Genomic DNA, 72,089 nt, shown 5'->3' on the forward strand with positions numbered 1-72,089 from the left:
GAAAGTGTCTGTGTTTTTAACAATGTCTCTTTCTTTACTACTCTGGTATTGTTTAGATTTTAGACTCTTCAGTTTCCTTCTGTGTGTGCTACAAATCTTAAGGTGCTCCTTAAAAACTACAACATGAATTTTTTTACTATACAGTGTCCCACATATTATGGTACATGCTGTTTGCTACTTATAAATGTACGTCCAAAAGTTGTCTGTATAGAATGTCTGTCTCCTTGCATAATAGCTTCATTTCCGTATTTAAACATAGTGCTTCTGTTTTCCGCTGCACAGATGTCACTGTACAAAAATTGTGAAGGGGAAAACATCTAAGACGACGAAGGGAATTAAGACAAAGAGTGGAATACAATCAAGAAATAATTGGAAACACAGGGTGGACATGGCTACTCTGAGATGATGAGGTTAGTGCAGTAGAGGAATTCTTGGTGGGCTGCTTTATTCATTTAGAAGAGTGATGACTTAAAATGTATACTCGTATATTGTTAACAAATTTATAACTTAATTACTAGTTAAGGTTAAATTTTAAGGCCGAATTTCCATGTGTTCCTCATGGAAACTAGAGGTGAAGCACTGTAGTGACCCACTGCGTTTGACTGTCACTACGTTTCTCCTGGGTGTTACTACAGAAGTAAGTTTGGGAAGCTAAATTCATGAGTAAATAGATTGTAGAGTCGCAGAAAATGAAAGTGACAGAATACAACAAGCCCACCCCCTGCTCCCCCCCTCCCCCCATTAACGCTATTGAAGAACTGGAGTGGTGAACCAGAGAGTGCCGGAGGGAGTGGAGGGGGCAATATTGGCGCACCATTACGTAATCTGGATTTCACGCTAATTTGTGACTTTTTCTAGCTGCCAGAGATGAGGCATACTTGAATGGAAAGATTACCCCAACGGACAACGAAGTGATTCAAGATCCAGCGACAAAGTATTTGACAGAGAACAAGCAAAGCACTTCTACGAAGTTCTATAGGAATCGTTTAACGAAAAGGGTTGACATAGACACTGATCGTCTAGCAACAAAACAAAAGCTGTGTTCTCGAGACATCCCAAGTTAATTTGAAACTAGACTGTATCTTCGTTTTCCAGGTTACCGAGTTCTTAATTCTCAAAAACAGTTAGTGTCACTAGCAGCCACTTGACGATTGCCCCTCCAGGGTCAGCCATCAGCGCCATCCATTGTGCCTCTTCGTCCTCGCCGCAGTGAAAGGCGGCGCAGGTTTTCTCAAGTCGATGGCCAAGACGAGGTCAGCGGCGACTCGCTTACGGCGCCTTTAGCAAACTCATTCAGCCTATCAGCTTTTTTTTTCTTTTTTATTAAATTGTTACCTCCAGGTCCCTCATAAACCCAATGGATAGGCGATTTCTCTCATATTTTGCACGAATGTCGAACACCATGTACATTTTCTGGCTAGACAACTTTTCTGGTAAGAAATACAAACAATTTAAAGCTGAGCGCACCATTTTCTTCGTGGCCATTCAACGACGTGCACTTCATTCTCACTGACTACGCAAGCTTTTCAGATTTTGTGCTTTTTGTAACGTAATTATTTTCCAGCTGTCTTTTATAACTGCACTTGAATGCCTAAATGCTTAGATTACTTTTTTAAATTAATATCAGGCTAGTTACTGAGAAAGGACGGCTGCAGGATATTTTTCTTTATTTTTACAGTCAGTCCAGCAGCCGTCCTGTAGCTAATATGGCTCCACCTTTTCTGTCTTGAACGTTGTTCTATGGGGAGCACATGGAACCAGTTTGAATGCTAGGTGGTGGCCAAAGTTGTCCCTCTTCTTAGTCTCCCAAACTGTATCAACCCTGAAATTTCACTTCTCATTTTTTTTTAACTCCGCAAAGTAGCCTCCCTGAGAAATCTGGGCCCTGGTTGACCGGGGTAGGAGCGCGCCAATGTTCGCTTCTTAATGCTCACAGTCCGAGACAATGCATCTTCGGTCAGTGGTAATCTGTTGCCACTCGTAGCTGGAGGCGGTACGTCGAGGTTCTCTGTGAACCGCACCTTCGTTGGCTTTAATATCGTGAGTGAGTCAGGTAATCCTTCATTTAGAGCGCGTTCGTAGTTTTCGTTTTTTTGCAATTTTTTACCGTAAATCTAAGGATTTCTCTGTCATACTGGGTTTCGTATCTGACCTCTGTCCGTTAGAAGCGACAAGTGATATGTGAGTGGAATTAACATTCTCTAAATTGCAATCTTTGTGAAATGTGAAACGTCCCCTTAGAAAAATTAATGAATTACTGTGCTGATAAACTTCTTACGTTATTTGATTTTCAAACAGCTGAGCAGAACTGAACGTACTCAGACATCTCTCTCTTTACTTATTCTTATCAACACTAAACTGACACACAATATTTTTAGCACAACGCAATCTGACTTTCAATAATCCCTACAAAAGAATGGCCCTGACTAACAATAACCTATACCTTTCATGAATCATTTACCTCACAAAAATCTTCGTTACTCAAACTACTGCAATACAGCGTGCGCCAATACTGCCAGCCAAATAAAAGATTCTAACTATTGAAGGCAATAACTACTGATAGACAGAGTTAGAAAATGAAAGATTTTGATGGAGAACATACAATGTATTTACATTAATAATATTCAACAGTTATCATATATATATATATATATATATATATATATATATATATATATATCAGTTCAAGACTTTTTTTTTGGTCATCAGTCTACTGACTGGTTTGATGCGGCCCGCCACGAATTCCTTTTCTGTGCTAACCTCTTCATCTCAGAGTAGCACTTGCAACCTACGTCCTCAATTATTTGCTTGACGTATTCCAATCTCTGTCTTCCTCTACAGTTTTTGCCCTCTACAGCTCCCTCTAGTACCATGGAAGTCATTCCTCATGTCTTAGCAGATGTCCTATCATCCTGTCCCTTCTCCTTATCAGTGTTTTCCACATATTCCTTTCCTCTCCGATTCTGCGTAGAACCTCCTCATTCCTTACCTTATCAGTCCACCTAATTTTCAACATTCGTCTATAGCACCACATCTCAAATGCTTCGATTCTCTTCTGTTCCGGTTTTCCCACAGTCCATGTTTCACTACCATACAATGCTGTACTCCAGACGTACATCCTCACAAATTTCTTCCTCAAATTAAGGCCGGTATTTGATATTAGTAGACTTCTCTTGGCCAGAAATGCCTTTTTTGCCATAGCGAGTCTGCTTTTGATGTCCTCCTTGCTCCGTCCGTCATTGGTTATTTTACTGCCTAGGTAGCAGAATTCCTTAACTTCATTGACTTCGTGACCATCAATCCTGATGTTAAGTTTCTCGCTGTTCTCATTTCTACTACTTCTCATTACCTTCGTCTTTCTCCGATTTACTCATGACATACAGTATTACAAATTTCCTCTTTCTGATGGACACTTGTCCAGATCGTCCGCTCTCGAAATTCTGCCGTCTCTCTCCCCACATCCACCACTGCTGGTGGCTCACCTCCAACTGCGCAACGCTACGCGCTGCTCACATCGAACTGCCCAACACTACAATAGCGAATATCCAACAATGCGAACCAGCCACAGACTGCTCACAGCACAGTCAGTGATTTTCATACAGAGCGCTACGTGGCTTTACCAACATAAAAACCTAAACAGCCTACCTACAAATGGGCCTGACCTTTGTTCTAGACCACGTGATCACGTGATGAGCGGCTGGCCTTGCGTTATGACAATTTCAAAGCAAGGGTTCACATCCGCGGTAATCTGATCCTCTTTGCTCAGTCGAAAGTTATTATCACGGACATTGATGACTGTTACTTGATTCCCGAGCGGGAGGCCACTTTGGTGTTTTCTTATTCTTATACTCAGCACTTGTTTTATTCAGATTACAGTACTGGCGGCTGCATGCTGATAACTTCATTCTCTTACTAAGAAATGACATAACTTATAGTCACGGCGATCATGTCCCTCGTTTCCTTGGCCGCCATCCTTTTGTTTTCTCGTCATTGCTAAAAAGGCAGGGTGCTGGACCAACTCGCTCACCCCCCTCCATCCCCACCTACTCACTATAAGGTCATGTTTAACGCTATCAGAGCAAGTAAGAATAACGACGTTCATTTTTTGTTCTCGTGAAAGATACATTTCCTCTTCTTTCGTTAATAAAGAGGCAATATTAACGTTAGACTAACTTTTCTCATTCACTAGAAGTTCATCCAGTCACATGAGAATACATTGCAAGACCCCCTGTTAAATTGTTCTGATTATCAAGGTAGTTAATTAATAAGTGCATTATGTGGGCTAATACATAAGGTCGGGTGGATTTTGCGTCTTTTCATGTTAGAGCTAAGTTGGTTCGCGCACATCCGCTTCGGCCAATGTACTTGAGGCACCGCTAAGAGCCAAATCTAAGATCTTCCCCCGTTACAGCAAGAGAGAGGTTATGGCTCACTGCGAGTCATGAATAAAATTCCACTCGATGTAGTGAAAGAAGGATGCCTTATTCTGAATAGTTGGTAATGAGTGGGAATATCTTTATAGACGCTTATGACCAAAATACTAAATCGAAAAAACTTTCCGTGCTCGTTTAATCTATTTCAAGATCTTTTATCATTTCCCACAGCAATGAGAAAGATCAAGCACCACTTACCGTTCTATCCTATTTCTGCTACTCTGTCTATAGTAATAGATTTTTCTTGGTATTCCGCTTTGGTGCATACTTACTAGATGCTTGTGCAATTCCTTTCGACCCTGATATATCTTTTCTAAAATTCCTAGAACATGAAGATCCTCTGTTATCTTATTGTTCCTCTTATTAGCTTGTGATCTGTATCCTGACAAATCAGAAGTCTAATTTCAGACTTTTCAGCTCATTTCAATTGTTTGGTAGTTACATTCTATACTTTTCACTCGTAGAGTAATAAATGTACAGTCATAGTATTACCAGCGGGATAATGCTGCTTTCAGAGCACAAGAAAAGCAAATATGCTCCTATTTATTAAAACACTATGACTGAAATATAGGGTCTCAGATGCCTCAATTTACCTTCCTCACCGTCTTTAAAAAATTTTCCAAAAATTTTGGCACGCAATCATATTCGCGCTTTTTTTAACATTCAAGTCAGCTCTCACTCCCACGACCTGCCCTAACTGTAACGCGCTGTAAGTCACTCATACCCATCCACTTCCCCATTCTTACACACTCATTCAGCCTGTCTCATTCATTATTGTGTCTCTCTATCACTGTCACCTGTCTCACAGCCACAGTCGCCATCGTTGTGCCTGCTAGTACTGTCTCCTCTCAGTGCCACTTTCTCCCTCTTGTTCTCTCTTACTGCTGCTATCTCTTTCATTCCTTCCAGCTGCTGCTGTCTCTTCTCACTGTTGCTGTCCTTCTCCTCCTCGTTGTCATTGTCATAGACTCAATCTCTCGTTGTCGCTGGCTCTCACTCAAATCCAGTTTCTCCTTCTTTTTATTTCTCTCCCACTGGCATTGTCTCCTTCACTCTTCTCTTAGCACAGTTCTCTCACTGTTACATTGCCACTGTGTCCCTCTCATTGTCTCACACTGCCATTGTCTACTCTATTTCACTCTTTCCATCCCAAAATCATTCTCCACTATCTTCCTGTACTTATTACTTCGCCGTCTCTTTCCCGCTACCACTGTCTCCTCTCACAACATAAAAAAGGGCGAGTATGTTCGCATGTCAATATTTTTGCGAAAAATTTTTAAGGTGCTGAGGAAAGTAGGAGAGGCAGCTGGTACTCCGCTTTTCAGACATAGTCTTTAATAAAGAGGAGGTTGATGTGATGTGACAAGAAGGTCCAGACAGTTAAAGCTTGTCGTACCGCTCAGGTGACAGGTGAGTCAACATTATACCTATGTGATGATCTATGTTGAAGATCTATGTTGAATAGGATTAGTGTTAAATATTGTTGTTGTAAATAAAAATGCTTGAGTTATATACTCGATGTTCTCTTTGTATTCTGTTTAATTTCGAGGAAAGGCGCCATAGCTTGCAGTCGACAGCATCTTCGACGCCGCCGCCAATGACCGTGAGCTGGTCGCTGTTGCCCTCAGCGCGAAGGCCATCGGGCGGGAGAAGATCCTGTCGCCGCTTGTTATGGCCTTTGGCTTAAATCAAATTCCTGGATGAACATAGTTGTTGAAATGTTTTGTAATCATGGAGACCTACGATGAAAGTGGAAAAATAGATTTTAGATCAGATCTTGTTTAAATGTGATACTAAGAATATCTATGTTAGTGTATGAGTGCTGATGTGAAAATATGCATCGATAACTGTGGAAGTTGGCGTGTTTCTCAGTCAAGAATACTGATATGTCGGAATACGTCGAAGATCCTTATGAATTTTTTTTCGTCTGTCTTCTTCATGTGATGACTGATTTGAGGACCGAATTTCATTGATGAATTCTGAAACGTGACTGAATATTAACGTGAGGCACCGATCGATATATTGAGAGTTGGCAGCAGGGATTTTAGGCAGTTCGTGCATTTTGGGAAAAGCCAAGGAGTTTTGTGAATGTTTGATCCGTACAAAACCGAATTTAGGTCTCTCTCAACTTCCCACCTTGTAGAAAGTCAATCAAAACGATTCTTTGAGTTAATTTATTTTTCGCTGTGGCAACCTTCTGGAAAAGACGTGTGTTGAGGTCAGGATTTAGTACTTTCCACATCTGATAGGAAGTGTTCATTACCGTAGCATCTACTGGTGTTATAACCTATTTAAAAAGTGGCATGGTGTCGCAATATTCGCCTTTTTAGAGTTCCGGTAGGAGTGTTTTTCCTCTAATTCCATTGTTTTCCCTGCCACAGCAGGGCATGCCACTCATATGAAAAGAACTTGATGGTTCAGAAAAATTTTGATGATTTACTTACGTGAAATTGAAATAACGCAAAAATAATTTTACACCGCAGATCGAATTTCACGTGCACAAAAATTCTGCATGTGCTTCAGTTCGATAGCGTCAAGTGCACAGATCCCCTCTCATGATATCGGAGAAACTTTACATACTATTTCTTCGTTCTACGTCATTTTATAAACTACATTTTCGCCTCTCACTGCATTTTTGTGTGCACTTTACGTGCACAATTAGGATAACTTTGATCGTCTCTCTCGAAAACGGATGAAGATAGCTAAAAAATTTCAGGGTTGTTCGAGACCAGAATCTTAGAAATATATCGTAAAAATTACAGCCAGTTGATGTGCATAGCCATCTTGGGACCAGAGATTGGGATTTGGTCTCCTGCAGAAGGAAAAAAAAGGTGATAAACACTATTTGGATGGGTTTCCTCAGGAAACGCCCATGAATTTATACAAATTCCTCAATCATTCGCCGGCCGGAGTGGCCGTGCGGTTCTAGGCGCTACAGTCTGAAGCCGAGCGACCGCTACGGTCGCAGGTTCGAATCCTGCCTCGGGCATGGATGTGTGTGATGTCCTTAGGTTAGTTAGGTTTAATTAGTTCTAAGTTCTAGGCGACTGATGACCTCAGCAGTTAAGTCGCATTGTGCTCAGAGCCAATTGAACCATTTTTGAACCTCAATCATTCATTCACTCATTCACGGGTATATCCGTCAGTTCAATTAAATCATGTGTTTATCATGGGAATACACGTCATCAATCAAATTATTAGCCTCTAAATCTGGCAAAAGGATGACGCTATCAAGAAATTTTTCAAGGCTGTTCGAGATAAGGATCTTAAGAATATATCGTAAAAATTTCAACTATATGCTGCTCATAGCCATCTTGGAATCCTCTGCTGAGTTTTGGTGCGCTGGTGACGGCTAAAATGTAGTAAAAAACACTTTTTTGGGGTTTTCCAAGGAACCGCGCGTAAGTTGCATCAAGCTCGCCGTAGGCCACAATAAATGCAAAGAGAACCAACCAATTTGTTCCATTTGCCTAAGCAGGGGGAAATGTATGATATTCACTAAAAACTACGACCGTGTGCTGTAGGATAGACACTAAGACGCTCCTTCTGTTGGGTATAGAAATGATACCTAACCAAGGGCTATCGGAAAAATCTGACCCTACCTTTTTGTCACAAATAGAATTTGAGGTATAAGCACAGGAAACCCCTTTTTATGCGTGGCGTTTTTGGAACATATTGGTGAGCACGTTTTCGCATGCATACCGAAAGAATTTAAGTACTCTTTCCCTGTTTTGTTCTTGAGCGTTCCCTTAATCGTACCTAACACATGTGGTACATTTGTCGTTTCTTTTCGGGATCATTACCACAACCGATATCACAGCCCTGGAAGTTGAATATATGAATTTATTCCAATATGTTATTCTCGATTATGATTTTAGCTCTAATATGTTCTTTTCTTCGCTAATACGTGATCGGCTCGATGATTATTTGACTAATACTGGATGACTGATGTTATACGGAAACGAAAGCAACATCGTCTGTGCACCTATAGGACTGTTAAGGTTTTCTACATACATAAACGATTTATCAGATCAAATGAGCAGTACTAACAGCTTGTTCTTTGACGAAGCTGTTATCTACAGGAAAGTATCGCAATTAGACAATTGTAAGGATATGCAAACGGACCGAAATAAAATTTCCATGTGGAGTAGTGAATGTCAAATCTCTTGAATGTGGATGAAATAAAAACAATATCTATAAGAAAAGTAAGTAAACGAATAGAGTCAGGTTACAATATTAGGAATTAACAGTGTTACGTGAGCATTTCCCAGAAGTGTCCCATAACATATGTAAAATTAGCATATTAACATTCATTACATCACAATAATCAATCAACACTGATAAATGTGTTGCATAACAGTACTAGTCGCTGTCGGTAGTTCTTTGTCGGAATTTACATTTTATTCGAATTTGCATGCTTTTATTAATAATTTTTTCTAGTTTTAATTTTCACCCGTGGTCTAGGGGTAGCGTCTTTGACTAGTAATCAAAACGTCCTCGGTCCCGAGTACTAATCCCGCCACTAAATAAATGTTAATAAAAATCAACAACATTGGCAGCCGAAAACTTCCGGCGTGAAAGTCACTCTCGTTCAGCCAACGGCCTTGTCAAAGAGAGAGAGGAAGCGGACAGAGGTTCAGGGTGGTGTCTCGCCCTTGGGGTAGGAAACTGCCCCTGAAAGGCGGAAGAATCAGCAATGATCAGCGGCATGAGGATGCAGAAAGCAATGCGATACATAATGTGTAACGAAATGACACGTGGCCTGCAATTGAAAAAGTGTCATGATGATCTCTCCGTTGACAAAAGATTCCGAACTAGTCTTCCATTCGGATCGCTTGGAGGTGTTGTCAAGGGGGAGGTAACCATGAGAAAAAGATTGAATAACCAAGGAAAGGACAACGTTCTACAAGTCGAGGCGTGGAATGTAAGGAGTCTGAACGTGGTAGGGGAGCTAGAAAATCTAAAAAGGGAAATGGTAAAGCTCAGTCTACATGTAGTGGGGGTCAGTGAAGCGAAATGGAAAGAAGACAAGTATTTCTGGTCAGTTGAGTATAGGGTAAAATCAACAGCAGAGGAAAATGGTAAAACGTACTAGGTTTCGTTATGAACAGGAAGGTTGGCAGAGAGTAACTTACAGCGGACAGTCCAGTGACAGAGTTGTTCTCATCAGAATCGACAGCAAACCAACAGCGACAACAATAGGTCTTGTAAACATACCGACGTCGCAAGCAGAGGATGAAGAGATATAAAAAGGGGCAATTCAGTAAGTAAAGGGAGATATAAACCTAATAGTCATGGGCGAATGGAATGTGGTTGTAGGGGAGATGGTTCAAATGGCTCTGAGCACTATGGGACTTAACATCTGTGGTCATCAGTCCCCTAGAACTTAGAACTACTTAAACCTAACTAAGGACATCACACACATCCATGCTCGAGGCAGGATTCGAACCTGCGACCGTAGCGGTCACGCGGTTCCAGACTGAAGCGCCTAAAACCGCACGGCCACAACGGCCGGCTGTAGGAGAGAGTATGGACTTGATAGCAAGAGTAGAAAGACTGAGTTCTGCAATCAGTTTTAGCTATTAATACCGAATACTCCGTTCAAGAATCATGAGAGGGGGCCGTACCTGGAAAAAGCCAGGAGATACAGGAAGATTTCAGTTTCATTATATCAAATCTAATATGTGATTTCGGATCCTAAATCCTAAATCAGATATTAGATTGTAAGGCGAACTCACGAGCAGATATAGACTCAGATCACAATTTAGCAATGATGAAGAGTAGGATGAAGTTTAAGAGACTAGTCAGGGTGAAATACTGTACAATGAATGGGATACGGATGCACTACGTAATGAAGACATACGCTTGAAATTCTCTGAGGCTACAGGGACTGCGATGATCAACTGCTCTGTAGACAGTGCAGTTGAGGGAGAATGAATCTGTAAAAAGGCAGTCAGAGAAATTGGAAAGAAAAACATGGGACCTAGGAAGGTAACTGTAAAGAAACCATGTAAGCAGAAGAAGTACTTCAGTTGATCGACGAAATAAGGAAGCATAAAAATTTTCAGAGGAATTCAGGAATACGCAAATACAAGTCGCTTAGGAATGAAGTAACCAGGATGTGCAGGAAAGGTAAGGCGAAATGGCTACGTGAGGAATGTGAAGGAGTCAAAATAAAATTACTGTCGGAAGGACTGATGCAACATACAGAAAAGACAAAACAACCTTTGTTGACATTAAAAGCAAGAACAGTAACATTGGAATTGCAATTGGTTAAATACAGAGGAGAGAGCGAATAGGTCAAAAGAGGGGGGGGGGGGCATACTTGTCTGAAGACATTATAGAAGAAGAAACAGGAGGCGATAGGTAAGAGATAGGGCATACAGGAATAGAATCAGAATTTAAAAGACCTTTAGAAGACTTAAAATCAAGTAACGTAGAAGGCGTAAATAATATATCATCGGAATTTCTGTAATCATTGGGGGAGTTGGGAACAAAATTGCTACCCTTGCTTGTGTGTAGAATGTATGAGACTGGCGACATACCATCACACTTTCGGAAAAACGTCATCCGCACTGCTCCGAAAATTGCAAGAGCCGACAAGTGCGAGAATTATCGTATAATCAGCTTAACAGCTCATATATCAAAGTTGCTGACAAGAAGAATACACAGAAGAATGAAAAAGACTATTGAGTATGTGTTAGATGACCATCTGTTTGGCTTTAGGAAAGGTAAAGTCACCAGAGAGACAGTCTGACGTTGCAGTTGATAACTGAAGCAAGATAGAAGAAAAATCGAGACCGGTTCATCTGGAATAAACGTTCGTCAATGTCAAATTGTGCAAGGTGTTCGAAATTCTGAGAAAAATAGTGGTAAGCTATAGGGAAAGATGGCTGATCAATATGTATAACAAAAGTAAGTGTACAATGTGAGTGCCACTAAAACTCAGAAAGGATTCCTGGTACGATCAAGGGAGTTATATTTTTGTGGTAGCACTCTATCCCCCATCATTGAAGAAGGTTCTCGTTTTTACCTGAAGGGCGTGCTTTTGAAGATATAAGGGCTGTTAAGTTTCGCCCTCAAGAAATTTCTAGAACTTTCCATAACATTCAAGAGTGTTCGAGAACATTCCAGAAAATTCTAGTGTATTCGAGAGCATCACACAACATTCTAGAATTTTAAAGAACGTTCCACAATGATTCGGGGTGTTCTGGAATGTTCGGGAATAGCGTTGAACATTCGGGAACATTTCAGAATGTTCGGGAACATCCCAGATCATTGTGGGACATTCCAAATCACTCTCAAATGTTGTGGAATGTTCTGAAACATTGTGGACGATTCGAAGCCTTTTTGGTATGTTCTGGGTTTCGCCACTGGTGGGGCTATCCATTGATAGGGGTATATAAAGCAAGACCTATCGTGTGTTCGAACGTCAGTTTCTTATTGATGACGAAGAAAGGAACGGAAAAAGAAGTCAGTGAGTGAATAAAAACAAATAGTGAAGTGTAAGTCGTCAAATATGATACAGTGACTGAATATAAACCGAAAATAAAGAGTGAAAAGTGTGTAAAGTGTATTTAGTGTGTTAATAAAAAGTTGATTTTATTTGTATTTTATTCAATGTCCAAAGGTAAAAGAGGAGGAGATCGTGTTACTTCTGGAGCAAAACGACGAAAACAAAAACAGCGGCGAAAAAACGAACCAGACGAAAAGCGCGAGGCACGTGTAAATTTCCAAAGAACGAGAGTGAGCTCCACGAGAAGCAGAGAAACAGAATAACAACGAAATAAAGAATTGAAGAATCAAGAATTGGGACACAATCTTGTAATGAAAGTCTGCGAACTCAAGCCAGCCACGAAAATATCGCCTGGGCGATGTCAAGTAAACAGTACAATCTAACAAATGATGCATTCTAATACGACCAGAAGAAAGAACATAGAAAAGACACGAACACGTCGTAATCGTAAAAATGGACAACATCTGCCAATTTTGCAACGCGAAAACATTCAATAGAGAAACACCAGGAGGCTGCTGCATGAATGGAAAAATTTCATTTCGAACAATGGTCCGCACCTCATGGTGGCGCGGTCGCGGTCTCGCTTCCCGAGCATAGGGTCCCGGGTTCGATTCCCGGCAGAGTCAGGGATTTTCACCTGCGTCGAGATGACTGGGTGTTTGTGTTGTCTTCATTCATGAAAGTGGCAAGTTTAAACTCGTCAACGGTTGGGAATTTGTACGAGTACTGATAGCCGCTTAGTTGAAAGCCCCGAAAACCAAACATCATTACCAACACTGGAAGCACCTCCGCAGGAATTTTTACGTTACTTGACCGGAGAAACTCCAGAATCAAAACAGTTTCTTCAAAATATAAAATTGTACATCCTATGGATCCAAATGACTTCTTTAGGTGTCATGCAATCTCATATCAACTCCTTGAGGGAAACTAGGTACCCGAGCAGGCCTACTACATGTACAAGAACCAAGAGGGAACAATAAGACTAGCAGACCTTGAACGAAGTGTTCGGATTAAAGAGGGTGTAAGACAGGGATGATGTCTTTCGCTGCTGCTGTTCAAACTTCGCATCGAAGCAGCAATGTCGGAAATGAAAGAAAGGTTCAAGAGAGGAGTTAAAATTCGAGACGGAAGGATATCAATGATACGATTTACTGATTACATTGTTATCCTCAGTGAAAATGAAGAAGAATTACAGGTTGTGTTGAACGGAATGAATAGTTTAATGAGTACAGTATATGGGTTGAGAGTAAATCGAAGAAAGACGAAATTAATCAGAAGTAGCAGAAGTGAAAAAACTGCGAGAAACTTAACATCAAAATTGATTATCACTAAGTAGATGAAGTTAAGGAATTCTGCAACCCAGACAGCAAAATAACCCATGATCGATGGAGCAAAGAGGATATAATAAACTGACTAGCACAGGCAAAAAGGTCACACCTGGCCAAGAGAAGTCTGCTAGTATCAAATACAGACCTTGGTAATGAAACACGGACTGTGGGAACACCGGAACAGACGAGAATCGAAGCGTTTGGGATGTGGTGCTTCAGACGAACGTTGCAAATTAGATGGACTGGTAAGAAATGGTTCAAATGGCTCTGAGCACTATGGGACTTAATATCTGAGGTCATCAGTCCCCTAGACTTAGAACTACTTACACCTAACTAACCTAAGGACATCACACACATCCATGCCTGAGGCAGGATTCGAACCTGCGACCTTAGCATTCACGCGGTTCCGGACTGAAGCGTCTAGAACCGCTCGGCCACAGCGGACGACGACTGATAAAATAAGAAATGAGGAGGTTCTTCGCAGATTCGGCGAGGAAAGGAGTATATGTGTAACCCTGACAAGAAGAAGGGACAGGATGATAGGACACGTGTTAAGACATCAGGGACTAAACTCCATGGTACTACAGGAAGCAGTAGAGGGTAGAAACTGTAGAGGTAGGCAGAGGCTGGAATAGTTCCAGCAAGTAACCGAGGAAGTAAGTTCCAAGTGCAGCTCTGAGATGAAGAGGCTGGCACAGGACAGGAATTCGTGTTGGGTCGCATCATCCAAGTCAGAAGGCTGGTGGCTCAAAGCTGATTGGGATGAGGTGGCAGAACTGGCTCGAGCAACGGAGCCGCGTGGGCGAACTTAGGAATCATCCTCAGAGCAGTTCTACGAAAGACGTGCCACGAGGGTCGCAGATCAACGCCATGCAGCGCTGTCCACCTGACTCTCTTTTGTAGTACGTGCTTGGGCGCCAGACGCACAGCAGGCAACACAGATGTGGCGTAAGGTGACCCAGGAGCTACCGTTTTACCGTGCTGATGTGGAAAGACAAGGAACGCTGTATTTAGCAAGGTCCAGGAAGCTGTGTTTCCTTGAAAATCACCTGTCTCTGTAGACAACATTTAGGAAATGGAATGAGAAGCCACAGATTGGAGCACCTCTGGAAACGTGATGCCGCTGAATGTTGACTTAAGAAAAACAAACTGTTTACGCAACATACGAATTACCAGGATTGGCTAACATAAATAAACTGAATGTTAGAGAAACTCGTTCGTGCCGGTGAGGTCGCACCTCGTAGCCCACAGAAAGATTTAGAAAGAGATTGAGTGGCCCTTTTTCAGCACTAAACAGTAGGAAGTGGGTTACTGGCTAAACACCTGAAGAACACCTCAGGGAAAGGGACCAGAGTTTTCTAAGGATTTTTTTTACTCTATGGTGCTCAGAAGACTTGTGGCCCAGCCAATCTAAACAGAAAAACGCAAAACGCAGAAAAGCGAGTTTTTCTTTTAGTAAGCTTTCAATACAAATTACTTTGTCACGAGGTCTTGATTGCAGGAATCCTTCATTTCTTGATCTCCGGGAGCCTCTACTACCGCCGCCCTACGACATAGTCACAGCAGTCGAGCTGAGGAACTTAAGAAAGATTTCGGGCTAATCTGACTTAGCTGCTGGCGAGGATCGTTGGCGTGCTTCCAAGGACAGATCCTGCAGCTGCTTCAGCCTCCACCTACAGTCTGCCATGGTGAGAGCGAGCCGTGACTGTGAGATGATTCATAGGGACAGTAAGATCATTTTTATAGAATATCGTTAACTTCAAGGTTCGCTTTGAGGACGCATTCAGATTCAAATGACCAGTTTGCTTTCGGCTCCAGCCACAGATGCAATGCATTCCCTTCTTCAGTACTATCTGTCTTTTACATAACGTCGCCACAAGCACGGTACAACTTCGCGACTGAAATTCTGTCGTTTACGCGATTATCAGAATCTTCCCCTGCTCTCACATGTGCCAAGGTTTAACTTTAATATTACCATTACTTGTCAAATGTTCTACCAGACAGTTTAATGGAATAAATCGGATTGATTGTAATACTTGTTTCGTTTAGTAGCCATCGAAAATGTGCAGCTTTCAGGTGGAAGAGGTGTGGGATACGATGATTTCTTAAATAATTTAAGAAGGAAGATATTTTATACAAAATGACACGTCTGGCGACTGTTACTTTTATTAATTTGACATCTGAATTTCAGTTTCGCGGACCCGTATTCCGATAGAGGGCGTGCATACAATATGATAATTAGCCATGCGCCTAAGCGTGTCATATGGAGCAAAATGCGGAGAAGGCACTAAAATCGACTGAGAGAGCTCATATAGCTTCGATCTACGCTCATGCGCCTCCGTGCCAATTTTTGGTGGAACTTAGTGAGATGCACCAGCAATCTCCAGCGTGGGATACCGTCTAAAAACAAACACTCAGGCTGGGCATTGTATCAGTCCATGGTCGTTAAATCAGTGTGCGGCCGGTCTGGGTCTGACTCACTTCTCTGACACGCATGCTAGCAAGCACGTCCTGAAATATGTTACTATAATAAATAGATAATAAAAACAGGTATTAGATAAAAGAATCAGTTGCAAAACACCTATAAATATTGTGATTCTTGAAGGTTTCCCCGCGTAATGAGTATTCCATGAAGTTTCGGGATTACAGTCGGATGACATCGATATATTACCACGATACTTCTGGCGACAGTCATTCATCCATCATTAGGTGACTGTTTTGCACTGGAAAATACATGGGAGCCACCGTAAATGGGAAATGCCTTTACGGTCACCGCCATCAGCCACAGCACCGAGTGTCAACTTGGTTTGTGTGGACAGTACAAGACGCTGATGTGACCAGCTCTACACTATTATGTACATTGTAACCTGTTCTACACCATTATTACTGTGTTTGAGGTTCTCATCAGGTAGACATGACAACAGCCATCAAAGTTCGTAATTGTGAGACGCGTGGCTAGAATCATAACAGATCGATATAGCCTGTGCGATAGTGTAAATGAAATGTTCGGGCAGTTTAAATGGAAATCCTTGGACGACGTAGTTTTCACGAAACCCTGGTGCTTAAGTTTAGAGATTCTGTATTCGAAGAAGACTGTGGGCCTTGTATCTCGCCTAAAGATCAGGAGAATGAGAGAAATTAGTCTACCCTCCGTGATGTACTGTACAAAGGCTTGCCGAGCATTGAGAGGTTTAATAAAACTACGAAATCAAATTTATAGACCTATTTTTTATAATCATCACTCTTCTGACTGCTTTGATGCGGCTGCCACGAACTGCTCTCCTGTGCCAACCTCTCCGTGTCAGCGTATGAACGTGTTCTCATTATTTTTTCATTCTTGCTTCCGTTATCAGCTGCAACGCGAGAACGGCCTCTCTGCAGCCTTTACGTTTCCTAAAGCCAAGCTACGTCCTCATTTTTTATCTCAATCTCTGTCTCTGTCTACAGTTTTTACACTCTACAGCTCCCCCTAATACCACGGAAGTTATTCGCTGGTGTCTTAACAAACGTCCTATAACTCTGTCCCTTCTTCCTGTCAGTGTTTTACATATTTTCCATTCCTCTCCGAGTCTGCGGAGAACATCATCATTCCTAACTTTGCCAGTCCACCTAATTTTCAACATTCGCCTTTAGCACTTCATTTCAAATGCTTCCACTCCCTTCTGTTCCAGTATTCTCACAGACCATGTTTCACTACTATAAAAAGCTGTGCTCCGAACGTATATTTTCAGAAATTGCTTCCTCAAATTAAGGGCTATGTTTGATACTAGTCGGCTTCTCTTGGCGGGGAACGCACATTTTGTCACTCCTAGTCTGCTTTTTATGTCCACCTTGCTCCGTCCATCATGAGTTATTTTGCTGTCTAGGTAGCAGAATTCCTTAATTTCTTCTATTTCGTGATCCCCCTTTCTAATGTTAAGTTTATCGCCTTTCCAACTTCTGTTACTTCTCATTACTTTCTTCTTTCTTCGATTTACACTCAGTCCATATTGTCATTAAACTGTTCATTCTATTCAACATATCCTGTAATTCTTCTTCACTTTCACTGAGGATAGCAATGTCATCAGTGAATCTTTCACCTTGAATTTTAATCCCACTCTTGAACCTTTCCTTCATTTCCGCCATTGCTTCTTCGATGTACAGATTGAACAGTAGGGGCGAAAGACTTCATCCCTGACTTACACCCTTTTCAATCCGAGCACTTCGTCCTTGGTCGTCCACTGTTATTATTACTTGTTGGCTGTTGTACATATTGTATATTATCCGTCTCTCCCTACAGCTTACTCCTATTTTTCTCAGAATTTCTAACATCTTGCGCTATATTACACTCGTCGAGAAACCTATGAACGTGTTCTCATTGTTTTTTCCGTCTTCCTTTGTTATCAGCCACAACGCCATAACTGCCCCTTTGGAGCCTTTCCGTTTCCTGAAACCAAGCTGAACGTCATCATTCTTGTCCATTCTTCTGTTCTTATTGTTGTCAGTATCTTGGATACAGGAGCATTAAGCGAATTTTGCCATAGGTCTTGCACTTGTTAGCTCTTGCTATCTTCAGAATAGGGTGGATGATGTTTCTCCGAAAGTCTGATGGTATATCGCCTCTCTGATACATTCTACACACCAACTTGAATAGTCGTTTTGTTGTCACTTCCCCAATGATTTTAGAAATTCCGAATGTTATTTATCCCTTCTGTCTTATTTGATCGTAGATCGTTCATTGCTCTTTCAAATTCTGATTCTTATACTGCATCCCCCATCTCGTGATGATGATGATGATGTTTGGTTTGTGGGGCGTTCAACTGCGTGGTTATCAGCGCCCGTACAATTATCCAATCTTTGCTCAGTCCAATTTCGCCACTTTCCTGGATGATGATGAAATGATGAGGACAACACAAACACCCAGTCATCTCGAGGCAGGTTCCCCCATCTCTTCGCTGTCGACTGCTCTCCCTCCAGCATGTCATCAGACAAGACCTCCCAATCGTTGAAACCTTCAGTGCTCTCTTTCCACCTATTCTTTCTCTCCTCTGCATTTAGCAGTGGTATTCCCATTGCACTCTTTGTGTTACCGCCGTTGCTTTTAATTTCGCCAAAGGTTGTTTTGACTTTTCTGTATGCCGAGTCAGTCTTTCCGACAATTAACGGAGATAGAAAGAAACACTTATGTCACACAAATGTCACAGGCCAAGCCAGGGGTCCTTGAAGTGTCTGACGCGGGAGTTCCCGTAGGCCAACGTTCGCAGTTGTTTTTGCTGCTTAGTATACAACACGTTGACATTGGAATCTGATTTGCAACACAAATAAATCTGGCTGCTAGGAATGGTAAACATTCATTACTGCTTACAGTGTACACGTCAGTGGTTTACATTTACGTTGTCATTGTTTATGTTACTTTGTGCTTACATGAAAGCTTGCACTTCTGTTTACGGGTTCTTGATGGCTGACTACACTGTGAATTAGCTGACATGCGTCTTATTTATGATGAAGCACTATGCAACAGTTTAGAAAAAAGGCGCCTGTACGTAGAACTTCTCCCAGGTTACCACATAACGTGAAATTTCAAAAAAAGGTTTGGTAGCCTTCTTCTTGAAACAGGATCCGTTGGATCAGAACGACGGAAAACTGACCTCTCAGTATGCGAAGTGTTCGGTTTGAGTAAGCTGTATTACAGTGACTTGAGAATAACACTAGCACCAGCACACAATCCGTAACCAAGGAAATAACTGCCACTGCTTGGAACGTCCTATACGAGACGGGCATGGATCCATTTAAGTATCAGAAAGAACAAGATCTATCAGCCGACGACTTTCCGCTGTGCGTGGAATTCTGCCTGTGGTATCTATACCAAACTGTACATATCCTTCACTTACAGACCTGTATTCTTTTAACTGACGAAGCTGCGTTCCCAAGAGAAGGAATATTCAGTATCCACAATAGCGGTGACTAGGAGCTATAAAATTTTACGGTAACTCATGTGTTCCACCATCAACAGCGATTTACCATGACTGTACGGGCACGTTTTATTCGCGACCATCTCATTGGGCCGTATCTTCTTCCTAACACGACAAATGGAGACAATTATTACATCTTTCTCCGTGAAAGTACTATCGGAAACGTTGGAGAATGTCCCCCCTAGCAGTCAGGCGCCGGTTATTGTTACTGCGTGACGGAGGCCCACCACAATTTGCCACTGATTTCAGGAAACAATAAGATAATTATTTCCCCTAATCGTTGGATTGGAAGAGGTGAGCCAGGCACCACAGTCAACACGTTCTCTCGACCTCGCCCCTATGGATTTCTTTTTGTGTGGGGAGATAGAGCGTTTGATGTACAACACACTCCGGAAGACTAAGTTGCCCGATTGGTTGAAGTTGTTGGTATTATTCGTAAAAACCTTGTTCTTCCGAGCGTGTTAGACAAGCATTGGCATGCAGGTGCCAGTAAATTGACGACATTTTCAGCATCTCCGTAACAATAGTCATCACACGGCAATTTGAGCACTGTCTCTGAACTTCATCAGCGCCTGAAACGTCGTGGATCACTAGTGGGGAAACAGCGTACCTGTGACGTTTTTATCACGTAAAAAATTTCTTATCTCCACTAAAGCCTCTAAAATATATGTAAGAACTTTTTAACACCCTTTATAAGATTTCAGGAAACGTGTGATTCAGTTTACTGTTGATTGTTTTGTCGGCACTCTTGACATCCATATTAGGATTATGGAAGTTATATATACATATGAGGAGCAGTCAATTAAAGACGAGACAGATGGAAGAAATTGAACAGGTGCGAGTAACTATCGCGATCTGAGGGCTCCGCACAAATTTTGTTACGTATATAGACAGTTCATCCCATCCGGGAATGGAGAATCTCGACAGTTTTTGCTTGTTATATACTGACAAGATATCGGTCCTAGGGTTTTTCGAGAATGTTTTAATTTCAATAATATAAATGTGAAATCAAGACATGCAAGAGGCAGGCGACCATTTTTATAATAATCAGTTGTTCCCAATTCAGACTGACCGGGCCGCATTGGTAAAAGTCAAACATCGGGCAAGGAATGACGTTATTGCTCATGTGACGCTTTCGGAATTTATCCATCATCAGATACCCACCGAACGAATGCTTCGTGTAGATAAGGCGTTTCAAGTTGTATGCGAAACAAACATTCGCAGACTAGTCCGATGATTCCCAAACGCGTCGTATGAGCCTTAAAGTCATTCCTTTCCCAATGTTTGACTACCATCATTGCGACCCAGTCAGCGTGAATGAAGAACTATTGATTGTTTTAAATTCAGGTTGTTAATTCCGTAATCGCTGTTGGAATTATCTTTAAATCGCCTTCTGCGAGAGTCAGCCTAATTGGAAAGGACCAATTAGTTACTAGTTTGCCTTTTTAACGAAATTCTTCGTACAGCGACATTACCCAAAAATTGAAAAGAGCAAAAATTATCGCTATCAAAAAGCCAGGGAAAGAGGGAACAGCTGCAGAACACTTCCGCCCAATATATCTACTTAGCTGTTTGCCGTTGGTGGGGAGGCTTGTGTGCCTCAGCGATACAGATAGGTACAACCACAACGGAGGGGTATCTGTTAAGAGGCCAGACAAACGTGTGGTTCGTGAAGAGGGGCAGCAGCCTTTTCAGTAGTTGCAAGGGCAACAGTCTGGATGATTGACTGATCTGGCCTTGTAACATTAACCAAAACGGCCTTGCTGTGCTGGTACTGCGAACGGCTGAAAGCAAAGGGAAACTACGGCCGTAATTCTTCCCGAGGGCATGCAGCTTTACTGTATGATTAAATGATGATGGCGTCCTCTTGGGTAAAATATTCCGGAGGTAAAATAGTCCCCCATTCGGATCTCCGGGCGGGGACTACTCAAGAGGATGTCGTTATCAGGAGAAAGAAAACTGGCGTTCTACGGATCGGAGCGTGGAATGTCAGATCCCTTAATCGGGCAGGTAGGTTAGAAAATTTAAAAAGGGAAATGGATAGGTTAAAGTTAGATATAGTGGGAATTAGTGAAGTTCGGTGGCAGGAGGAACAAGACTTCTGGTCAGGTGACTACAGGGTTATAAACACAAAGTCAAATAGGGGTAATGCAGGAGTAGATTTAATAATGAATAGGAAAATAGGAATGCGGGTAAGCTACTACAGACAGCATAGTGAACGCATTATTGTGGCCAAGATAGATACGAAGCCCACACCTACTACAGTAGTACAAGTTTATATGCCAACTAGCTCTGCAGATGACGAAGAAATTGAAGAAATGTATGATGATGAAATAAAAGAAATTATTCAGATAGTGAAGGGAGACGAAAATTTAATAGTCATGGGTGACTGGAATTCGAGTGTAGGAAAAGGGAGAGAAGGAACCGTGGTAGGTGAATATGGATTGGGGCTAAGAAATGAAAGAGGAAGCCGCCTGGTAGAATTTTGCACAGAGCACGATTTAATCATAGCTAACACTTGGTTTAAGAATCATGATAGAAGGTTGTATACATGGAAGAACCCTGGAGATACTAAAAGGTATCAGATAGATTATATAATGGTAAGACAGAGATTTAGGAACCAGATTTTAAATTGTAAGACATTTCCAGGGGCAGATGTGGACTCTGACCACAATTTATTGGTTATGACTTGTAGATTAAAACTGAAGAAACTGCAAAAAGGTGGGAATTTAAGGAGATGGGACCTGGATAAACTGAAAGAACCAGAGGTTGTACAGAGTTTCAGGGAGAGCATAAGGGAACAATTGACAGGAATGGGGGAAAGAAATACAGTAGAAGAAGAATGGGTAGCTTTTAGGGATGAAGTAGTGAAGGCAGCAGAGGATCAAGTAGGTAAAAAGAAGAGGGCTAGTAGAAATCATTGGGTAACAGAAGAAATATTGAATTTAATTGATGAAGGGAGAAAATATAAAAATGCAGTAAGTGAAGCAGGCAAAAAGGAATACAAACGTCTCAAAAATGAGATCGACAGGAAGTGCAAAATGGCTAAGCAGGCATGGCTAGAGGACAAATGTAAGGATGTGGAGGCTTATCTCACTAGGGGTAAGATAGATACTGCCTACAGGAAAATTAAAGAGACCTTTGGAGATAAGAGAACCACTTGTATGAACATCAAGAGCTCAGATGGAAACCCAGTTCTAAGCAAAGAAGGGAAAGCAGAAAGGTGGAAGGAGTATATAGAGGGTCTATACAAGGGCGATGCACTTGAGGACAATATTATGGAAATGGAAGAGGATGTAGATGAAGATGTAATGGGAGATACGATACTGCGTGAAGAGTTTGACAGAGCACTGAAAGACCTGAGTCGAAACAAGGCCCCCGGAGTAGACAACATTCCATTGGAACTACTGACGGCCTTGGGAGAGCCAGTCCTGACAAAACTCTACCATCTGGTGAGCAAGATGTATGAAACAGGCGAAATACCCTCAGACTTCAAGAAGAATATAATAATTCCAATCCCAAAGAAAGCAGGTGTGGACAGATGTGAAAATTACCGAACAATCAGTTTAATAAGCCACAGCTGCAAAATACTAACACGAATTCTTTACAGACGAATGGAAAAACTAGTAGAAGCCGACCTCGGGGAAGATCAGTTTGGATTCCGTAGAAATACTGGAACATGTGAGGCAATACTGACCTTACGACTTATCTTAGAAGAAAGATTAAGGGAAGGCAAACCTACGTTCCTAGCATTTGTAGACTTAGAGAAAGCTTTTGACAATGTTGACTGGAATACTCTCTTTCAGATTCTAAAGGTGGCAGGGGTAAAATACAGGGAGCGAAAGGCTATTTACAATTTGTATAGAAACCAGATGGCAGTTATAAGAGTCGAGGGGCATGAAAGAGAAGCAGTGGTTGGGAAGGGAGTAAGACAGGGTTGTAGCCTCTCCCCGATGCTATTCAATCTGTATATTGAGCAAGCAGTAAAGGAAACAAAAGAAAAATTCGGAGTAGGTATTAAAATCCATGGAGAAGAAATAAAAACGTTGAGGTTCGCCGATGACATTGTAATTCTGTCAGAGACAGCAAAGGACTTGGAAGAGCAGTTGAACGGAATGGATAGTGTCTTGAAGGGAGGATATAAGATGAACATCAACAAAAGCAAAACGAGGATAATGGAATGTAGTCGAATTAAGTCGGGTGATGTTAAGGGTATTAGATTAGGAAAAGAGACACTTAAAGTAGTAAAGGAGTTTTGCTATTTGGGGAGCAAAATATCTGATGATGGTCGAAGTAGAGAGGATACAAAATGTAGACTGGCTATGGCAAGGAAAGCGTTTCTGAAGAAGAGAAATTTGTTAACATCGAGTATAGATTTAAGTGTCAGGAAGTCATTTCTGAAAGTATTTGTATGGAGTGTAGCTATGTATGGAAGTGAAACATGGACGGTAAATAGTTTGGACAAGAAGAGAATAGAAGCTTTCGAAATGTGGTGCTACAGAAGAATGCTGAAGATTAGATGGGTAGATCACATAACTAATGAGGAAGTATTGAATAGGATTGGGGAGAAGAGAAGTTTGTGGCACAACTTGACTAGAAGAAGGGATCGGTTGGTAGGACATGTTCTGAGGCATCAAGGAATCACCAATTTAGTATTGGAGGGCAGCGTGGAGGGTAAAAATCGTAGGGGGAGAGCAAGAGATGAATACACTAAGTAGATTCAGAAAGATGTAGGTTGCAGTAGGTACTGGGAGATGAAGAAGCTTGCACAGGATAGAGTAGCATGGAGAGCTGCATCAAACCAGTCTCAGGACTGAAGACCACAACAACAACAACAGCTGTGTTTACAAGCTATTGGAAAGAATGATTCTAAACCGAATCCAAGATCAAATTAATGCTATGATACCACCTGAACAAGCTGGATTCAGACCTTATAGAAGCTGCTGTGAACAAGTGCTCTCCTTGAGTACTTACATAGAATCTGGATACCAAAAGAAACTTAAAACTGGAGTAGTTTTCATTGATCTGTCAGCAGCTTATGACACGGTGTGGCGCGAGGGCCTATTATTGAACTTTTTTAGAGCAATACCTTGAAAAACTCTAGGCACCCTCTTGAGTAACATGTTAAGCAATAGGCGGTTTAAAGTACGTCAAGGGGAAGAGAAAAGCAGATGTCATGTACTCAGTGACGGATTACCTCAGAGCTCTGTTCTTGCTCCAGTGTTATTCAGCCCACACAGCTGACCTGCCGAATTTGACCTGCCGAAAATTTCAATACGCAGATGACCTGGCAGTTTCATTTCAAAGACCTTTCTGAATGTCAAGAACACCTAACGAACAGCCTTACTAAACTTTATGAGTATTTTGAGACATGGCGACTGAGATCAAATGTTTCTAAAACTGAGGTAAGCCTGCAGCACCTCTCTAATCGCCTTTCATCAGCAAAGATCAGTCCACAGTTCGGCCCTCTTGGCACAGTCAGATACAACGAAAGCCCAAAATACCTGGGAGTCACTCTGGACAGAACTTTAACATACAAAAAACACCTTTCCAACTTGGCCAAGAAGATACAAACACGAGTGAACCTTGTGAGAAAGCTGGCAGGCAGTACATGAGGAGCAACTACATCAGTCCTCCGAGGAGCATCCCTTACACTGGTATACTCTGCAACAGAATACTGTGCTCCAGTTTGGCTCCGAAGCGCCGACGTAGTGAAAGTAGACGTCCAACTGCACTAAGTTATGAGAGTAATTAGTGGTAGAGTCCGGTCTACACCTACTTGCTGGCTACCAGTGCTTTCAAACATCTGTCCTCCAGACCTCCGTCGAAAGGCTGATCTTTACAGCCTCTGTCACCAAATTTCTGAAAACAGCTTGATCCCTCTTCATGACGATTTGCTGTCACTGTCCAGGAAACGCCTCAAATCTAGAAGACCAGCATATGAAATGGGAGTCCTAATGCTATCCACAGGATTCGACCAGGACGCAGAGTGGAAACGTGAGTGGCAAGCTACAAGAACGCGAAACCACGAACTTGTAGACAACCAACAGCTCCAGTTCCAGGCTTCCACTAGCCAAGGGAGGTGTGGGTGCAGTTAAACAGATATCGGACTGAAGAGGGTAGGTGCAAATACAACATGCACAAGTGGGGATTTTCAAGTGACTGTGTGTGTGACTGTGGTGACACCCAAACAATGAGCCACATTGTGAATGAATGTCCAATCAGACGCTTCCCTGGTGGCACTGAGAAGCTCCATCAAGCATCCCAGAGGGACTCCGCTGAATCGAGTCCATCAACATCCCAGTGTAGTCTGAGCCGTTTTAAAACTTGTGTACTGTACATAATTTCACATGTTCATTTATATATATATTTCTTTCTTTTGCTACTTGTGTATTACTTTAATTGAAAATGGTTGAAATGGCTCTGAGCACTATGGGACTTAACTTCTGAGGTCATCAGTCCCCTAGAACTTAGAACTACGTAAACCTAACTAACCTAAGGACATCACACACAATCATGCCCGAGGCAGGATTCGAACCTGCGACGTAGCGGTCGCTCGGTTCCAGACTGAAGCGCCTAGAACCGCTCGGCAACCCCGGCCGGCTTACTTGAATTGATGCATACGATGATAATAATAATAATTACAAGTTTGACGTCGGAAAACAAACGACAAAAGAAATACTTTTTTCGTGTGATATAATTAAAAATTTACAGTTTTAGGTTTTTTTTCCTTTACTTGGATTGTTCAATCTTACTACTTGCCAAATTTTATCATTTTAGATCGACGCGAAGTACCCTATATGTTTTGATGAGTTAGTTTACGAGTATCAAAATAAGTGACATTGACTTAGGAGCTTGAAATTTTTACACCGACAAAGCACCATGGACCTCAGTACGTGCTAAAAATTTAAACTAGAGACGCCTACTGGTTCCTGAGACAAACTGTTTTTAACTTTTGGATAGATATACGGACAACAAAGCGATCCTATAATGGTTCCATTCTTACCAGACGAGGCATGGAACCCTGAAAAGTAAGTATTGTGTGTATTAAACTGAGGACCTAGAAACGACGGAGAGGCTTCGTCCCGCCGAGGCCCTCTTCGTTCACAAACCCACAACTGCCCACAGCAATCCACCCACCTCACCGCCGCCCCACGCCGAACCCAAGGTTATTGAGCAGTTTGGCCTCCAGCCCCAGTGGACCACCCCCCTCCCCCCGGGGGGAGAACGTCTCATACCAGACGAGTGTAGCCCCAAATATTTGTGTGGTAGAGTAATGATGGTGTACGTGTATGTGGAGACAGTGATCGTGCAACAATCGCTGACATAGTGTAACTAAGGCGGAATAAGGAGAACCAGCCCGCATTCGCCCAGGTAGATGGAAAACTGCCTTGAAAACCATCCACAGTCTGGCCGGCACACCGGTCCGCCGGGCGCATTAGTGCCGGGGACCGGCACGCCTTCCCGCTCGGGAAGCAGCGCGTTAGACAGCGCGGCTAGCTGGGCGTGCTAAATGTACAGGGTGTTTCAAAAATGACCGGTATATTTGAAACGGCAATAAAAACTAAACGAGCAGCGATAGAAATACACCATTTGTTGCAATATGCTTGGGACAACAGTACATTTTCAGGCGGACAAACTTTCGAAATTACAGTAGTTACAATTTTCAACAACAGATGGCGCTGCGGTCTGGGAAACTCTATAGTACGATATTTTCCACATATCCACCATGCGTAGCAATAATATGGCGTAGTCTCTGAATGAAACTACCCGAAACCTTTGACAACGTGTCTGGCGGAATGGCTTCACATGCAGATGAGATGTACTGCTTCAGCTGTTCAATTGTTTCTGGATTCTGGCGGTACACCTGGTCTTTCAAGTGTCCCCACAGAAAGAAGTCAGAGGGGTTCATGTCTGGCGAATAGGGAGGCCAATCCACGCCGCCTCCTGTATGTTTCGGATAGCCCAAAGCAATCACACGATCATCGAAATATTCATTCAGGAAATTAAAGACGTCGGCCGTGCGATGTGGCCGGGCACCATCTTGCATAAACCACGAGGTGTTCGCAGTGTCGTCTAAGGCAGTTTGTACCGCCACAAATTCACGAAGAATGTCCAGATAGCGTGATGCAGTAATCGTTTCGGATCTGAAAAATGGGCCAATGATTCCTTTGGAAGAAATGGCGGCCCAGACCAGTACTTTTTGAGGATGCAGGGACGATGGGACTGCAACATGGGGCTTTTCGGTTCCCCATATGCGCCAGTTCTGTTTATTGACGAAGCCGTCCAGGTAAAAATAAGCTTCGTCAGTAAACCAAATGCTGCCCACATGCATATCGCCGTCATCAATCCTGTGCACTATATCGTTAGCGAATGTCTCTCGTGCAGCAATGGTAGCGGCGCTGAGGGGTTGCCGCATTTGAATTTTGTATGGATAGAGGTGTAAACTCTGGCGCATGAGACGATACGTGGACGTTGGCGTCATTTGGACCGCAGCTGCAACACGGCGAACGGAAACCCGAGGCCGCTGTTGGATCACCTGCTGCACTAGCTGCGCGTTGCCCTCTGTGGTTGCCGTACGCGGTCGCCCTACCTTTCCAGCACTTTCATCCGTCACGTTCCCAGTCCGATGAAATTTTTCAAACATATCCTTTATTGTATCGCTTTTCGGTCCTTTGGTTACATTAAACCTCCGTTGAAAACTTCGTCTTGTTGCAACAACACTGTGTTCTAGGCGGTGGAACTCCAACACCAGAAAAATCCTCTGTTCTAAGGAATAAACCATGTTGTCTACAGCACACTTGCACGTTGTGAACAGCACACGCTTACAGCAGAAAACGACGTACAGAATGGCGCACCCACAGACTGCGTTGTCTTCTATATCTTTCACATCACTTGCAGCGCCATCTGTTGTTGAAAATTGTAACTACTGTAATTTCGAAAGTTTGTCCGCCTGAAAATGTACTGTTGTCCCAAGCATATTGCAAAAAACGGTGTATTTCTATCGCTGCTCGTTTAGTTTTTATTGCCGTTTCAAATATACCGGTCATTTTTGAAACACCCTGTAAGTATACTGTGTATTGTTTCAATAGACAAATAGACAAGATGGTTTGTGCCTTCGAGGAAAAATGTTTGCGATTTCCTACGGAACCATGCTTGCACCCAGGCGTTCATCTTTCCGTCTGAAGTAAATGTAACGTTATTTGGTTGCCCTCCCATTTTAAATCATTCACTAATCGAGCATTCGCTCGGCAACAGCTACAGTTAGCAAATAACGTTGCGAGAGTGTAAAAAACGAACGTCCTGTGACGTCACGAGTTTATTGTGCAAGCGCCGTCAGAGATACAGTGACTTTGAAAGCCGCTGTGCGTAAGGCAGACAAAAGAAGAACATTTTTACACATTCTTTTGATGTACGAAATATTCTCGATGAACAGTTACTCACTCTTCTGTCTTTTGTAATTTGTGTCGCACACGCATGTCTTGCCACTGTACTATTATTGTTTACAAAATACTATTTTATTGTCATGTGAAAGTTCCACACTGCATAGCAGTAGATTTATGAGAGAAGCTATCTTGTGCGACGTGTATTTGGAAATGTCGAAGGATGTAAGTTCGTTGTTTATTGATGGCCATAAATTCAAAGTTAAATGGAACTTCTGTATGGACTAATTATTTAGTATAGAACATATGTCTCACTACTTCATGACCATACGTATTTAATTTTCTTTTATGTTTCTGCAAATTTTGATGGTTCACAGTCACAAATTGTTTTGTCGAAATCGGACGGAACTTGTATATGGCGAAATTTCTCCGCTCCTTATTCTACTCGTAAATGCATGATAAACTTCGGTCCCTTAGGAACTTCATGTTGAGCAATCAAAAAAAAAAATTATATATATATATATATATATATATATATATATATATATATATATATATATGTGTGTGTGTGTGTGTGTGTGTGTGTGTGTGTGTGTTCAATAGTCATTTACCCCTCACCATTAAAGGTATTCAAAACCACTACAATAACTAGTTATGTCTATTGGCCTAAAATACAATATATATCATTATGTGCCTTTCTGTGCAAATATATTTTCACCGCTGTATGTTAACGCACAGAATTAAACATATTGTTATATCTTCCGTTAGGACTCCAAAAGCATGAAAATCATATGGAGGGAGATCGGGACTGCATGGAGGATGCGGAAGTGCTACCCAGTGAAACTCTGCACCCTAGTCATATCAACGTTGGCAATATGTGGGCGGGCATTATCCTACAACAGAATGATGTTGGCAAGGCCGTTTCGACTACACTGCAGAAGTTTCGCTGGAAACTACTACCGCATCCGGCATACATTTCCCACGCAATTTCCATATTTTTGGAGCCCAGAAGAAAGACATTTGTGGCCGTCGATTTGCTTCTGACGAAGAGCACACACGTGGGTACAATCATGGTTCCGTAGGTAACGGCAAACAGTTTTCCATGACGGCAATGACCGTCTTGTCTCTAAGTGGTATAATGCATTAACAGTTGTGGCGACTGCTTTCGAAATGGTACCAATAACTTTTTTCCCATTTGTCTCGTTTTCATTTCCACGCAGGTACTAGTAAATGGGCGACATTTTCAGCTACGTGTCTGCCCATGGCATCATTGGAAGTGGTATGGAGTTATCACACCACTTTCCTGGTCGTCACCCGGAGCAGCTACTACTCGGTCAAGAAGCCTTTAAATAGGCATCTGATGGCAGAGAGCGATCCGATCCAGTCCTGCCACCAAGGGAAAACCCTTGGCAATACCGGGAATCGAACTCATGTCCGCCACATGGCAGTTAGTCGTGCTGACTCCTCATCTAGATAGGCGGACATTTAGTGGGGATAGTTGGGATTTTATATAATTTCTTGTCTGTAGCATTAACTTCATCAGATCTGCATTCTGCTTCATGCACATTTCGGCTAACAAATAGTGCTAATTAATCCAGAAAGTGAGAAACAAAATCCGAGACTCCTTATTGACAACAGTTTCTTTCGCTAAGCCAGTATCCAAGGAGATCGGTTGGCCGTATTATCGTCGGACGAGAGAGTTATTACCATGACTTGCACGTTCACTCGAGCTTACTTTAGCCTAATATTTCTCTAGGTGTTTATAAACAGCAGTATTGAGCCATCTGCATCTATAACCGCCTATAATTGCGAAACTATTGCGGGTGTAGGATTTTGTGCAAGAACTAAGCTCTCGATTATGTCCTATAAATGTCCGATGGGATTAATGTCGGGCGGTCTGGGTGACCAAATCGTTCTTTCGAACTGTCCAAAACAGTCATGCACAGTTGTAGGTTGACGACATGGTGCCTGTTTGTTTGGGAACTTGAAGTGCGTGAATGGCTACTAATAGTCTCCAAGTAGGCCAACATAACCATTTACGGTCAATGATCGGTTCGATTGGACCAGACTTTCCAGTCCATTCCATGCAAACACAGTCGACACCATTATGGAGACGCCACCAGCCTGCACAGTCCATTGTTGACGACTTTGGTCCCTCGATTCGCGGGGTCTGTAGAGGCGATGTCGTACCGAAGACACTCGCGCCAGTCGTGTTGTGCCATAACCCTTTGACGTCAAATTTCACCGCACTGTTCTAACAGGCACATTCGTCGTACGTCCCACATTGATTTCTGCTGTTATTCCACGGAGTGTTGCTTGTCTGTTAGCACTGGCAACTCTACGCAAACGCCTCTGCTCGCGGTCGTTAAGTGAAGGCCGCCGACCATTGCGTTGTCCGTGGTGACAGGTAGTGCCTTAAAGATGGTATTCTTGGGACACTGTTGGCACTGTGGATCTCGGAATATTGAATTCTCTAACGATTTCCTAAATGGAATGTCCCATGCGTCTAGCTCCAACTACCGTTACGAGTTCTGAGAATGTGAACGCGAGGTATCGGTGAAATTTCAAACCAGGAGCAAAAATATCGTAAGGGGACTGAAAATTTGTTGCAGACCATGTCTTGATATGCTGAATTCAGAGGGTAAATCCAATTTGCTGTCGCACGGAGTAGCCGCGCGGTCTATGGCGTCCTGCCACGGTTCGCGCGGCTCCCGTCGTCCCTAGGATATGGGTGTGTGTGTTGTCCTTAGTTAGTTTAAGTTAGAGTAAGTAGTGTGCAAGCCTAGGGACCGATGACCTCAGTAGTTTGGTCCCATAGAACTTACCACAAATTTCCACATTTCCCAATTTGCTAAACAAAATTTGTTTCATATTATTTGATTTTTGAGTGCTGAAAAGTAATCAATATTTTTCAAACCTATACGAGGAATTGTTGGTTATCACTAATGTATTCACAAAAATGTTTTGAGCCAAAATTGTTTAGAATTAACGGAGGAGTAGCGTAATACTGTTTTGGCCATTCCGACCTTTTCCAAATAAATTCAAGCATAGCAACCTTTTTAACACTATATTCGTATGAAAATTCTGTATTTATGACACGTGACAAGAATTTAGCGTAAAAGAAAAATACTACTACAGTATGCAAACTTTGGCCAAGTATGAAGGAAAAATAAATAGAAGACGACCTCCACGTTTGAAAATTGTATTCTTTATTTTAAGTTTATATAACACAGCGCACATTTCCGTTTCCGCTGCTTCCGCACGGGTGGGTCTTGGGCAGAGGGTATAGCTGGCCACACGGAATAAAAGTGGGTCTTTTCCGGCAGCCAGGCGTGGTGCTGTCATCAATCGCCAGGCTTCCGCGTCGCGTTAGAGTTGTTAGACTGCAGCGGCGTTCACCACCAGTGTTTATCTATGTACCACGGTATAACAAAGTAATGTAAACTAACTGGACTGTGTCCAAGTGTTGGTCATCTGCCAGTCCTATGAACCTCGCAAACCAGCCGCCACCTATCCTGGACCAGAAAGTTTATAAATATTTCAGTTCACAATGGACGAACATAAATCCACATATCTGCAAATTGCAAAAAAACCTAAATTCTATTTATAGTTATTTATTTACGTTGATTTCCGGTGTTCATATAGACTAGGCAGATATACATACACGATTACGGATGATCGTACAGATTATGCACATAAACAGACATATTCATATAAAATTAATATTTCAAATGGTTGAAATACGGTTAAAATGGCTCTGAGCACTATGGGACTTACCATCTGAGATCATCAGCCCCCTAGAACTTAGAACTACTTAAACCTAAGTAACCTAAGGACATCACACACATCCATGCCCGAGGCAGGATTCGAACCTGCAACCGTAGTGGTCGCGCGGTTCCGGACTGAAGAGCCTAGAAGCCGGCTGTTAATATTTCAATCAAACTGCTGCACCGCAGGTATCTATCTACTGATAGAAAACTAACTATATTTCAACTTGTTTAAAAAAAATCAAAACAGTTATATTAAAAATACGCCACTCCTCCGTCAGTTATAAACATTTTTGGCTCAAACTTTTTTGTGACTGCAGTCTGTGACAACCAACAACACCACGCATGCATTTGAAAAAATATTGGTTTTTCAAAACTCAAAAATCAGAAAGCAGGAAAAAATTTTGTTTAGCAAATTGGATCCACCCACTGAACTCGGCATGCCATGATATGTCATGAAACAAATTCTCAGGCTCCTGCGAACTTTTTAAGCCCGGATTGAAGTTTCACCGGTTCCTCCCCTTAATTAGGTCGGAAAACTGTTACGTCAATCACCTTAGTACAAATGACAGCTTCGCCAATGCACTACCCTTTTGTATCTTGTGTACGTGCTACTAGCGCCATCTTTATATGTGCATATCGCTATCCCATGACTTATGTCACCTCAAAAAAATGTGTGTGAGATCTTATGGGACTTAACTGCTAAGGTCATCAGTCCCTAAGCTTACACACTACTTAACCTAAATTATCCGAAGGACAGACACACACACACCCATGCCCGAGGAGGGTATCGAATCTCCGCCGGGATCAGCCACTCAGTCCATGACTGCAGCGCCCCAGACCGCTCGGCTAATCCCGCGCGGCTATGTCACCTCATTGTGTAACTACTGACTTAATAGTGTATAGCGCGTTTCCCGCAAATTACGGGCTAGTGGTTAGTGAACGTGGGGCTGGCAGCTGATTGCGTCCCAGACCTGTTTCATCGGGTTCTAGTCAGCCGAGATTGATGGCGATGACATCAACACTGTCTCTGAACATCAATAGCGTCAAAACATTCGTGGATCTCTTGTTGGGAAACGGTGCGCCTGTGGCATTTTTGTCGCATAAAAAGGGCACGCCTTCTCTAAAATTTGATATACGCAGTGTTTGTTTTACAGCACATGTATGTAGATGTGAACGTAGACGAATGATTCGTTTGCGCTCTCCGAATTACACTGAAGAGTCAAAGAAGCTGGTAATCCTGCTTAATATCGTGTAGGGCCCCCGCGAGCACACAGAAGTGCCGCAAAACGACGTGGCTTGGATTAGACTAATTTCTGAAGCAGTGCTGGGGGGGAATTGACACCATTAATCCTGCAGGGCTGTCCGTAAATCCGTAAGAATACGAGGGGGTGGAGGTCTCTTCTGAACAGCACGTTGCAAGGCATCCCAGATATGCTCAATAATGTTCATGTCTGGGGAGTGTTTAAACTCAGAAGAGTGTTCCTGGAATCACTCTGTAGCAATTCTAGACGTGTGGGGTGTCGCATTGTTCTGCTGTAATTGCCCAAGTCCATCGGAATGTACAATGGACATGAGTGGATGCATGAAGTTATAATGAAATCTAGACCTTTCGCTGCTTACAGACGTTGATAAATATCAACAGCGACAGTTGAAAAATGTGTGCCCCAACCGGGACTCGAACCCGAGACCTCCTGTTTACATGGCAGACGCGTAGTGTGTGGACAGAAAGGTGGAAAGTGTGGGTCCCACGGGAAGCGTGCCAGAGAGAAGAAGCCCCTGGAGCCGCAATAGAACAAAATGAGATCAACAAAGAATAAAAAAAGACAGAGCGACTAGCATGTAAGCAGGAGGTCCCGGGATCGAATCCCTGTGAGGGAACACATTTTACAACTGCCCCGTCAATATTTATCAACGCCTGTAAGCAGCGAAAGGTCTAGATTTCGTTATAACTTCATTCTTCGAGAGCTGCAAGATCAATGATATCTGTACAGATACCAGCTTCATATGAATGGATACAGGTGAGCAGACAGGATTCTTACGTACGTGTCATCTGTGGGAGTCGTATTTAGACGTGTCAGGTGTTCCATATCACTTCAACTGCACACGCGCCACACCATTACAGAGCCTCCACTAGCTTGAACAGCACCCGGCTGACATGCACGGACCATGAATTCATGAGGTTATCTCCATACCCGTACACGTCCATCCTTTCGATAGAATTTGAAACGAGACTCGTCTCACCAGGCAACATGTTTCCACTCATCAACAGTCAAATGTTGATGTTGAGGGGCCCAGGCGAGGCGTAAAGCTTTGTGTAATGCAGTCATCAAGGGTACACGAGCTGGGCCTTCAGCTCCGAGAGTCCACATCGATGATGTTTCGCTGAATATATATGACGGTAGTATCTGTTCCCGAAAGAACAGTTTCCGTGGATGACCATGCAGCTTTGCTAGAAATGAAATGATAGTTAAATGGACACTCTAGCTGCAAACAGGCGTTGATGTACTTCATTGGGGACATGTTGAAAATGTGTGCCCCGACCGGGACTCGAACCCGGGATCTCCCGCTTACATGGCAGACGCTCTATCCATCTGAGCCACCGCGGGCACAGAGGATAGTGCGTCTGCAGGGACTTATCCGTTGCACGCTGCCCGTGAGATCCACATTCCCAACATGTCCACACCACTACATTCGTAGTGCGCCTAATAGATGTTTGCCCATCATACTCATTAATATGAGGCCATTGACCTTCTTGTGCGAACGCACACGCTATGCCCGAACTCGTACGGGACTTGGTAGATTAATCTGCCACGAGTAATGAGTATGATGGGCAAACATCTATTAGGCGCGCTACGAATGTAGTGGTGTTGGACATGTTGGGAATGTGGATCTCACGGGCAGCGTGCAAGGGATAAGTCCCTGCAGACGCACTATCCTCTGGCTCAGATGGATAGAGCGTCTGCCATGTAAGCAGGAGATCCCGGGTTCGAGTCCCGGTCGGGGCACACATTTTCAACATGTCCCCAATGAAGTACATCAACGCCTGTTTGCAGCTAGGGTGTCCATTTAATTATCATTTCGTTTCGCTGAATGGTTAGCACGCTGACACTTGTTAATGGCCCAGCTTTGAAATCTGCAGCAGTTTACGGAAGGGTTGCACTTCTGTCACGTTGAACGATTCTCTTTAATATTCGTTGGTCCAGTTCTTGCAGGGTCTTTTTGCGGCCGCAGCGATGTCGGAGATTTGACTTTTTCCGGATTCCTGATATTCACGGTACACTCTTGAAATGGTCGCCACTTCATCGCTATCTCGGAGATGCTGTGTCTCAATGCCCGCGCGTGACTTAAACACCACGTTCAAACTCATTTAAATCTTGATAATCTGCCATTGTAGCAGCAGTACCCGATCTAACGACTGCGCCAGACACTTGTTGACTTACTTAGGCGTTGACGGCCGCAGCGCCGTATTCTGCCTGTTTACATACCTCTGTATTTGAATACGCATGCCTATACGAGTTTCTTCTGTGGACCTAGCAGGCACATTCTATAGCATTCGACACTTGACCGCGGTGTAAACTGCGTGCGAAAGTATTCTCGCCCACTCCCCGTTTCCTCGTTGAGTAGAGCTACTAAATCAGTCGCCACTTGACTAAATTACTGGCCCAGTGTGGACCAGGCTCGTGAGACAGTGGTGCACACTCGCGCTATGTGAGACACGTCGCCGCTCGGCCCTTTGTCTCCGGCGCGTTATTTCTGTGCGTGCGTTCAACGACTGCCGCCGCCCTTGACGTAGCGCCGGACCGACCATGTAAGGGGAAGCTGAGCTCGCCGAGTCCCACGCGTGGCGGCGGCTGCCGCCTCTACCAGACGGAAAGCGGGCGGCCTTCAGGGCCGGGACTCGCCTGCGTCACTCCATCACCGATCGGACCGGCGCGGCGCGCTGCTCAAGGCCGGGGAACCGCTACTCGCGGCGTGTAGACGGCCTACTGCCTACTGCACTGCCCTCCCTCCCCCCCTAGTGCTCCTTTTCTGCCTCGCTGGCGGCGCCCACGACCGGCACTAACCATCTTAGCACTGGCTGCTGATTAATGTCGGCGATGCGGCTACCTGTTGACGGAACAAGTGTGCTCTAGTCAGGTTCTTCTTCTGGCTTTCTTTCTTACAGTTTTATACTAAAATGTAGACTTTCACGGCCGGAAATGTCATGCCCATTACGATTATACGGGCTGTTATGCCGTGGTCGGTTGATGAATTCTGTGTCAATTCCCAGCGTTTCGTCCCCGTCTGCGGGAGACATCTTCAAGGGGGTCTGTAGTTCGATGGAAGGTCCAATACACCCGTAGGCTGGCTACTGACGGTCAGTAGCTAGCCAGCGGGTGTATTGGACCTTCCATCGAACTACAGACCCCCTTGAAGATGTCTCCCGCAGATGGGGACGGAACGTTGGGAATTGACACCGAATTAATCAACCGATTACGGCATAACCGCCCGGATAATCATAACGGACATTACAGTTTTATGTTTTCTTGAGAGAGAAGCCGTTCGTTCAGGATAGGACTGTGGATATTTTTAAAAATATCGGGGTCTCACATAAATTAAAAATTATCGATACATCGACATACCGACGGAAAAACATCGGCGTGCCAGGCAAAAAAGAAAAAACAATATATACAAGTCACCTGCCTCGTTGCAAATACACTACTGGCCATTAAAATAGCTACACCAAGAAGAAATGCAGATGATAAACGGGTATTCATTGGACAAATATATTGTACTCGAATTGACATGTGATTACATTTTCACTCAATTTGGGTGCATAGATGCTGAGAAATCAGTACCCAGAACAACCACCTCTGGCCGTAATAACGGCCTTGATACGCCTGGGCATTGAGTCAAACAGAGCTTGGATGGCGTGTACAGGTACAGCTGCCCATACAGCTTCAACACGATACCACAGTTCATCAAGAGTAGTGACTAGCGTAATGTGACGAGCCAGTTGCTCGGCCACCATTGACCAGACGTTTTCAATTGGTGAGAGATCTGGAGAATGTGCTGGCCAGGGCAGCAGTCGAACATTTTCTGTATCCAGAAAGGCCCGTACAGGACCTGCAACACGCGGTCGTGCATTATCGTGTTGAAATGTAGGGTTTTGCAGCGATCGAATGAAGGGTAGAGCCACTGGTCGTAACACATCTGAAATGTAACGTCCACTGTTCAAAGTGCCGTCAATGTGAACAAGAGGTGACCGAGACGTGTAACCATTGGCACACCATACCATCACGCCGGGTGATACGTCAGTATGGCGATAACGAATGCACGCATCCAATTTGCGTTCACCGCAACGTCGCCAAACACGGATGCGACCATCATTATGCTGTAAACAGAACCTGGATTCATCCGAAAAAATGACGTTCTGCCATTCGTGCACCGAGGTTCGTCGTTGAATACACCATCGCAGGCGCTCCTGTCTATGATGCAGCGTCAAGGGTAACCGCAGCCATGGTCTCCGAGCTGATAGTCCACGCTGCTTCAAACGTCTTCGAAGTGTTTGTGCAGATGGTTGTTGTCTTGCAAACGTCCCCATCTGTTAACTCAGGCATCTAGACGTGGCTGCACGATCCGTTACAGCCATGCGGATAAGATGCCTGTCATCTCGACTGCTAGTGATATGAGGTCGTTGGGATCCAGCACAGCGTTCCGTATTACCCTCCTGAACCCACCGATTCCATATGCTGCTAACACTCATTGGATCTCGACCAACGCGAGCAGCGATGTCACAATACGATAAACCGCAATCGCCATAGAGTATAAACCGACCTTTATCAAAGTCGGAAACGTGATGGTACGCATTTCTCCTCCTTACACGAGGCATCACAACGTTTCACCAGGCAACTCCGGTCAACTGCCGTTTGTGTATGAGAAATCGTTTGGAAACTTTCCTCATGTCAGCACGTTGAAGGTGTCGCCACCGGCGCCAACCATGTGTGAATGCTCTGAAAAGCTAATCATTTGCATATCATAGAATCTTCTTCCTGTCGGTTAAATTTCGCGTCTGTAGCACGTCATTTTCGTGGTGTAGCAATTTTAATGGCCAGTAGCGTATGTTGCCAGTTTAAAGCTGTATATTTAAGTACTGATTTATTTTTAGATATTCTGTACGTCAACATGCTTGCAGCAGCTTATCCTCCACAGAGTAAGAATTGAAAGGAAAACGATGTACGTTCACGCTTGGCTATAGCCACTTTGCTGAGAATGGTAACTGCACGTAAGTGGCACAATAAAAGGTAGTAGTAGTACTAGTAGCTTTATTCATCCGTAGATCTCTTTCTACAAGGATATAGGACATGTCAAAGATTATCCAAGTTCAGATCAATTTAAAATAAGCTGATTCGTATACACATATATTTACAGACTTCTATACATCATTTACTCCTGGTGTACAATTCTGTTTTTACAAATAACTTATTAAATAATGTAATGCCACACTGTTCACTCATATCTCACTATCAGTCACTGCACATACTATACACACATTGTTTTTTTTAACACTTCACTTACTACACACACACACACACACACACACATACTGGTGATCTCTGCGCCATTTTCTGTACCGCAACTTCCCATTTGCTATCCTGAAAAACTCTGTCGGCATCCCTCCATAACGAGTGAGATGTTGAGCTCAGAAAGAGGAAGAGGTGTTAGTATTGTGCAATGCGTAGCTTGGGGTTAAATATTTATAGAAAGGAAAAAAGAATGGAAAAATAAAGTGAAGGTGTTATGTGGGGATGCAGGATGTTTTACAATCATTATTATTATTATTTATTTGTATGACTTTTTTATCAAACCCTTACTCTGTTTTATCTAAGTAATCCTTCAATGTATAAAATGTACTGCATAATAGGTACTTTTTAGCTGCCTTTTTAAATAAGTGTATTTTTGCAATTTCTTTAATCTCTTTTGGTAATTTATTGTACAGTGTTTTTCCTTAGTAGAAAATGCTGTTTTGAATTATATGTTTATTTTTTCTTGGTATATGTGAGTTGAGTCTACCTCTTGTTGCACGGTCATGGACAGAGCTGTTTGCGCAGTAATTACCAATCTTATTTTTGATGTGTACAAGTGACTGGTAAATGTACTCACTTGGAGCAGTTAAAATTCTCAGTGTTTTGAACAGATCTTTGCAATGAGCTCGACTAGTATTTTTGGTTATTACTCTTATGGCTCTTTCCTGGAGTTTGAAAATTGTGTTCATATTTTGTGCATTTGTTGCCCAAAAAAGAATGCTATGGCTAAGAATTGAGTGTGCATAGGAATAATATGTAACTAAAAGACACTGCATGTTACACACTGATGAAAGGATTCTAAGGGCATAACATGCTGATGACATTCTGTTTGCAAGTACCTTTGCGTGTTCACAGAACTTCAACTGAGAATCACTATTCATTCCTATAAATTTTGCTTTTGTTACACAGTCTATACAGGTGCCATCTACATTTAATTTAACATTGTCATTTTTCCTCTTCAAACTGAAATTCATGGCATTAGTTTTCTTTATGTTCAATGTCACTTTATTGCTTATTGACCAATCATAAACTTCCTCAAGAGTTTTATTTGCTTTCTCGGCAAGGAGTTCTCTTGTATTCTCAGTGACTATAATATTGCTGTCATCAGCGAAGAAAATTTTTTCACCATGAGCTCGACTAGTATGTTTGGTTATGATTCTTATCCGATGTGTCCGTCGTTCGGTTTCATCTTTCGTCACATATCGCATTTACCTGACACACTTCATAACGAATTCCACGTCTTTTTCATTGCTGTAAACGCCAGCGACCTAGCAGTTGTAGAGTCAAAATTGCAAGGTGAAGCTAACCCTTGTAGTTTCTGTTGGTAGCGCCGAGCGGCGATTACGTCAGCATTTCCCCTCACATGTCTCTGCCCACCATAAAGACCAATCTTGTCATTGATTTTTGTTCGTCTGTTTCCGCAGTTGTTTCTGAACACTGCCGATATGAAGAAATAGCACACTATTTTTAACGCAACTGGTGTGATGTTTCCTCAGATCGGAAATCTTGTTATTCCATTCACACCGTCACCTCAACCCCCCTCCCCCCCCCCCCCCCCCTCCAGTGAAAGAGGACTTCTTCTTTGTGCCATCTTTACTTGCTTCACAGAAAGACCGGACGTGATGAAAGCTCAAAAAGTAGTAAGACTCCGTCACGCAGTGAAAGTAAAATTATGTTCTACTGCAATTTCAAAAGAACCATTTCATTTATCAACTGAGAAAAAATATCATATACTCATAAAATAAAAATATTTGCGCTCGATGTTGCCATTTTGATATCGATATATTTGTGGAGAAATGGTCGCCGATATATATCTAAACATTTCTGGAAAAATGTTTTGGATATCGATATTTTGTCAACAGCCCTAATTCAAGACCCATCAGTCACTTTTTATTCACGAGGATAAATGGCAACTGTTGTACATCAGTTTCTCAGAAACTTCGCTTAGTGGAGGAGCGGTCACAATAAGCGATCACAAGTCTCAGCTAATACGTAGATAGTGGACGGTCAAAGTTTTCTTGGTCGTTTACGTCCCTGTTAGCGAGTAGACAGTTCAACCCAAGCGGGGCACATAAGATAGCATCGCGGCTTCACACTTCTGCGCCCCGTGTTCGAAACCTGGTTATTATTTTCATTTTTGTTTTTCATATATCTACCCACGTTTTAGAAGATTACTACACCAATATTTTCCAATATTTATTTAAAAAACTTTGTATTTATTCGTCTACTAATTCTGTGGTGAATGTATTAAGAAGGAAGGAAAATGAATGAGAAAACTGTTTGAAATTATTTTAGGTGACACTCCTATAGTATAAAACTAGGCAGATGCGCTAGCCACTACGGCAGCCTGGCACCTTAGCAGACTGAAGCGTGGATATAAATTTGGATTGAGGACGGAGACGTGCTAGGATAATCTGTGCAATTGTGCAAGGCCACTGTGCCAGGATGGCATAGTGATTAGTGCAACTGCCTAGTGATCAGGAGACCCTGGTTCGAATCCCGGCCTTGGTACAAATTTTCATTCGTCGCTTCACTCTACATATATACCTCATAGATGTTCCAGGCTTGAAAATGTTTCTGGTACCATATAGTTCCATTTGTTCCTGGCGAGAAATCTAGTCCACCCGCCAAGATGTGTCATTCAGCACATTAAACTCCAGTGTGAGGTGTGCACCATCACGCTGCAAGGTGACTAACGGCTACAGCTCTTAGATCTGTTGTAGCATGAACTGTTTGTGCACCTCCAGGTAAACATTTCCCGTTATCGTTTTCTCCGCGAACAAAAATGGGTCTATCAGCCTGAAACACGTCTAGTACTACGTAGGGGGATTGTGTGGGCAGAATCGATGCGGACATTCTGGCAGAGTGCATTAAATGAAATAAGTCTATAATGCTGCGAACTGTTGCTCAGTTCCAGGGTCATCAGATGCCTGAGCAACAATGACTAAAACAAAATGAGAAGATTTACTGTGCTCTGTAGGCTAATTGAAAGCTAGCTGTAATTTTAGAAGTAAATTAGCAGTACTTAATCGTCTTAGGAAGGCAATTCCCTCACGTATTCACGTATATGTACTGCTAATAGGCTTGGTTAATATGTTTTTAAATGACATGGGATCCATTAGTATTTTATTAATATCTACAAAATTGCGGCAGACTGAACATGGTGAAAGTCTTCGTTCAAAAATAACATGAATACAATATACTTTCAAATTATTTCAATTATATTTCAATTACAGTTGTCCGCCTGCTTAGCTGGGTGGTAACGTGCTCGCCTCCCATGGTAGTGGGCCCGAGTTCGATTCCCGGCCGGGTTGCAGATTTTCTTCGTTCGGCGACTGGGCGTTGTGTTGTCCTCATCATCATTTCATCCTCGTCACCGGCGGGCAAGTGCCCTAATGTGGCGTCGAACGGAATAAGACTTGCACTTGGCGACCAAACTTCCCCGAATAGTGGTCTCCCGGACAACGATGCCATATGCTCATTGCAGTTGTCACAGTTAAAGCATGTAATGTCAGGTCCGCAAGATACTGGTAAACAAAAAGAGACGGTATTTTTAAAGATCATGATCGATTATATAATTACGCTTCGCACGGCATTAATGTGAGGTTAAACGCAACAGAATTAGTACATGCACCTGACAAGTTAACGAGCAACTCAATCATTACGTAAAATTCACTACAACAAAAATGACATGTCCAGAATCACGACAGAATTTAAATGAAAAGCTAAAAATCGTGATTTTGGCTGTGAGATAACTTCATCATAAGGTTCACACGACGCCGATCTCAGTTACATCCTAGCACTGCAGCGCAAACACTCACCAATCTAGCTACCGCCTCAGTTCTCGAAGAAGATCAAACTGCTCTCCACCGATTTCCGTTTCTGCAAACCGCTTATTCTTTCGACAACTCCTCCAAACCGAATGTAAGGTCGACTTCCTCATTGTCTCTAGCTCTGGGTTCTCAACAAGATAATTCCGCTAAAAACTCACCTCTGCCAACCAGGACTCACAGAAGAAAAAAATTTCCACAAAAGTCCCCTCGTCTCGTCTTACCAGGGTCAGAACGAATTACGTCACATATTAGTGTTGAGAGGCACCCACATGCCTTGCTCATACTGTGGCATCAAGGAGTCAGGCCTGCAAGATCAGTGGTCTGCCAAGCGAGTGGATTCATTCTTATCTGTCGAGTAACATGAACTCTAGTACTCACAATAAAGTTACAAATTATCCTCCTGTATGAATAATGCGCAACGGAAACGCACATCTGACTATCAGTAATTTACAGAACTCTGACTGTTCACTACGCACTGGCAATACCATATTTTCTTTTTTTATTTAACGGCTTCTATCAACACGTGGCCATCGCACTGAATATGAGTGGTGCACACATTATAAATTCTGGATATCATGACAACATACAATTCGAAGGAAAAGGCCACCAATCTTTTTCTTTTCACTATCTTATTTATTCCGATAAATTCTATAACCTAAACACACAAATTCTATAACCTACAACAATAACACATGGGAAATTCCGCCCAGTGGTCATGGCTTTACATTGGTGATTCTCTATCTTATGGTCTCGTAATTATTCAACGCTACAGTGCACTTTCTGGATAGGATGGTGGATATTTTTGCTATATCTCACACTTCGACTCTCACAACCATCATCGCGAAACTTTCCTTCAGACCGAGCGGTACAAAAGGAACACGCATAACCCACTACCTCTGCAACTACCTAGCTACTTTCCCATGCAAACCACACATACCCAAATTACATGACATACACCACACTACAACATGGAATACAACACAATAAATAGTCACAACACTATCACTTTCAGCTTTCCCACTTCAATCAGTATTTACCCCAGTTTCACACGATACTGCCCCACTTCGTAATTCTTCTTTCCTACTATGAACTCTGGAGATATATGCACGTCTTCCTGTGCAATGCAAGCCAAGTGGCGTTTCTGGATAGACGGCTGACTCACCTTGCTTCTCTCTCAGAGTATTGTAGTTTGAATCAAGCATCACACGGAAACATAACATGCAAAGTAATATTAAGAGCATATTCATCAAACACGCGAGTCCTCAGCTGATACCATGGACAAGTACTTCTCTTTATCCTGTGTCTCATACACAGATTGAGACTCACACAGTACTCACCACGTGGAAGTACTCGTCTCTAATTTCAAGTCCTGCACACGTCATTCCTTAAATATTTCAACTTATAGTACACACGCTAGTAATTCAGCTTAACTTAAGCACACGGAAGAATTTCAACTTATTGCTACACGTGGTTTCATTGTGACCGTTGGTCACTTCCGAAGATTACTACGATCCCATTAATATTACCTGCCTGACATTTAATTCTCCCCACAAAAGTTCCTGAAATAGAGAAATTATTATTTCAAACTACTCTTAAATATTCCACATGCATACGATGTCTCCACTCTTTTGTCTTTACGGAGCACACCTAAGACAGGTCTTAACAGCACAAGTTCCAGCGGCAGAGTGCCGAAACATGGCCGTTCTTCAGGTTCTTTCGCACCTCTGCCGAAGAGGGGGAGCACCTTGCTAACGTATTGGTCAGCCACATTTCAGGCGCTCAAAGCTCAGGTAAATTTCATCTTTTGGTCCCACCAAAGGTGGCCAAAGGATCGTCTCAAAGATGATCATATATTCACATTCACTATCTGCGGTTAGCAGACGACCATACATTCATTCATTTCACAGATTTCACCAAACTGGATGTAGGGATTTATTTTGTGGGAGTGCACATGTGATCAATTAAATAAATAAATTGTCATTCTTTCCCACACTGGTATCCGGTTTCGCTGTATTAATTGAAATAGAGTTATTTTACAAAAAGTGTGTTGTTCTGACAAAAATAATGAAGTATGTTGTACCTATTTTCAATGTCGGGCGGTACTGTACCCTTTCAGTGTCCAATGAGAACTCTAGTCTAGTCTTGGTGTTAGCCTATGAGACATGCGCAAACGCTTGTTTCTTCCCCCACCATCCTGAATATTTTTTGAAAGCGTCTCAACTCTTCCCGCGGTTAGTGCAAACAGTTCTGGTGTCAGTACGTCGGCTGCGAGCGATACGTCCACCTTAATCAGCAATCTGTCAACATTGCACCAGTGGCAGCAAGTCCCCTGGAGGCGCGATTTCCCGCTTCATCAGCAAACCTCTGTATGTCCATCTTCACACAGATGGTTGCGCGACCTCGACTGTTCAGTACAGAATGTCATATTAAACACCTTTCAGCCACCTAAATTTCCAATTTGTTATTTTATTGGGCTACCAGTTTCTACGATATAAACACGTCAAAAAAGTTTTGCGTCACCTTGGTTCCGAGAGACCCGGAACATGTACAGAAAATTGGCATAGAGATCAACATTAACATCATTTCCGCCCTTTTTATTGCTCATGAAAAGACACCTTTCTTGTTGTACCACCATACAGCGAGACCTTCAGAGGTGGTGGTCCAGACCGCCGTACACACCGGTATCTCTAATACCCAGTAGGACATCCTCTTGTATTGATGCAGGCCTTTATTCGTCGTGGCATACTATTCACAAGTTCATCAAGGTACTATTGGTCCAGATTGTCCCACTCCTCAACGGTGATTCGACGTAGATCCCTCAGAGTCGTTGGTGGCTCATGTCGTCCATAAACAGCTCTTTTCAATCTAGTCCAGGCATGTTCGATAGGGTTCATGTCTGGAGAACATGCTGACCACTCTAGTCGAGCGATATCGTTATCCTGAAGGAAGTCATTCACAAGATGTGCACGATGGGGGCGCGAATTGTCGTCCATGGAGACGTCGCCAATGTGCTGCCGATATGTTTGCACTGTCGGTTGGAGGATGGCAATCACGTGTAATACAACCGTTACGACGCATTCCATGACCACCAGTGGCGTACGTCGGCCCCACAAATGCCACCCCGAAACAGCAGGGAACGTCCATCTTGCTGCACTTGGTGAACAGTGTGTCTAAGGCGTTCAGCCTGACCGGATTTCCATCAGACACGTCTCCGACGATTGTCTGGTTGAAGACATATGCGACATTCATCGGTGAAGAGAAGTGATGCCAATCCTGAGCGGTCCATTCGGCATGTTGTTGGGCCCATCTGTACCGCGCTGCATGGTGTTGTGGTTGCAAACATGAACCTCGCCAATGACGTAGGGAGTGAAGTTGCCCATCATGCAGCCTATTGCGCACAGTTTGAGTCGTAACACGACGTCCTGTGGCTGAACGAAAAGCATTATTCAACATACTGGCGTTGCTGCCAGATTTCCTTCGCAGGTAGCGGTCATCCACTGCAGTAGTAACCCTCAGACAGCCTGAGCGAGGTATGTCATCGACATTCCTGTCTCTGTCTTTGCTCAATGTCCGAACAACATCGTTTTGGTTCACTCCGAGACCCCTGGACACTTCCCTTGTTGAGACCCCTTCCTGGCACAAAGGAACAATGCGGACGCAACCGAACGGTGGTATTGACCGTCTGGGCATGGTTGAACTACAGATAACACGAGCCGTGTACCTCCTTCCTGGTGGAATGACTGGAACTGATCGGCTGTCGGACCCCCTCCGTCTAATAGGCACTGCTCATGCTTGGTTGTTTACTACTTTGGGCGGGTTTAGTGACATCTCTGAACAGTCAAAGGGACTGTGTCTGTGGTACAATATTCACCTTCAACTTCTATCTTCAGGAGTTCTGGGAACTGTTGTGATGCCATTTTTTTAATGTGTATATGACACCATATTCAGGTCCCCTGACCAACGAGTAGCAAGATTCCCACCTTTGGTCCATTTAGTATAGGGGCGAGCATTCAGTGAACAGTATCCTGTAGATTTTTGACAAAGCACTTGAAACATCATCTGCCGACTGTTTGTCTAATCTTCCTACATGACGGTTAGGGGGCCTGAAGATGGCATAATGTATACCACATAAATTAATAAGTGATGTTACTGATCCTCCATGGTACACAAAACGGGTCAGATCGTTGTTGCAGAAACAACGAAAAAAGCATGCCAAATTTAAAAGAACGCAAAATCCCTAAAATTGGCAAAGTTTTACAGAAGTTCGAAATATAGCGCGTACGTCAATGCGAAATGCTTTTAATAATTTCCACAACGAAATTCTGTCTCGAAGTCTGGTAGAAAACCCAAAGAGATTCTGGTCGTACATAAAGCACACCAGTGGCAAGAGGCAATCAATACCTTCCCTGCGCGATAACAACGGTGAAGTCACTGATGACAGTGCCACTGAAGCAGAGTTATTAAACACGGTTTTCCGAAACTCCTTCACCAAAGAAGACGAAGTAAATATTCCTGAATTCCAATCAAGAACAACTGACAAGATGACAAACATAGATGTAGATATCCTCGGTGTAACAAAGCAGCTTAAATCACTTAATTAAGGCAAGGCGTCCGGTCCAGGTTGTATACTAGTCAGGTTCCTCTCAGAGTATGCTGATAAAATAGCTCCATATTTAGAAATTATATACAACCACACGCTCACAGATAGATCCGTACCTAAAGACTGGAAAATTGCTCAGGTCACACCATTACCCATAAAGGGAAGTAGGAGTAATCCGCTGAATTACAGGCCTATATCACTAACGTCGATTTGGAGTAAGGTTTTAGAACATATACTGTATTCGAACATAATGAAGTACACCGAAGAAAACGATTTATTGACATATAGTCAGCACGGATTCAGAAAATATCGTTCTTGTGGAACACAACTAGCTCTTTATACTCATGAAGTAATAAGTGCTATCGACAGGGGATGTGAAATTGATTCCATATTTTTTGATTTCCAGAAGGCTTACGACACCGTTCCTCAGAAGCGTCTTCTAACCAAAGTGCGTGCCTACGGAGTATCGCCTCAGTTGTGCGTCTGAATTCGTGATTTCCTGTCAGAAAGGTCCCAGTTAGTAGTAATAGACGGAAAGTCATCGAGTAAAACAGAAGTAATATCCGGCGTTCCCCAAGGAAGTGTTATAGGGCCTCTATTGTTCCTGATCTATATTAACGACATAGGAGACAATCTGAGTAGCCGTCTTACATTGTTCGCAGATAATGCTGTCATTTACCGTCTTTTAAAGTCATCACATGATCAAAACGACTTGCAAAATGATTTAGATAAGATAGCTGTATGGTGCGAAAAGTGGCAATAGATCCTGAATAAAGAAAAGTATGAAGTTATTCACATGAGTACTAAAAGAAATCAGATAAATTTCGATTACGCAATAAGTCACACAAATGTGAGGGCTGTAAATTCAACCAAATACTTAGGGCTTACAATTACAAATAACCTAAACTGGAACGATCACATAGATAATATTGTGGGTAGAGCAAACCAAAGATTGCGATTCATGGGCAGAACACTTAGAAGGTGCAATAGGTCTACCAAAGAGACTGCTTACACTACGCTTGTCCGACCTATTCTGGAGTATTGTTGTGCGGTGTGGGATCCGCATCAGGTGGGACTGACGGATGACATCGAAAAAGTACAAAGAAGGGAAGCTCGTTTTGTATTATCGCGAAATAGGGGAGATAGTGTCACAGACTTGATACGTGAATTGGAGTGGCAATCATTAAAACAAAAACGTTTTTCGTTGCGACGGGATCTTCTCATGAAATTTCAATCACCAATTTTCTCCTCCGATTGCGAAAACATTCTGTTGGCACCCACCTACATAGGGATAAATGATCATCACGATAAAATAAGAGAAATCAGGGCACGCACAGAAAAAATTAAGTGCTCGTTTTTCCCGGGTGCCGTTCCAGAGTGGAACGGTAGAGAGACAGCATGAAGGTGGTTCATTGACCCCTCTGCCAGGCACTTTATTCTGAATAGCAGAGTAATCACATAGATGTAGATAATATAACGCCGAAATTGGTAGCCCATAAAATAACAGTTTGATATTTAGACGGCTGAAAGGTTCTCAATTTGACATTCTCTAATTAGCAAGCTATTTTCCTCTGGCGCCAGCAAGTCACTTGGTGACGTGAAATGATAATCCGTTTCTGAGTTTTTCTTCAGGTGCTGGAGCCAGGAAGTCTACACGGAGCATTTCTCTGCTGTTAATCAGTGAAATGTTGTGCATGACGCGTACCACATGGAAGACGGCGTGACGAACACCCTGCGAGCTTGAAAAGCGACATCGCCGGTCAGCGTCTCTCTAGAGTACAATAGTGGCGACTGCGTTGTCCAGGAAGCATTCAAGACCCACTTCATCGTAGGGGTTGTGCAGCGTTGCGTGTGGAATTCAGCTGTCCCTTACGTTACCTCTGTGAACGGAAACTATCATTTCAATCGGATCCGACTTGCTTGTCCTCTTGACCTGTCAATGGGGCTATTAATTTGTCTATCTAGAATTAATAAAGTGGTCTAAATAATGAGTGCGAACACAGGTTACCATTTATTAAAAGTGGACAAGGAAATAGCCACATGCTCCCTCCGAGAGGTTGGTGATATTTGCGCCCAGTTAGTAAATGGCAACAGCCAATGAACAATTTAGAAAAAGCAATGGATATGAGAGGTGTTTTGCAGATCTCTCTCATCCCTACCATGCATAGCGGAACGTTGCTTCAGTCAGTCGTTATCACCACCTGTAGAGGCCAACATACAACACGCATAACGCAGAAGACGATCATTTGGCTGCAATACGTTGACGATTTGCACTTTGTACGTAAAAAGATGTAACCACTTACGTAGCACTTTATGGACAGTTGATCTTGTTTACTGCAGTTCGTGTTCTGCGTGACGAATTTCCTCCTGGGGGCTGCGCTATAATGCAGCTTACGCTCTGTGAACATATGCTTGAGACACAATCTGTCATCCACTTTGAGGAAGGTCTTTGACAGTAATGGTCTCCTTACAGTTTTTGAATTACTTCATCATGCTTTCGCCAGTGGTGCTCTCCAGCACTACCGCCGGTAATTCTGCAGTATCTTTGTCATAGATTTGAAGTGAGTGTACCAGATGACACTTTGGACCTTATCTGGGACTGTCGTCATTTTGAAGCACCTATAGTCAAATCTGCTACAAAGGGCAAAGTAAAAAGTCTTTGAGACCTGCTAAACGTTTTACACCAACGAGATTCTCGTTATCTTTAACAGTTTTCAACTTACGATTATTTGAAGTGACAGCGGGACTTCATGGACACTCGTACATTAACAGACAGAAATGACTGTGACCGGATACATGTACTATAAATAGTCCCTTTTTTCTATCCGGGGATGCTCTGTTGACTGACTGAAACTGATAATTTTAACAAAGTACGGCCATTGTGGCACATCATAATTTTTCAAAAATATTTAGGATCTTTAAATCATCTTTTTCCTGACAGAAAAGTATTTTGAGTGTAATACAGCGTCATAATGTACAGACTGTCACTGGCGAAACCAATGTTTCGGTTGGCTTTGCTAGAAACAGTTTTTAACATTATGACGTGGCATCGTACTCAGAAAAAACGTTTATAACTGACTCTGGCCGCACAAGCCTACACAATTACATTTTCTTCTTCTTATTTTTCTTGTACCTTTTTCCCACATCTGCACAATGTCAGCATGGTTCCACATCTACATCTACATCTCCATACACTGTCCGCAGTCATCGTAGAGTGCGTGGCAGTGGGTACCACTCCTTTACTGTTCCACTCGCAAACAGTACCAGTAAGAAACGACTGTCTATAAGCCTCCTTATGAGCCCTAATTTCTCGTATCTTAACTTCATGGTCCTTACGCAAAATGTGTGTTGGCGGCAGCAAAATCGTTCTGCAGTCAGCTTCACATGACACTTCTCTAAATTTTCTCACTATTGTTTCTTGAAAAGAACGTCGCCTTTGCGCCAAGGATTGCTATTTGAGTTGCCGAAGCATTTCCGAAACAGTCCCATATTGTTGGAACCTGCCGGTAACAGATTCAGCAGGTCGCCTCTGAATAACTTCGATGTCTTCCTTTAATCCGACCCTTGTGGATCCCGAACACACGAGAAGCGTCCTGTATGTGACCTCCTTTACAGATGACCCACACTTTTCCAAAATTCTCCCAATACACGGAAGTCGACCATTCACTTTCCCTACTACAATCCTTACATGCTCTTTCCATTTCATACTGCTCTGCAGCGTTACATCTAGATACGTAATGGACGAGACTTTGTCAAGTAGGACACTACTAATGTTTTATACGAACATTGTGTTCGTTTTTCGTACTCATCCCCACTAACTTACATTTTCCCATATTTGGGGTAGCTGCCATTCATCACAGAAACATGGAATTTTGTCCAAGCCATCTTTTGTCGTCCTACAGTCACTGAACTTTGACACTTTGCCGTACATCATGGCACCATCAGCAGACAATAGCAGACTGCTGAGCAACCCGTCCGTCAGATTATTTACGAATATGATAAACAATAGCGTCCTATCACACTGCCGTGGGATACTCCCGACGACACCCTTCTCGGTGATGAACATTCGCCGTCGAGAACAACATACCGGGTTACATTACTTAAGAAGTCTTCGAGCCACTTACATATCTGGGAACCTATTCTATATGCTCATACCCTCGTTAACAGTCTTTAGTGGAACAGTCTTCAGTAAGTAAATTCCTTTGTAAAGGATCACTGTATCATCGACGTATAGTAAGTTATTTAAAAGAATTTCCTGTCTAGGTCATACCTTTTTGAAATTCTCCTTCCCAGATATGCTTTATTTCATGTATGTAAATGTTAAACAAAGCTGTTGAGATACAGCACTTTGTCGAACTCCTTTGTTAGTTGGTTTCTCGTTAGTCATATTCCATTGAGATCTAAAGTGATAGTCGTGTTCTGATACATACTTATTATCGCTTTTGTTGGATGTTTCGGATATCAGTGATTCGTCACTATCTTCCAAAGTTTCTGTTGACATTGTCAAAAGTTTTCTTATAATTAATAAAAGCAATGTGCGTTTTTGTATTATATTCTCTGCGCCTTTGTATTATCTGTTATAAAATAAAAACTGTATCCATCGTAGAACGTCATTTCCTAAAACCCATTTGTTCCTCACGCAGTACCACTTCCGTTGTGTTCTTAAGTCTTGTGTTTAAAATTTTAGAATACATCGTGTATGCTCAGTCCAGTAAACTTATTTCTCTGTAGTTATTGCATAGGCTTTTGTGTTCCTTTTTACAATCTGGTACCATTCTTCAATCTTCCAGTTTTTGGGGATGCTGCTGTTCTTGCAACATTCGTTTAAGAGTTGTAACAGTTGTAGATGTAGCATCATTCCTCCATAGTTTAGCGATTCAGCGTTAGTACTATCCCTTCCTATCGCTTTTCTATTCTTAAGTGGTGTTAAGGCCGATTTTATTTTGTCATACTGTATTTCATCTAACCTTTGTCATCTATTCTTTCAGTTTGCTTTTCGTGCTGCATCATGATACCATAAACCAGCGTAATGATTTACTCTCTGTTCTTTTGAAGTATTGTTTATTCGTATTTTCTGTTTTTCTGTCGTGATTTCGGGGGTCTTAAGTCGGAAGGCGCGCCATTTTTTTTTCTATTCTGTCCAGATTTTGAAGCGAGTTGGCCCACTGTGCTTCGGCTGGGATTTTCCGGAGTAGTCTCCTGGTGTCCCCTGGTGGAGGAATTGAGAGTACTAATAGGTCACGCGTTATTAAAAAGACCTCCTGTATTCAGTTACGTGCTGGGGTAAGCTGTCGCCAGCATACCGGTCGGCGAGAGGAAGCACGAAGATCGATTAGTAGGCGCTGGATCAAATGCCCCTATCACGAGAGAGGCCAGAGACACCCTACAAGCAACGCACCGCCAACATCCTCTCGACAGCATGTATCTAGGCCGCCGCCACTGACCGCAGGTTCTCACTAACTCAATCATCGAGTTTTGCGTCTGTTTACTCGCAGCGCGGGTTTTGTTTGTCACAGGCTACGGCAGTACATAGCTGTTACGGCGTAAAATCAGCGCCGGCACCCCCGTTGGGAACGACAGAGAAGAGATGGCTATGAGATGAGGTCAGCCAATCATACGTTGATCGACCTCCCTCCAAGACGACAATGCGACAGCAGCGGCCTCTAGGTGAAGAGGTCATGAGCTCCGCACCTGGCTGGTGGTGGCCCACTTCAGTAAAAACTTCAACTTTAGCCACTGTGTTAACCGACGCATCGTAGCCTCTACCATTAGCAATCTCTGCGTAGCACATTTGTTTGTTCTGAAGAAGACTGATTATTTTGTATGTTGCCCTTTGCTTGCGTCACACATATCACAGTTAAGTATTTTGTACTTGCCTTGTTATAATAAAACTCATTAATACGAGTTGTTTGATTGTTTGTCTAGCAAACCGGGTATGCAGCGTTTAGAGACACGGCAATAGTGACCAGATTAGAGCCTACAGCGGGACTACTACTGATGAGTAATTGTACCACAAATATGGACTCTATACAAGTCAAGTTGCCAGTTCATGTAAATAAAGAAACGTATTAATCCACGTGTTCATTTGTGTTGTAGAAAGGGGATACCGGCCACCCATAACAACGTCCTCTCCCTTGCTTCTTTGCGGTACAAGTCTCTACAACTTCTACCTCTACATCTACATGGTTACTCTGCAATTCACACTTAAGTGCCTGGAAGAGGGTTCATCGAACCATTTTCATACTACTTCCTACCATTCCACTCTCGAATAGCGCGTGGGAAAAAGGAACACCTACACCTTTCCGCCCGAGCTCTGATTTCCCTTATTTTATTATGATCATTTCTCCCTACGTAGATGGGTGTCAACAAAATATTTACGCATTCGGAAGAGAAAGTTGGTGATTGAAATTTCGTAAACAGATCTCGCCGAAAAGAAAACCGCCTTTGTTTCAGTGACTGCCACCCCAAATCGCGTATCATATCAGTGTCACTCTCACACCTATTGCGCGATAACACGAAACGAGTTGCTCTTCTTTGCACTTTTTCGATGTCCTCCGTCAATCCTACCTGGTAAGGATCCTATACCGCGCAGCAATATTCCAGAAGAGGTCGGTAAGTGTAATGTAGACTGTCTCTTTAGTGGGTTTGTCGCATCTTCTAAGTGTTCTGCCAACAAAGCGCAGCCTTTGTTTCGCCTTCCCCACAATACTATCTATGTGGTCTTTCCAATATAAGTTGCTCGTAATTGTGATTCCTAGGTATTTAGTCGAATTGACAGCCCTTATATTTGTGCGATTTATCGTATACCCAAAATTTATCGGATTTCTTTTAGTACACATGTGGATGACCTCGCACTTTTCTTTGTTTAGTGCTAATTGCCACTTTTCGCACCATACAGAAATTCTCTCTAGATCATTTTGTAATTGATCGTCTGATGAATTTACTAGACGATAAATTACAGCTTCATCTGCAAACAATCTAAGGGGGCTGCTCAGATTATCACCTAGATCATTTATATAAATCAGGAACAGCAGAGGGCCTATGACACTACCTTGCGGAACGCCAGATATCACTTCTGTTCTCGATGATTTACCGTCTATCACTACGAACTGCGACCTCTCTGAGAGGAAATCACGAATCCAGTCACACAACTCAGACGATACTCCATATGTACGCAATTTGATTAATAGTCGCTTGTGAGGAACGGTATCAGAAGCCTTCTGGACATCTAGGAGTATGGAATCGATCTGAGATCCCATGTCGACAGCACTCATTACTTCATGGGAATAAAGAGCTAGCTGTGTTCCACAAGAATGATATTTTCTGAATCCGTGTTGGTTATGTATCAATAAGCCATTTTCTTCAAGGTGATTAACAATGTTCGAGTACAGTATATGCTCCAAAATCCTACTGAAAATTGAAGTCAGTGATATGGGTCTGTAATTCAATGGGTTACTCCTATTTCCTTTCTTGAATATTGCTGTGACCTGTGCTACTTTCCAGTCTTTAGGAACAGACCTTTCGTCAAATGAGTGGTTGTATATGATTGATAAGAAAGGCGCTATTGTGTCTGCATACTCTGAGAGGAACCTGATTGGTATACCATGTGGACCGGAAGCTTTGCCTTTATTAAGTGAATTTAGTTGTTTCGCAACACCTAAGATATCTACTTTTATGTCATTCATGCTAACAGCTGTTATGGTTTCGAATTCTGGAATATTTACTTCCTCTTCTTTCGTGGAAGAATTACGGAAAACTGTATTTAGTAACTCAGTTTTAGTGGCACCATCATCGGTAACATTTCCATCGCTATCGTGCAGTGACGGTGTTGACTGTTTTATGCCACTGGTGTACTTTACATATGACCAGAATCTCTTTGGGTTTTCTACCATATTTTGAGACGATATTTCATTGTGGAAACTATTCAAAACATCTCGCATTGACGTCCGCACTAAATTTCGAGCTTCCGTGAAACTTAGCCAGTCTTGGGGATTTTGCGTTCTTCTGAATTTGGCATGCTTTTTTCGTTGCTTCTGCAACAGTGTTCTGACATGTTTTGTGTACCATGGTGGATCAGTCCCGTCTCTTATTAACTTACGCGGTGTGAATGTATCTACTGCTGTCGATACTGTATCTTTGAATTTGAGCCATATCTGTGTGGTGTCACCGCCAGACACCACACTTGCTAGGTGGTAGCCTTTAAATCGACCGCGGTCCGTTAGTGTACGTAGGACCCGCGTGTCGCCACTATCAGTGATTGCAGACCGAGCGCCACCACACGGCAGGTCTAGTCTAGAGAGACTCCCTAGCACTCGCCCCAGTTGTACAGCCGACTTTGCTAGCGATGGTTCAATGGCTACAGACGATCTCAATTGCAGAGACGAGAGTTTAGCATAGCCTTCTGCTACGTCATTTGCTACGACCTAGCAAGGCGCCATATTCTTCAAGAATGTATTCTGAACTGATAATATTGTGAATCCTGTACCGTCTAGAGCGACGTTCATCATTAATGGATTAAAGTTAAGTATCAAACTACTTCCGTCCGCTTTCTGAATTCTAATTCCTTGTCATGCTCCAGACCTCACGTCAGTATAGTTCTTCCCTCCTCACGCCAGCCTGCGTGAGCTAAAACGCGTGCATTTCGGCCTCCTCTAGTAACACGATGTTGGCTCTTCTGCCAACACTACAATCTGGTCTACACTTAGATAATTAGCTTGAAAGGAATGGAGACTCTCTCTTAGGAAGGCATCAAGTGAATTTTTATCTGCTGTTTTAAATAGATATATTTTGCCTTTATTTCTAGTGGTTTTGGTTTATATGGTTTTGAACCTCCCTACAATGACCTTGTGTTCAGTAATCCCTGCATCCGTCATGACGCTCTCTATTAGATCAGGATTATTTGTAGCTAAGGGGTCGAGTGTGTTTTCGCAACCATTTACAATTCGTGTTGGCTCATGAACTAATTGTTCAAAGTAATTCTCAAAAAAGTGATTAAATGGCTCTGAGCACTATGGGACTTAGCATCTATGGTCATCAGTCCCCTAGAACTTAGAACTACTTAAACCTAACTAACCTAAGGACATCACACACATCCATGCCCGAGGCAGGATTCGAACCTGCGACCGTAGCGGTCACGCGATTCCAGACTGACGCGCCTAGAGCCGCACGGCAACACCGGCCGGCAGTAATTCTCAGAGAAAGCATTTAGTACTGTGGTGTCACCGCCAGACACCACACTTGCTAGGTGGTAGCCTTTAAATCGGCTGCGGTCCGATAGTATACGTCGGACCCGCGTGTCGCCACTATCAATGATTGCAGACCGAGCGCCGCCACACGGCAGATCTAGTCTAGAGACTCCCTAGCACTCGCCCCAGTTGTACAGCCGACTTTGTTAGCGATGGTTCAATGTGTACATGCGCTCTCATTTGCGGAGATGACAGTTTAGCATAGCCTTCAGCTACGTCATTTGCTACGACCTAGCAAGACGCCATATTCAGTTACTATAATTACTATCTTCAAGAATGTATTCTGAACAGATAATATTGTGAATCATGTACCGTCAAGAGCGACGTTCATCATTAATGGATTAAAGTTAAGTATGAAACTAATTATGTCCGCTTTCTGAATTCTCATGCCTTGCCATGTTCCAGACCTCACGTCAGTATAGTTCTTCCCTACTCACGCCAGCCTGCGTGAGCTAAAACGAGTGCATTACGGCCTCCACTCGTAACACGGTGTTGGCTCTTCTCCTAAAACAAAAATTACCATTTTGGAAGATGTTTTCTGTCACCGGCTTTAAACAGGTATTTTCGCCAACAAATCGAGGGTAGATTGAAGTCTCCACCAATTATAGCTGTATGAGTGGGGTACTTGTTTGTAATGAGATTCAAGTTTTCTTTGAAGCGTTCAACTGTTATATCAACTGAGTTGGGAGGGTCGGTAGAAGAAGCCAATTATTATTTTGGTACTGCTGTTGAGTATAATCTCTACTCATAGTAATTCGCAGGAACTATCTATTTCAACTTTACTGCAAGATAAACTACCAACATACACACACCACCACCTACTTTATTTAATCTATGCTTTCTGAACACGGTTTGCGCGTCTGTAAAAATTTCGGCAGAATTTATCCCCGGCTTTAGCCAGCTTCCCATCTAGTAATACGACTGGGAAATTTGTTTTGCATCGAGTCACGCGTGTTTCTAACAAGTGGAACCTCCCTATCGCACCCCCCCCCCCTCCCCAGATTTAGTTGTAAGTTGGCACAGTGGATAGGCCTTGAAAAACTGAACACAGATCTATCGAGAAAATAGGAAGAAGTTGTGTGGAACTATGAAAAAAATAAGCAAAATATACAAACTGAGTATCCATGTGCAAGATAGGCAACATCAAGGAGAACATTAGGTTATAAGCTCCGTGTTCCCGTGGTCAGCGTGAGCACCTGCGGAACGAGAGGTCCTTGGTTCAAGTCTTCCCCAGAGTGATACTTTTAATTTCTTTATTTTCGCAAAGTTATGATCTGTCCGTTCGTTCATTGACGTCTCTGTTCATTGTAGTAAGTTTAGTGTCTGTGTTTTGCGACCGCACCGCAAAACGGTGCGATTAGTAGACGAAAGGACGTGCCTCTCCAATAGGAACCGAAAACATTTGATCGCAAGGTCATAGGTCAACAGATTCCTCCACAGTAAAACACGTCTGATATATTCTATACGACACTGGTGACAGATAATAATTGTCTGAAAATAAAAAATTTAATTCTTCACTCAAGGGCAGACTTGAACCCAGGACCTTTCGTTCCACAGCTGCTCACGCTAACCACGGGACCACGGCGTTCCTGATCTCCCACTCTCCTTGATGTTGCCTATCTTGCACATGTACCACTCAGTTTGTTTATTTTGCTTATTTTTTTCATAGTTCCACACAACTTCTTCCTGTTATCTCGATAGATCTGTGTTCAGTTTTTCAAGGCCTATCCACTGTGCCAACTTATAACTAAATCTGAGGGGGGTGCGATGGGGATGTTCCCTTGTAAGAGACTGGACAGAGAGTTTGGCGCAGCTGGACCCCTGAGGCTGTGGCGCGGCGACTGGACGCGGAAGCTCGTCTCGGCGCCCGATACGGACGGGACAGATAGGGCGGCGCGGCAAGGGTTGCGCAACGCCGGTCATACCGGCAGCCGGCGGGGCTGGCTTGCGCTGCAAGGCGCCGCGCGGCCAGAACCGCCGGCGTGCCCCGCGAGGCGACCAGGAAGTCGGCGTGGTGTGTCTGGCCGGGCCAAAGACCCCGCCGCGGGAAAAGTGGGCCCTGCAGGCGGCCGAGCCGGCCACTGTGTGAGAAGCGGAGCGCTGCCCGCCGCCAGTGAGGTATACCTACCAACTGCCTGTGGCCGCCCCTCTGTAATCGTTACGGGTGGCGGAGACACTTTCTCCACGACAGCTTATGTATACCTTTTAAAAATTGGCCAACATTTGGAGCCACGCGAGAGATTCGGCGCTGTCGCGAGAAACGAGACAAGTTTCCAGTACTATGAGACTTACATGGAAACTGGTGTGTCGGTAGCAGGGGTGACTAATAAAGGTAGTCAGACATCTACAAAAAATATTATACATTAATAACTTCACGATAAAGGATGACAGCCAAAACAGTTGCAGGATAAAAATTTATTAAATTTCTTGACCAAGGTTTCGGTATATACAGGGTGAGTCACCTAACGTTACCGCTGGATATATTTCGTAAACTACATCAAATACTGACGAATCGATTCCACAGACCGAACGTGAGGAAAGGGGCTAGTGTAATTGGTTAATACAAACCATAAAAAATTGCACGGAAGTATGTTTTTTAACACAAACCTACGTTTTTTAAATGGAACCACGTTAGTTTTGTTAGCACATCTGAACATATAAACAAATACGTAATCAGTGCTGTTTGTTGCATTCTATAATGTTAATTACATCCGGAGAGATTGTAACCTAAAGTTGACGCTTGAGTACCACTCCTCCGCTGTTCGATCGTGTGTATCGGAGAGCACCGAATTACGTAGGGATCTAAAGGGAACGGTGATGGACCTTAGGTACAGAAGAGACTGGAACAGCACATTACGTCCACATGCTAACATCTTTTTATTGGTCTTTTTCACTGACGCACATGTACGCACATGTACGCACACGTACACGCGTGGTTTCCGTTTTCAATTACGGAGTGGAATAGAGTGTGTCCCGACATGTCATGCCAATAGATGTTCAATGTGGTGGCCATCATTTGCTGCACACAATTGCAATCTCTGGCGTAATGAATGTCGTACACGCTGCAGTACATCTGGTGTAATGTCGCCGCAGGCTGCCACAATACATTGTTTCATATCCTCTGGGGTTGTAGGCACATCACGGTACACATTCTCCTTTAACGTACCCCACAGAAAGAAGTCCAGAGGTGTAAGATCAGGAGAACGGGCTGGCCAATTTATGCGTCCTCCACGTCCTATGAAACGCCCGTCGAACGTGTACCACACCCCTCATGGTAATGTACATGTGCGTCACTGAAAAAGACCCATAAAAAGGTGTTAGCATGTGGACGTAATGTGCTGTTCCAGTCTCTTCTGTACCTAAGGTCCATCACCGTTCCCTATGTATCCCTACGTAATTCGGTGTTCTCCGATACACACGATCGAACAGCGGAGGAGTGGTACTCAAGCGTCAACTTTAGGTTACAATATCTCCGGATGTAATTAACATTTTACAATGCAACAAACGGCACTGATTACGTATTTGTTTATATGTTCAGATGTGCTAACAAAACTAACGGGGTTCCATTTAAAAAAACGTGGGTTTGTGTTAAAAAACATACTTCCGTGCATTTTTTTATGGTTTGTATTAACCAATTACACTAGCCCCTCTCCTCACGTTCGGTCTGTGGAATCGATTCGTCAGTCTTTGATGTGGTTTACGAAATATATCCAGCGGTAATGTTAGGTGACTCACCCTGTATAAATATACCTTCATCAGAAGTAAAATATCCTGAACAGGAGGACACTTTCATTAGAAAAACCTTAGCATTGGAAATGATTTTTTTTATTGTAATTTGAACACCCCATACAAGGCGGGCTGGCAGCGGAAAAGGTTACTCCGCTCTTCAGCCATATGCAGTACAATAAAAAAGAAAGGGAGACAGATAAGTAACAGACTGGCGGTTTAAAAAAACAGTAGATACAATAATTAAAAAAAAAACATGAAGCCGTTCACACTCGACGAAACAAACAAGAAAACTGTCGGCACTGTGCACAATCCACTGACGAGTTGAGACGACACATGTGAACGAAGGAGCGTGGACGGCGAAAAACACTGATGCACAAACACGACGGCACAGACACTAAACCGAGGGCGATGATCTCCGGCGTGCGAAGGAAAAGGAGGAGGTGGGGGAAGGGGATGAGATCATACAGGATCCGCGTGGGGGAGGGGAGACGGATGCGATAGGCAAGGCGGAGAGCATGGCGTTCAAGGATTTGGAGGGATTTATAAAAGGTAGGGGGGGGCGGAGATCCAGGCTGGATGGGCGTAACAAAGGATAGGGCGGATGAGGGATTTATAGGTGTGGAGGATGGTGGAGGGCTCCAGACCCCACGTACGGCCGGAAAGGAGCTTGAGGAGACGGAGGCGGGAACGTGCCTTGGCTTGGATTGTCCGGAGATGGGGAGTCCAGGAGAGGCGACGGTCGAGGGTGACGCCAAGGTACTTAAGGGTGGGAGTGAGGGCGATAGGACGGCCATAGATGGTGAGATAGAAATCAAGGAGGCGGAAGGAGGGGGTGGTTTTGCCTACAATGATCGCCTGGGTTTTGGAGGGATTGACCTTAAGCAACCCCTGGTTGCACCAAGAAGTGAAGCGGTCAAGATGGGATTGGAGAAGGCGTTGGGAGCGTTGCAGGGTGGGGGCAAGGGCAAGGAAGGCGGTGTCATCGGCAAACTGGAGAAGGTGGACGGGGGTGACGGCGGCGGCATGTCCGCCCTGTATAGAAGGTACAGAAGGGGGGAGAGGACGGAGCCTTGGGGCACGCTGGCGGAGGGGAAAAAGGTGTAGGAATCTGTGTTATGGATTGTGACATAGGAAGGACTTGGAAATGATTTTTTTTTTCTGTATTGTAATTTGAACACCCCATACAAGGCGGGCTGGCAGCGGAAAAGGTTACTCCGCTCTTCAGCCATATGCAGTACAATAAAAAAGAAAGGGAGACAGATAAGTAACAGACTGGCGGTTTAAAAAACAGTAGATACAATAATTAAAAAACATGAAGCCGTTCACACTCGACGAAACAAACAAGAAAACCGTCGGCACTGTGCACAATCCACTGACGAGTTAGACGACACATGTGAACGAAGGAGCGTGGACGGCGAAAAACACTGATGCACAAACACGACGGCACAGACACCAAACCGAGGGCGATGATCTCCGGCGTGCGAATGTTCACTAGGCGTGTGCGAGTCCGGGGACCTGCCAAGAGAGGAGGAGGAGGAGGAGGAGGAGGAGGAGGAGGAGGAGGGGGAGTGGGAGAGCGAGAGGGGAGAGCAGAGACGCCACGGGCAGGGGAGAGAGGGAGGAGAGAAGAAGGGGGAGGGGAAGCCCGGGGGAAGAGGGGTGGAGGGAGGGGATGGGGGAAAAGGAAAGAGAAGGGAAGGGGAGAGAAGGGAGGGAGGGTGCCTAAGGGAAAGGACACCGGAAGTGGGGGGGCAGGGTCAAAGTTGATAGGAGGGGTAGATGGAGGGGAGGAGGATATCATCAGGGAGGGGGAGCTGGCGGAAGCCACCTTGGGAGAGAGTAAAGAGGGTGGAGAGATAGAGACCGGGTGGGATGTGGGAATACAGGCACGGCAGCGGGCGGGGGTGGGAGAGGATCGGGGAGACGAGCGGGTGAGGAGGGTCAAGTTTACGGGAGGTGTACAGGATCCGTATCCTTTCAAGGAAAAGGAGGAGGTGGGGGAAGGGGATGAGATCATACACGATCCGCGTGGGGGAGGGGAGACGGATGCGATAGGCAAGGCGGAGAGCATGGCGTTCAAGGATTTGGAGGAATTTATAAAAGGTAGGGGGGGCGGAGATCCAGGCTGGATGGGCGTAACAAAGGATAGGGCAGATGAGGGATTTATAGGTGTGGAGGATGGGGCAGGGATCCAGACCCCACGTACGGCCGGAAAGGAGCTTGAGGAGACGGAGGCGGGAACGTGTCTGGGCTTGGATTGTCCGGAGATTGGGAGTCCAGGAGAGGCGACGGTCGAGGGTGACGCCAAGGTACTTAAGGGTGGGAGTGAGGGCGATAGGACGGCCATAGACGGTGAGATAGAAATCAAGGAGGCGGAAGGAGGGGGCGGTTTTGCCTACAATGATCGCCTGGGTTTTGGAGGGATTGACCTTAAGCAACCACTGGTTGCACCAAGCAGTGAAGCGGTCGAGATGGGATTGGAGAAGGCGTTGGGAGCGTTGCAGGGTGGGGGCAAGGGCAAGGAAGGCGGTGTCATCGGCAAACTGGAGAAGGTGGACGGGGGGTGACGGCGGCGGCATGTCCGCCGTGTACAGAAGGTACAGAAGGGGGGAGAGGACGGAGCCTTGGGGCACACCGGCGGAGGGGAAAAAGGTGTAGGAATCTGTGTTATGGGTTGTGACATAGGAAGGACGGCGGGAGAGAAAGGAGCCGATCAGACGGACGTAGTTGATGGGAAAGGCGAAGGTTTGGAGCTTGAAGAGGAGACCGGAATGCCAGACGCGGTCATAGGCGCGTTCGAGGTCAAGGGAGAGGAAGATTGCGGAGCGACGGAAATTTAGCTGTTCGGAAAGGAGATGAGTGAGTTGAAGGAGAAGATCGTCGGAAGAGAAGGACGGCCGAAAGCCACACTGGGTAACGGGAAGGAGGCGGTGCTGGCGGAGATGCTGGTGGATGCGTCGGGTGAGGATAGATTCCAGGACCTTGCTGAAGACCGAGGTAAGGCTGATGGGACGGTAGGAGGAGACGGCGGACGGCGATTTGCCAGGTTTGAGGAACATCAGGATACGGGAGGTTTTCCACAGTTCGGGGTAGTAACCGGTGGACAGGACTACATTGTAGAGCCTGGCCAGGGTGGAGAGGAAAGAGACAGGAGCCTCAAGAAGGTGACGGTAGGTGACACGATCGTGACCAGGAGCGGTGTTGCGTTTGGTGCGGAGTGTAGCAATGAGATCCTGTGTAGTGATAGGAGTATTGAGTTCCGTGTGTGTAATGTTGTCCAAGTACTGGAAACCAGGAGCGAGGGGAGGGTTGGAAATGAGAAACACTAAAGCTTAAGTAACAGTGAATTACCAGAGTAATACAGGCACAAAATCTTTTAGTTACTTACTAAAATTACATCACGCAATGGAGATTAATAAAACAATTGTGCCAAAGGCGTCGTCAATAATTAAGACATCTTCTCCATTTGTACAACATGACTATGGGCACAGGGTCAATGCGAACAGTTTAGCACCAGTACTTTGCCCATGAACTATTAAGACAAGAGTGAAACCACTAGCGCAGACGGTTTCGCCGAGAGAGGGCACTTGTGGTATGTGCCAGACACTCGCGCATATTAAAATCCGTGGATACCTACATAAGCGTATCAAAATTATTAAAAGTTGTGCTAATTCAAACATTCTGTCTTAATAAATAAAACATATCAGACCATTTAAAAACATTTATGTAAAATAGAAAATATGGAACCAATTTACCTGTGTCCTAGTGTCAAACAGATGAAACTTGCGCTATGGAACACATCTAACGAGAGAGGGCACTAGTGTAACGCGCGAGAATCTCGCGTAACGTAGGCAGTGAAATACATACTAGTGAAAACAACCAAAATGTTACAGTAAAACGAAGCCATCTGTCGCTGTGAATAAAAACACACTAGCCAATTAACCACACATACACATCGAAAATCACTAACAGCAAACATCAAAAATACGTAAAATCCCAACAAAACAGGAAAAGCGCATTTCGCCGACACCAACAAGCAAGAAAACTAACTTATAGTCAGCCAGACTATATTGCACTAAGATAAGGAGGGGTTTCCGGCTTCATTCCCTTTAGTTTCATAAAGTTCCGGTAGGTGGCGGCACCGTACATAGCCTTCAAAATGGCGTCTGTATAACGGATGTGCTCATTGAGTTTCCTTCAGCGGAAAACCAGAGCATCGCTGACATTCATAGGCACTTGCGGTAAGCTCACGGAGACATGACAGTCAACAAAAGCTCAGTGAGTCGTTGGGCGAGGCGTCTGTCAACATCACAACAATGTCGTGCAAACCTGTCCGATCTCCCGCGTGCTGGACGGCCGCACATAGTCGTGACTCCTGCAATCTTCGAACGTGCGAACATTCTTATTCGAATGAAATTACAATTAAATCAATACCATTAGCTCCTGACTGGCGTTGATATACATCAACGGGGACAGTCGAAAATGTATGTCCCAACCGGGACTCGAACCCGGGATCTCCTGCTTACATCCATCTGAGCCACCAAGGGCACAGAGGATAGTGCGACTGCAGGGATTTATCGCCGGCACGCTCCCTGTGGGACCCACATTCTCAACTTACAGTCCACACAATACATTCGTAGTGCCCCTGCCATTATACCCATTACTCGCGGAGAGAATCCACCGAGTCCCGTAAGAGTTCAGGCAAATCGTGTGCATCCGCACTGAAGGAGGTCAACAGCCGGTTTGCCTTAAACGATATGAAGATGTAATCTGTTCTTTCGGACATGTCCGAAAGAACAGATGCCATCTCCATACTCTCATTCGAGGTGATCGACGTATCATAATCAAACACCTCGTTGCACAACTGGACGGCTCTGCTGATAATGCTGACATACTCGTCCACAATTTGGGGTACTTGAAGGTGTGTGCCCGCCGGGTTCTTCGCCGCCTAACAAAGACCGTAAACAGCAACTAAGGACCATCTGCGCGGAATTATTTGCGCGTTACGAGACTTATCGTAACAATTTTTTGTCGAACACCGACAAAGGCGATGAAACATGGGTTCGTCATTTCGATCGGAAAACAAAACGGCAATCCATGGAGTGTCACCACATCACTTCTCCTCCGAAGAAAAAGTTCAAAGCCACAACCACAGAAGTCTTGTTGACGGCATTCTGGGACTCTGAAGGGTTATTCTATTTGACGTCGGCCATCAGAGTGCAACGATTAACACTGAAGTCTGTTGTGGTACCTTCAGAAAATTGAAGAGACGATTTCAGCGTGTTCGTTACCACAAAAATACAAACGAACTTTTCCTTCTCCATGACAACGCAAGGCCTCACCAAGTCAACGCACCCGACTGGAGCACACAAAACCTTCTCATCTAGTTTAAAGCCCTGGTCTCGCACCTTCAGACTTCTACCTGCTTGGCCCAATAAAGGAGGCACTCAGCGGGAAGCAGTGTGTTTGTGATGGGGAGGTTATTGATGCAGCAAGCCGTTGGCTCCGACGTCGCCCAGTAGAGTGGTACCATGTAGGACATACAGGGCCCTCCAAGCAAGGTTGCGTAAGGCCGTAGCATTGAACGAAGATGAAAAATTGGATTTTGTAGCCAAAAGAGTGGGGAATAATATAGTGTATTCGAATCCCGAGTAAAACCAACCGGCGTTCAGAAAATAAATGTGCTGTTCCACAAAATTTCGGGCGAACTGCCGGATGTTTGCAACTTCCTGCCACAGTATTTCGGCGCAGAGTCTTCTGGCCATCTTCAGGTGATACTGGCGAAAATTCTTTTTTTTTTCTTTATAGTATTTCAATTCCCCATCGGGGCGGGCTGGCAGCAGCATATGCGCTGCTCTTCAGCCGAAAGACATAGAACAAACGATAGAAGACATTTAAAAATAACAAGGGATAGAATATGGTGAACATAGATATAAAAAAGGGGAACATCATGGAAGGCAATAGACCAAAAAACGGGGTTACTGTAAAATGGAGATAAAAAAACTGTTTAAAAGTAGCACACACAAAAAGCCACACACTGCGACAATTAAAAGAACACAAGGCACAGTATGACTCGAGCACAAAAGGTATCGACGGATGGCGTAGCACATAACAAACACTGACGGCGAACCTCAGGGCAGCACACAACTAAAATTACACCTCTTGACGCACAGGAGAAACAGCGCTAAACACAACACTGATGTGGCACACTGACGATGATCAAAACGGAGGATCTGCCAGGCGCAAGGAGATGAGGGAGACCGGAAGAAGGGAGGGAGGGGTTCAAAAATGGTTCAAATGGCTCTGAGCACTATGGGACTTAACAGCTGTAGTCATCAGTCCCCTAGAACTTAGAACTACTTAAACCTAACTAACCTAAGGACGTCACACACATCCATGCCCGAGGCAGGATTCGAACCTGCGACCGTAGCGGTCGCGCGGTTACAGACTGTAGCGCCTAGAAACGCTCGGCCACTCCGGCCGGCGAGGGAGGGGAAGAGAGGGGGGGGGGGGGAAATGAGCGGGTGGCGCACTGAAGAGGGCCAGGTAGGGAGGGATGTGGGAAGATAAGAGGCAAGGATGGGGTGCGAAAATTCCCTGAGCTCTGCTATTTAAGGTCCCTCCGGCCATTGCGTGGTGGATTCACTAGGCGTTGCGAGTGCCCTACTTGCGCGCGTTCGATTCTGCTGCACGCGCGCCCTCCGTGGCGAAAACTCGTCGCATCGATATCAATTCGATTGTCTTCCAGCGGTTCCATCACAGAGCTACGCCGGCTACGGAGGACACAAAGTTTTTCGACGACTGGATTCCATGCCGAATTCAATTGGTAATCGCCGTCACGATTAATAAGAGACTCATTATCATACACAAACGATGGGTGTTTTGAAGACATTGATTCACCGAGCCCACGTCATCTCTGGCACCGATAATTTGCAAACGGAACTGGAGCACCTGCAGACTGTATTTATGAAGAATGGGTATTCGTCCCAGCAAGTGTAGAGAACGCTGTAGACCTGTAAACGACGGAGCAAAGAAGAGGAAGAAGCCTTGAAAACGACTGCCTATTTCCCATATATTGGTAGTATTTCAGCGCAAATAGGCAGAATACTAAGAAAATATAAAGTGAAAGCAATCTTTCGCCCTCTTGCAAAAATTTCGTCGCTGTTGGGATCTGTCAAAGACGACCTAGAGCTGCGAAAGGCAGGTGTTTACAGGATTCCGTGCGAATGCGGCAAATCTTATATAGGGCCAACGACGCGTACTGTGCAGGATCCCATTGTAGAACATCAGCGGCATACTCACCTTCTTCAGCCTTGTAAGTCTGCCATCACCGAACACTGTATTTCCACTGGTCATACCATGAATTACAATGAGACAAAAATTGTGGCCCATACGTCTAACTTTTGGAGTTCTATTATTAATGAATCCGTGGAAATACGGCTGTCTGACAATGAGACACTTATTAATCGTGACGACGGTTACCAGTTGAATTCGGCATGGAATCCAGTCGTCGAAAAATTTCGTGTCCTCCGTAGCTGGCGCAGTTCTGTGACGGAACCGCGGGAAGATAATCGAATTGATATCGATGCGGCGAGTTTTCGCGACGGAGGGCGCGTGAGCAGAAGAATCGAACGCGCTCAAGTAGGGCACGCGCAACGCCTAGTGAATCCACCACGAATGTGCCGGAGGGACCTTAAATACCACAGCTCAGGGAGTTTTCGCCAGTATCACCTGTTGGTGGCCAGAAGACTCTGCGCCGAAGTATTGTGGCAGGAAGTTGCAAACATCCGGCAGTTCTCCCGAATTTTTGTGGAACAATGTTGTAATGTTGTAACTCTTATTTGGTATGCTGAAATCGGTGCTAATTGACAATGAAAGTGGGTTAAAAGCCGTGATCTGTCTGGGGACGTTAACCGTGGATTACTGGGCAACAGTTTCATCAGATATTTAGTCTAGGTTTACCAAGCAGACTAACATTAATGATAATCTTTTAATAGTCATACAAAACCGGTAATATATATATAAAAAAGGAGAATTTAAATAAAAAGAAAGAAATCAGTTTATATTTGGAAATTTATTTTAAGATTGTTCATTGAAATTTCAGCATATTATACGTGAGTTATAACTGAGCTGGTGCCTTATTTACGATTGAAAAAATGTGAGATTGTAATCTTACGGAACACATAAAATATGGAGCCAAGATTGGGAGACTGCATACCACACTGCATTCATAAAATAACACACGAAGAACATTGAAACATAAGCAAGAAGAAATTAACCACAACCAACAGATTCAGTTTTTACCCAAAGAAATTACGTTCATACCACAATCCTGTCCGTCATGTAATTACCACACACTGGTATACTAAATTCATATTAACTCTTTGTGAAGTCTTCGCAAAAAGAATAGCTGAGGGCTACTTTGATGATTACACCACATGCTTCACGTGGTCAACTTGGTTTACACAAAGCGTACAACTCCACAATAATTTTGATAATTAAAATAAATTAGATCGAAAAGCAATTGACAAAAGAAAAACCTTGAACTGGTTACTAACGTCTTACTATTAACCTGATGGGTCAAACAGTTATATAAGCACGTGGTAGTGGTCTCGCAAAGTACACCCCACGTGGGCTGAACATAAAGAAAAGTTGCTATATTGAAAATATAGTCAAGACGAAACGTTATAATCACACAAGCATTCGCATTTAAGATTGATCTTAGTTAGAGTTACTGATCAACACGTAGTTCCACTTTACTCACAAAGTAGTAACAAAGCAACTACCGGAAACTAATCTGAACTTCACACGATAATTACACTGCGCTGCAATTTAAGATAACCTTAGATATTTTAGACCTAAACCCGAAATAAAGGTGATTAAATTCTCAGTTAGGCTGAACTTAAGAAATCCATTGTCCTACGGACTTAGCAGACACGCGCTTAGCCGGAGATCTTACCACTTCAGACGCTCGCCATGGACCAACAGCAACTGCCCTACTGCCGAGCGTGCTTCCTGAGGGTGGCTCACAAAGACCAACGGAAGTGGCCAGAGGGGCAGCTTCCTATACCAACATGACAACGGACGGACAGGACCATACTAAGGATAGAAACCTCTTTGCTTTTAGGAAGCGTAGCTACCTGTTCCGACGTTGGTCCTACTGTTCTCTAGCAGACAGCCTTGTCTGCTACCCTCAAGCATGCAACTAGAAATACATATGCTCATTCATCCTCTCACACAAAGGGGAAGGGGGATGACAGTATCTTATCATATACAGTATATAAAAGAAAGCGGATGTAGGTTCCGTATGAGACTGTGTGACATGAATTACATATAAGAATTACATATAAACTGTGCTTTAAAGTGTAGTAGTGTGACAGAGCGTTCTTGTTTATGTGTAAAAGTAACACGTTCCACTGCTCAGTCTCCTCCCAGATAGTCAGAAACGCCACAGTACATTTAGAAGAGGAATTTATTCCATAAATGGCAACAGATTTAAGAAATTAAACATGAAAGGAATCCAACAGAGACCTTTCATAACCCCAACGCTCCGGGAAAAGACTGTGCAGGAAATTTTCTGGCCATGCTAGGACATTCCCAAGCAGGCTTCTCACACCCTACTTAAACCAAAAGTGTAAAAGAAAAGGCAAAAGGACACCAGCTACTTGCTAAAACACAATAATTTCAACACATCTTTAGAATCTACCAATTTCAAACAGAAAAAAAAGAACACAATCTGTGACACCTATTTAAAAGGTAGTGTAGACCTAATTCGGTCAGCAAGTAAAAACAATGGTTCCTGTGTCATTAATATGAAAACAATTTCTGGTTGTTACCCTTATGGAGTTCACCAGTATTTGCTCATTGCAAGAGCCAACTGATCACAGGAAAATTTATGACTGTTTATTAACAAGCAAAATTTATGAAAATAGCAAAGGTGCCACAGCAATTAAAAAAAGAACATCAAATAACATCGGTATTAAAAAGCAGAACATAACAATGCACAATCTGCAAAAGCAACAAAATGATAAGAGAAAAAACATGTTTTACAAAGTGGTTATCGCAAAAAAATTCTATATCGTATAAAACTAATAATTTGTAGAATTAAAATAACTATGTGGCACTCATTTAATCACTCTACTATATTTCAATTAGCTAGCAAACAATGAGCACTGTGTCATTATACTGAAACTACAATAATTATGTGATTGTTACCCTTAAGGGGTTTCTCACAGTAAATATGCCCCATGCAAAGGCTAATCGATCACAGTTCAATGAGAATAAAAAGCTATCTGACTGATAAACGAAGCAATGCCACAGCAATGAATTTACGAAACAAAATATCACAAATCTAATACATCACACAAAAACAAACATTGATAAATAAAACAGTACAATAGTCAACATCTAAAACAAAACAAAAACACCTATAAATAAAACACCTGCAAAATACAAGAGTCAAAGTCTAAAAAAGATAAATAGAACACCTGCAAAATACAAGAGTCAGTCTAATAAACACCAATAAATCGAACTCCTGCAAAACATACGAGTCAGAGTTTCTCTGACAGAAACACACGTATATGCACTGGACCAAGAACCGTATAATCACTGTTCACTGACACACTCAGTACTTCCACTGTTCCGAGGCACAATATAGGGGAAAGAGGGGGGGTTCGTCGCCGCAGCTGTCAGTAGGGATTTTTTTTTTTTTGTCCATCTGTTGCGTGCGATCCCGCCGTCTCTGCCCTCTCTGAAGTTTCTCCCGTGTCACGTCATCTCGATTTGGTTCCATGTTTGTGTTGTCAAATTCGTGCGGTATCCTGTTTGACACGCCAGGTTGATATTCCTGGGCAAGGATGACACTTAATGGCTCTTCTTTTGTGCCACCCTTAGCGACCAGAGAACATCGAACCATGATTTACTGTCGCTTGACAGTGGGCATCCGTCAGGAGATGTTGATAGGCGTCATTGAAGTCTGCCAGTTACTCTGGACAGTACCTGTCAAAAGGCTCCACGTCCCTTGTGTTGTTTCACCGCGGCCGTCTCGTCACGGTCGCGTGCGTGTGGTGCGTTGCCAGCAGATGGATTTCCGCGTGGAGGACCGCTCGCCCATCTCAGGTCATTGCCTCGAGGAAGGGTCGCCCGGGGCGGCCGCCCATTAGCTCCAGGTACAAGGGAAAGTGTTTGCCGCGTACCTTCTTTTGTTGTCGGCCGCGCTCCCAAAGTGGCCTGGCTGACAGCGTGTCCTGCTGGGAAACCCGCCAGTTCACAACTAGTCCAGCTGCTCCCGCTGTCTCTTAAGAGTTTTGCCGGTTCGCTTTCACGTTCTCAACTGCATTCACAGAAATTTTTCATCATCCTTATGTGATTACACAATGTCATACATAATACCACTTAGTATTGTCTTTCACAATTTTTAAGAACAAAGTGAGACTTAATATTTTTTTTTTAATAAAAAAATTAGATGAATCGACAATATAAAATAAAATTTAAATGACTTGACAATGTAAAAAAAAAGTGAAATGACTTGACAGTATAAAAATAAAAATTTAAATGAACTGACAATATAATATTTAAATCCACATCACTAATGTGGTTCACTTACGTTTTAATAAATCAAATGCTATTTATTAATTCACTAAAATGAATAGGATTATGCCTTGTGCAAGTATAGGTCAGGACAGCATAGGGTTCACATGTTATTTACACACACATACATGCACACCTGTTGTCTA

The 72,089-nt window shown here is 43.6% G+C and overlaps 1 non-coding gene across 1 annotated transcript; it reads right to left on the reverse strand.

Moving 5' to 3' along the window:
* Positions 1 to 34,913: 34,913 nt before the first annotated feature.
* On the reverse strand, positions 34,914 to 34,988 carry Trnat-ugu (transfer RNA threonine (anticodon UGU)). The gene has a single exon. It is a non-coding gene; the product is annotated as a tRNA-Thr (tRNA).
* Positions 34,989 to 72,089: the final 37,101 nt, after the last annotated feature.

This window comes from Schistocerca cancellata, chromosome 3 (genome assembly GCF_023864275.1).
Source record: "Schistocerca cancellata isolate TAMUIC-IGC-003103 chromosome 3, iqSchCanc2.1, whole genome shotgun sequence".
Taxonomy (NCBI): Eukaryota; Metazoa; Arthropoda; class Insecta; order Orthoptera; family Acrididae; genus Schistocerca; species Schistocerca cancellata.